Source organism: Oryx dammah, unplaced genomic scaffold (genome assembly GCF_014754425.2).
Source record: "Oryx dammah isolate SB20612 unplaced genomic scaffold, SCBI_Odam_1.1 HiC_scaffold_2, whole genome shotgun sequence".
Lineage (NCBI taxonomy): Eukaryota > Metazoa > Chordata > Mammalia > Artiodactyla > Bovidae > Oryx > Oryx dammah.
This window is the reverse complement of record NW_024070186.1, coordinates 14,075,919-14,146,385: the sequence shown is the minus strand read 5'-3', so window position 1 is coordinate 14,146,385 and position 70,467 is coordinate 14,075,919. Positions and strand designations below refer to the sequence as shown.

Genomic DNA, 70,467 nt, shown 5'->3' with positions numbered 1-70,467 from the left:
AGGGCTGTGTCCCAGGTCTGCCTCAAGAAAGGATAGTGATGGACTAATTCACCATTTTTCCAGTTTGCACAAAGGCACTGTGGCCTTGTCAAGCTGTGTGTCCTTCCGGCTGTGTCTGGCAGAGGAACTGCCTTTTTCAAATTCCCCCAAAGTTGCACTGTTGTGTTGGCAGATGGATCAACCAGTAGGCCCCAAGTGGAAATGTGACAAAAGGAAGAGGTCACCCTCTTTATCCCCTTTGCCCTGCTCAATGGAACCTACACATAATGGCTGGTGCATCAGCAGCCCTCTGGGATCATGAGGTAGAAGCCTATGTTGCAAATGCAAGAGTGGCAAGTTAGAAAGGTGTTAGGTTTCTGCTGATGATGGAACTGCTGGCCTCTGCACTGTGATTCAGTGAGAGAGAAATAAACTCCTCTAACTTGAATGGAGCCATTGTCATCTGGGGTTTCTGTCACTTGCAGGAGAACTGAATTATAGCTGATACACAGAGTCTTGAACCAGCTTCCTCATGGCTCAGACAGTAAAGAATCTGCCTACAATGTGGGAGACCTGGATTTGATCCCTGGGTTGGAAAGATCCCCTGGAGAAGGGAATGCAACCCACTCTAGTATTCTTGCCTGGAGAATCCTGGCTCCTCTGTCCATGGGATCCCAAAGAGTTGGACATAATTAACTTTTTCACTTTCACAGAGAGTCTCGATGCTCATTAGCATATTAAAGGCTCTGAGAAGTCCTGCAGAAAAGAAACTTAACTATTTCCCCAGTGCTAGCAAACAGCCACAGAGCTCTCTCATTAGCCAGCTCTTCACCCCTGAGGAGGCCCTTCATCCAGAGGAACAGTGGTTGGAGGTGACAGCCCCACACAAACGATTGCTCTTAGTAATCATGTCAAAGCATGCTTTCCAAAAAACTTAATCCATGCTGATTGGTTGGAGACCTTCTGGGTTTCTGGGGTCCCGTTTCTCAATAATGGGTGGAAGAGGGAGACAGATAGTCTCAGGAATAGATACAAGGAGGATCAGGCTCTCAACTGAGTTTTAAAAATCTGTTCTCAAATAACTAGCTTTTGGAACTGCTCCCAGAAGAGTCTGGATTCAGCCCCATCACACACTGATGGGTTAACGTAAGCCTCAAAGATGTGCAAGTCCTAGGAAATGAGTACATGTGAGCACGGAGCCCTGTCCCACGGGGCAGAGCCCAGAGGAGGGAGAGACAGGGAAGAGGGTCAAGGGAGAGGGGTGGTGCTATTACCATGCTGAGACTTACCAGACAGTGGGTGGGCCTGATCGCGTTTGACTTGATTCCATACCTGTGGTGTTGATCTTATCTCCTTCTTATAGACTGGAGATCAGGGCAACCTGCCCAAGGACCCTGCAGTCAGGATTCCAACCCAGCCTGAGCTGGGTGTTGACTCTGCTTTCTGTAGGACCCAATGCTTGTCAGGGTGGAGCTGTCCCAACACTAGGAAACTGTGTCCGGGGCTGTCGGGGTCTGACTGAGTCCCCTCCAAATCCACGCTGAAGTCCTAACCCAGCACCTCGGAAGTCCTAACCCAGCACCTCAGAATGTGACCTTATCTGGAATAAGGTTATTCTGCTGCTGCTGCTAAGTCGTGTCAGTCGTGTCTGACTCTGTGCGACCCCATAGATGGCGGCCCACCACGCTCCCCCGTCCCTGGGATTCTCCAGGCAAGAACACCGGAGTGGGTTGCCATTTCCCTCTCCAATGCATGAAAGTGAAAAGTGAAAGTGAAGTCGCTCAGTCGTGTGTGACTCTTAGCGACACCATAGACTGCAGCCCACCAGGCTCCTTCGTCCATGGGATTTTCCAGGCAAGAGTACTGGAGTGGGGTGCCATTGCCTTCTTCGAAGGCTGTTCTAGATGCAGTTAATTAAAATGAAGTCATTAGATTAGCCCTAAGACAATGACCTGGCTCCTTATAAAAGGCGGTGACATGGAAAGAGACACGTACAGAGAGAGGACACTGTGAATTGGAGGCAGAGGTCAAAGTGATGCTTCTACACCCCAAGAAACCTCAGGAATTGCCAGCAGACCTCCAGAAGCTAGGAGAGCCTGGGATAGACCCTCCCCCCAGCCTCCAGAAGGAACCTGCTGCCCACACCCCGGCCTTGGCCCCCTTCCTCCAGAGCTGCCCCCTCCTCCTGCCTAAGCACCCCTCTGAGCAGCCCACACCCAGAGTATCAGCAGCTCACACAACAGAGGGGTGAGTTTCTTTCTGTCTCATAGAAGCGCAGAGGTTAAGTCACGAGACCTAAACTGAATGCATACAGATGAAATGCCGAGAACGGTGGCCAGTTCACAACGGTGATCTGTAAGGATCAGCCTCTGTTCAGAAATGTTCGTGTCTGGACTTCCCTGGAGGCTCAGGTGGTAAAGAATCCGCCTGCCAATGCAGGAGACACGAATTTGATCCTGATCCGGGAAGATCCCACGTGCCAAGGAGCAACTCAGCCTACATGTTGCAACTCCTCAGCCTAAGCCCTAGAGCCCGGGAGCCACAACTCCTGAAGCCCACAACTTAGAGGCCTAGAGGCCGTGCTCTGCAACAGGAGAAGCCAGCACAGTGAGAGGCCTGCACACCACAACTAGGGAAGAGCCCTAAAGACCCAGCACAGCCAAAAATAAAGTGTTTTTTTTTAAAGTTCGTGGCAGCACCAAGGGTCACAACAAAGTACTGGAGACAAAAGTCCATCACTGCAGGTGTGCAAAGCCACATGATGGAAAACGATCGGGATGCGGGATGCGGATGAGCCGGTGCAGCACCTGTCAATAAGGCCGATCTCGGAAGTGCAGAGCTGAGCGGAGGAGGACGGCTGTGCCACGACACACGTGACGTGGCACATGCCGTCTAGGGACACACGCGTGTGCCATGAGAGGACACAGGCAGGCTCCAGCTCCCTCTGTGAGGCTTTCTCTCTTCAGTGGGGTGGTTATTCTTTCTACCTTTTTGTATGTCTGAAATATTTTATTAAAATCAGCAGAATATTGGCGACCTTCCTGGTGGTCCAGTGGCTAAGACTCCCCGCTCCCAATGCAGGGGGCCCGGGTTCAATCCCTGGTCAGGAAATTAGATCCCACATGCCGTGACTAAGACCTGGTGCAGCCAAAAAAAATTTTTTTTTAAACTGTTTGTTAAAAATCTCAACATTCAGAAAAAGAAGATCATGGCATCCAGTCCCATCACTTCATGGCAAATAGATAGAGAAACAATGGAAACAGTGAGAGACTGTTTTTCGGGCTCCAAAGTCACTGCAGATGGTAACTATAGCCATGAAATTAAAAGACGCTTACTCCTTGGAAGGAAAGTTATGACCAACCTAGACAGCATATTAAAAAGCACAGACATTACTTTACCAACAAAGGTCCATCTAGTTAAGGCTATGGTTTTTCCAGTGGACATGTATGGATGTGAGAGTTGGACTATAAAGAAAGCTGAGCGCCGAAGAATTGATGCTTTTGAACTGTGGTGCTGGAGAAGACTCTTGAGAGTCCCTTGGGCTGCAAGAATATCAAACCAGTCAATCCTAAACGAAATCCGTCCTGAATATTCATTGGAAGGACTGATGCTGAAGCTGAAACTCCAATACTTTGGCCACCTGATGCGAAGAACTGACTTCTTAGAAAAGACCCTGATGCTGGGAAAGATTGAAGACGGGGGTGGAGAAGGGGAGGACAGACGATGAGATGGATGACATCACTGACTCGATGGACATGAGTTTGAGCAAGCTCCGGGAGTTGGTGAAGGGCAGAGAAGCCTGGCGTGCTGCAGTCCATGGGGTTGCAAAGAGTCGGATACGACTGAGCGACTGAACTGAACTGATTTGTTAAAAAAGGGACCTTCCTGGGGGTCCGGTGGTTAAGAATCTGCCTTGCAATGAAGGGGACGCAGGTTTGATCCCTGGTGGGAGAGCTAACAGCTCTCATGTTGCTTATCAAAGCAACTAAGTCTGAGCTACTAAGTTCACAACTTAGTAGCAACTAAGCAGCTAAGTCCACAACTCCTGAGCCTGCATGCCACAACTAGAGAGTCTGAGTGTGGCAATGAATAATCCTGCATGATGGAAGGTAGATCCTACATGCCGCGACTAAGACTTAACACAGCCAAATACATAAATTTTAAAAATCAGCAGAATATTGTGTTGAGTGAAAGAAGTGAAACACAAGAGCATAATCTGATGATTCCACTGACAGGAACCTGCACTCGTCTTGGGACTGCCGAAACGAAGGATCACTGATGGAGACGTAAAGCAACAGACGTCATCCCCCCGAAGCCAGGAAGCCAGCAGTCAGGGTGTCACAGGGCTGTGCTCCCTGGAAAGACACTAGGGGTGGGGCCTCCTGCCTCTCCCGGCTTCCCAGGTCCCTGGGGGCATTCCTTGGTGTGTGGCCGCGTCCTCCTCCTGTCCATGTCTCAGACCTCCCCTTGCTTCTCCTGTAGCTGGACCCTTGTTTCTCCATATGTGAGGGTGTTTAGGCCTGTCTGGGTGATCTGGGATTGTCGTGCACCTCAAGCCTCAATCTCTTCACATCTGCAAACACTTCCACCTGGGGATTTGCAAATGCTTCCACCTGGAGATCTGCAAACACTTCCACCTGGGGACATTCTCGGGTTCCAGGATCAGAACCTTGCATCTCTGGGGCACATTACTTGTCCTACCCATTCTGTTGAAAAACACTTTAAAAATGTTTTGCCGTTCTCAGTCAAATCATCCATGAGCCACCCCCAAGGTCAGAGTTCATCTCCCGCCTGCTCTGTGTGGTCCCAGGGCCTGGTTGGGAAAACCTCCGCCTGCCGGCTTGTCTCTGGGCCTGAACAGCCTTGGGCGGAATGGTGGTGTGACCTTCTTGTGGCTCCGGGGGACCCCAGGCTGCAAGACACCTGGTCCTCTAGTCTTGGAGACGAGTAGTTGACGACTAATGGACCAGCCGTTCCCACAAGGCACACCCCGATGTACCCGGCATCCTCCCTGAGGGGCGAAGCCATGTCCACAACAGGAAGCCTTTCCCAGAAACTGCGATGCTCCAAGAGGCAGCCCCCTGGAAATGGCGGGAGGGAGGCAGCTGGGATGGTGTGGGGGGCGGCAGCTGTGAGCCCCTGCCACAAAGCTCCTGAGGGACAATGGCATCACCCACCAGGCCGTGCTCTCAGCGAGGAAGAGTGTTTCTTCACCAAAAGAAGAGCCACACAAAAGAAGGAAGCTGGACCCCGGACTCCCTCGAGGTACAACAATTAATTCAAGGTGGACCAATAAACTAAAGGTAAAAGCTACAATGATAAACTCTTAGAAGAAAATACGACCTCGGATTTGGCAGCGGGTTCTTAGATATAATACCAAAGCAAAAAAGATAAATTGGACTTCATCACAAACAAAACATTTGGAACTTCCCTGGGAGTCCAGTGGTTAAGACTCCAGGCTCCCAATGCAGGGGTCATGGGTTCAATCCCTGGTCAGGGAACTGAGATCCCTCATGCTGCAGGGGGAGGCCAAATAAACCAAAAACAAACAAACAACAAAATACTGTTGTGAACCAAAGGTCACTATCAAGAAAGGGGAAAAGATACATCACAGAATGGAAGACAGTGTTTGCAAATCACAGGTCTGAGAAGGGCCTGGTATGCACAACAGGCAAAGAACTCCAACAACCGAACAGAAGACAACCCGACTTGGAAGTGGGCGAGGGACTCGAACAGACACTCCTCCAAAGATGATACACAAAAGACCAAAAAAGCACGTGAAAAGATGCTCAACATCTGTTAGTCATTAAGGAAATGCAAATCAAAACCAGGGTGAGCTACCACATGCCAGCAATGGCAACCCACTCCAGGATTCTTGCCTGGAGAATTCCACGGACAGAGGAGCCTGTGGAGTCCTCTGTAGACTGTGGCTACAGTCCACAGGGTCACAAAGCGTTGGACATGACTGAGCGACTGACATACACATCACACCCACTACCATGGCTGTAAAAACCAAAAGCCAGGGACTTCCCTGGTGGTCCCGTGGCTGGAATTCCATGCTCCCCATACAGGGGCCATGGGTTTGATCCCTGGTTGGGGAACTAGATCCCACAGGCTGGAGATCATGGATGCCACAATGAAAAGATCCTGCATGCTGCAAGTGAGACCCGGTGCAGCCAAATAAATAAATAAATAAATGCCAGAAAATAAAAGTGTTGGCAAAGACATGGAGCAACTGGAACCTTTTTGTGCTGCTGGTGTGGATGTAAAATGGTGTGGCTGTGGAACACAATCTGGTGGTCCCGCAAAAAAAACCCTGAAACATAGAATGATCACATGCCCAGCAATTCCAGTCCTGGGCATATAACCAAAAGAATTGAAAGGAGGTGTTCAAATAACCTATCCACGAATGTTCATTGCACTACTAGTCACAATAGCCCGAGACTGGAAACAACTCAAATACCTACCAACTGTGGTCTCTCCATATAAGGAGTACCATTCAGCCACAAAAAGGAAATCTTCCCTGGTGGCTCAGATGGTACAGTCTGCCTGCAATGCAGGAGACCGAGGTTCAACGCCCAGGTCAGGAAGATCCCCTGGAGACGGAAATGGCAACCCACCCCAGTATTCTTGCCTGGAGAATCCCATGGACAGAGGAGGCTGGCAGGTTACAGCCCTTGGGGTCGCAAAGAGTCGGACACAACTGAGTGACTGACGCACAAAAAGGAATGAAGTGCTGATTCACGCTACAGTGTGAATGAACCCAAAACATAGTGTAAAACAAAATAAGCCAGACACGAGAGGTCACAGACTGTGTGATTCTCTTTATATGAAATATCCAGAACAGGTAAATCCACGGACAGAAAGCAGAGTGGGAACTGCCAGGCGAAGCGGGGAAACGGGAGTGACAGTTTGAGAGGCGGATGAAAGGTTTTGGAATTTGACAGAGGTGGTGGCTGGACAATCTCTCATAAACACTACTGAATTACACATCTAAAAATCAATTATTTTAGGTTAAGGGAGTTTCACCTCAATTAAGAACCCCCAAGCACTCCAGCCACTCCAACTGACCCGGCTCCAAGTGGACTGTTGCCCCGACCCACACTTCTGGGCCCCATTCTGCTGCGCCCCGCTCTGCACTCCTTGGCGAGGCCCTCTCACCTCCGCCTGCGGTCTCCCTACCCTGGTCATTCGGGGCTCTATCTGCCTGGCTGGTTCTCTTTTGATAATTTGCTTGCTGAAACATTTTAAAAGAAAGTTAAAGAAAAACACATCTAATGGAATAAACCATAAATAGATTCATTTAGGGAGACAAGTGTTAAAGACGAGGAAACTACAAGATCTCTGCCGGCCATGGACTAAGCTATAAGCAGTCTTGCCACTGGTCTGGAGAGAGTGACACCCAGCACCAGGAAGCTAAAAATCACCCGTTTGCTTGGTATATACAAAAGCAAAAGAGAACCACCAAGCAGGCTCACGCTGAGGAGTCAGAGCTGGGCCTCAGTCCCCGTGCCTCCGAGCTTCATAGCACTTTCTGGCTTTGTCCTCTGGCTCCGCTCACGGGCGGCCACGAAGTTTAGCAAGTCGATGGCAGTGACGACTCCAAACACCATCTGCCTCTTACTGGACTCCCCGTGGCAGCGGTCTGAGGGGGGACAAGGCCAAAGGTTCAGAGGGGCCTCTGCTCAGAGCAGAGCTGAGGCCACTGAGCCCATCCCCAGGCACGGGCAGGCAGGCCAGCCCTGAGGCTGCCCCATGTCCACGGGCACCTGTGTGTCTGACCACAAGTGCCCTTTTCTCCCAAGAGTATCCACACAGGTGAGGCTGCAGAGAGCAGGGCCTAACCCTTCTGAGCCACACCCATGGGCGGATGCCTGAGGGTCAAGCTCATTGGGAGCAACTGGTACCCAAGGTCTGAGTCTTGGCCTGAAATCCCAGTGCCACTCACACCCACCACCACCATCAGCTTGCATCTCTGGCTTACAATTCTGTGCTCAAACCCACGTCTTTCTCTCAGGCTTAGAATGAACTCGGGCCCCCTGCCCTGCAGCCCAAGGGTAGAAAGGGTGGCTGAGATGGTTAATTCAACATTTCAACCCAAATGGGCCATGGAGTGCCCCTACACTGGGTCGAACGTCATTCTGGGTGTCTTTGGATGTGAACAACTCTTGACTGGATGGACCTAGTAAAGCAGATTGCCCTGCCCAGTGTGGGTGGGCCTTGTCCAATCAGTTGAAGGCTCCAAATAGAACAGAAGAGCTGACCCTCCACGAGCAAGAGGAAAGAGTCCTGCCTTTGGATTTGGGAACATTGGACCTTGGGGTCTCAGGCCTGCCCACTGGGCCTGCAGGTCTTCCTGGGGCATGCCAGCCTGTAAGCCGATTCCTTACAGGGAATCTCTATATGCACACGTCCTGCTGGTTCTCCTTCTCGGGAGAATGCTGACAGCTGTGGAGAAGCCCACAGAGGGTGGGGCAGAGCTGAGCAGTGGGTGGGAAATGTCCAGGTGCATCCCATTCCACCAGCTCCCGCCTCCGTCTGTCCCTGACAACCTTGAGGGCAGAGGTCAACAGGGTGGGGGTGGGGAGGCATGGAGGTGCCAGCTTGGAGCACCTCAGAAAAAAGCACAGGGACCCAGAAGAGACCGGGGGCTTTAGGCAAAGGGGCAGCTTTGGAGGAGCACTGAGCCCTCAGGGGAGGACAGTCGGAGTGGCCTCCAGGCCCCCTGGGGACACCGTCCAACACCAGGTCTTTCAACTTTCTGTAAAGGGCTGTTGGGTGTCTGTTGCGACCACTCAGCTCTGCCAACACAGCACAAAAGCATCTGTGGCAGTGCTTCCAGGTAGGGCTGCGTCCACGGAAGCTAATCACAGACCCTGAAACTGGATCCCCGGTCAAGGTGTGCGGGTGTTCAAACGTGAGAATACGGTCAGCACAGGGAGGGCCCTCCCAGCCAGGCTCAGGGCCAGGGCTGGACGCCCTCCCCTGCACTCGGAGGCTGCGATACTGACCACAGCGCCACTTCCGAGCTCCAGGGGTGGGCGGGGCGTACATACCTGCCGGCCCCCCCACCTCTCCCGACAAGGCCAGGTCCCGCGCTGTGGAGCCAAGGACGGGAGAGGGGTTAGAGTTGGTGCCCAGGCTCCTGGACCAACCCTCAGCGGGAAAGCGGGTGGGGGCCTTGGAGCCCACCACCAATTCTTGGGATTTCTATAACCTTGTTGTAGCCTAGAACCTGAAGGACACCACCGGCCTCTGGAGATGCAGCGAGGAGGCCTGGGTTATAAAGCACCCTAGCTCACTGGTAGCCAGCACCCAGGCCTGGCCCACAGTGGGGTCCCTTTGGGATCTGCATCCAAGGCCGGGGGTCAGTACCTCTGGCTCCCAGATGCCCTGGAGCTCAGGGCAGGAAAGATCAGGGGTTGGGGACTTGGCAGCCGGCATCTCACAGAGCTCCTGCTCCTGCCCCCCTCCCCCAGCCCCACAGGACCCAGCTTACACTGGATCTGCTCATGAACCACCAGGGCGAAATGGTCCATCTCCAGGATGTGCGAGAGCTTGCCCAGTGGGTCCGTCAGGTGGATCTGGAAGAGAAGCCGTGGTCAGTGCTCGCCGGCCGGAGCCCAAGGAAAGGAGCAGCAGAGAGGCTGGCGTCCCCACGGGGCGGCTTCTGGAGCCTCCTGCTGACCCAAGAGACTGAATGGGACTCGACACTCGTAAAAGAACACCCCAATGAGCTGGAAGAATTGATGCTTTCGGACTGTGGTGCTGGAGGATACTCCTGAGAGTCCCCTGGACAACAAGGAGATCAAACCCATTAATCCAGATCAAACCAGTCAATCCTAGAGAAAATCAAGCCTGAATATTCACTGGAGGGACTGATGCTGAAACTGAAGCTCTAATACTTTGGCCACCTGATGCGAAGAACTGACTCATCAGAAAAGACCCTTGGGAAAGACTGAAGGCAGGAGGAGAAGGGGACGACAGGATGAGATGACTGGATGGCAAGCTCCGGGAGTTGGTGATGGACAGGGAAGCCTGGCGTGCTGCAGTCCATATGGTCACAGAGTCAGATACGACTGAGCAGCTGAACAACATAACTGCAGAACTCAACGACTGGACCCTCAGTGAACCAGGGGCTTCAGTTATGAACAACGCAGTATTCACCATCCATTGGAACGAATCCCACATCAGGACAAGACGTAGCGCTGCAGGGCACAGGGAGGGGAAGGGAGCATGAGGCCCTCTGTTCCACCTGCTCGACAGACACATGGTGAGAGCTTCCAAGAGAAAGAAGGAGGCACACTTAGGGTCCATTTTTCAACCCCCAAGGTGATCTCCAAAGCAGTGAGCCCCTGGGAAACCCCACTGGGTACGCTTTCTAGTTCGACTCCAGTAACGGAGGCAGGTTCCCTGGGAGAAGATGCGAGCTCCAGGGCGGGAGGAAATACATCAGCAGTGCCTTCAGCTGTGTGAGGAGGGTCAGGCCCACCTGCCCGTGGGTGTGCGTGCATGCTAAGGGGTACACAACACAGCCCTGCTGGGCTGCAGGAGCAACTTCCCCAGTGCTTGTCTTCGTGAGGTCAGACGCTGGCCGTAGTCAGACCATGGGGGTCAGGATTCCTCCTCCCCTCTGGGAGAACCGGGTCATCAGGGGAGCCAGAACTCCACGGGGACCGCTTCGTGCTGCTCAGCCAGCCCGCCGAGGTGGTGGCGGTGAGAAGGGGCAGCCCTGGGCAGGGAAGGTGTGCCCAGGAGACGGGACCTGCCCGGGTTTCCAGAGTGCTGCATTCTTCTTGGGACATTATCTGGACAGGGACGGGGACGCGTGGGGCCACACTGAAGGACCTCCTGAGTCTGCCTGCACCCACTTAGCACCTCAGTGGCAAGGTACTGAGACCCCCGAGGATCTGGGTGGCACTCGAGCCCAAGGGACTGGGACTCAGCTACCCGCTGGAGGAAGGGTGTGGCTGCAGGCCAGCCTGGGACACTAAGGGAGGGGACGTAGAGGCTCGGCTCTTCCCCGAGGGAGGGGAGGGCCATACACACACCGAAGAATCAACAGCAAAGGCCAGAGACACAACAGAACTGGACGCAGGCACGGAAGGGCGGACGGTGTGCACGCACACCTCGGAGGGACCTTGAAACACTCTACTGTGTCAGAGCAGCCAGACAAGGGCACACACATTGGGGCTGTGTGTGCACACAAGCCCGGGGAGGGCACATACGGTGGGGCTGTGTGCACACACGAGCCTAAGGAGCATGCACCGTCTGCGGGACAGGGTGCACACCAGCGGGCCGGGAGGGGAGGGGCGAGGAAAGCCTTCGAGTGTGGACGTGGGTGAGACCTCACCAATGCTGGCCTCTCCCCACCCGGGGCTTCTCACTTTGTGAAGCCAGGGCAAAGCCTCCAATTTATGGATCTGATGAGCTGAGCATCAAGGACCTGGCACCCTAGAGAGAGGGACTCCCCGCCCCGCCTTCCAGAACAGAGCTGATCTCAGCACTGCCTGCTTGGGTCACACGGGGCACATACCTGTTTGAACTGCTTGTAGATGACTTTGCAAACCTGGTCCGATGGCTGAACCTTCCCTGCGAGCAGGGACGACAGCATGTTCCCCAGGGTCACCATCCCTAGGATCACCCTGGGGAAGTAGACACAGAGCAGCAGTCAGCGCTGGTGCCTCCCCTACCATATGGCAGAATTCAGCACAGCCGCCCTCAAGGCCAAACCCAGACTCCTCTTGGAATCAACCACTATCTGCCCTGGTGGCTCAGATGGTAAAGAATCCGCCTGCAATGTGGGAGACCCGGGTTCGATCCTTGGGTTGGGAAGATCCCCTGGAGAAGGAAATGACAACCCACTCCAGTGTTCTTGCCTGGAGAATCCCATGGACAGAGAAGCCTGGCGGGCTGCAGTCCACGGGGATGCAAAGAGTTGGACGTGACTGAGCGGCCAACACACTAACACTGTCTGCCCGGGGTCTCTGTGTGGCACAGCAGTGACCCGACGCCCCACCCTTGGAGCTGACTGTCCGGTGCGGGCAGAGAGCAAACCAGTGGGTGAATCCTTTGGGCATCTCCATTCTGACAAGCGTCAAGGGTCACCAACTGGCCAGGGTCCTGGGATGTGGGCCTTTTGGTGCTAAAACTGGGACAGTCCTGATGGGGGACCGTCACCACTGCACGTCTGCCATGGTCTTCCAGGCAGGCACATGCTCCTGTGCACACACTGGGTGCAGGGGGGTGGGAAGGGTTAATACGACCGACCCCCACCCCGGCCAGGGCTCAGGGACCAGCTGTCCAACACTCTGAGCATCTGGATGAAGAGTGACCGAGGTCAGCTGGCCAGCTGTGGGGTCGGCTGGGCCACCCTGCCCAGCAGTGCAGGCACGAAGCAGAGGGGCACACAGGGCAGAGCGCTGGACGGAGGCTGAGACTGACCCCGACTCGTCCACCACGGGTGCCTGGTCGAAGCCCTTCTCCCGGAGGATCTCGATGGTGTGCTCACAGGTGACGGTGGGCAGCACGGTCAGCGGGGCCGAGAGGCTTAGCTCCTGAACCTGGAGGTGCCACCACCTGAGGGAAGAAGGTAGGCCAGGGAGTCTGTGAACCGAGAGGCGAGTGAGAACAGGGAGCCCGCAGAGGGCGTCTAGCCAGGTGAGGGACCACAGACGTGCTGCTGGGGACCAGGCACTCGAGTCCTGAGCCCCGCACATGTGGTCTCTGCCCAGAGGTGTCCTCACCATGGCTTCTTCACAGAGATCTCCTCCTCCTTCATGAAGCCCTTCTGCAGCATCCACTTGTCACTCAGGAACTTGGACCTACAGCATCAGAAGTCACAGGGCTGGGCAGAGGGTCTCAACACTACCCCCGCCCCCAAAGAGGGCAGAGGGCCTCAGAGAAAGCCTAGACCCCACCGTCCAGCAGAGACCCCAAGGGGCTGGCTGGAGGCTCCACGAAGAGATCTGAGGGCTGGATGCCAGAAAGACCTCCTAGGGAACGGTGGTCGGTGTAGGTATCTGGCCAACCAGATACCCCTGTGCCCAGAGCACAGAAGAAGGTTCTGTGATGGGCTGGGACCCTGGGACCCGGGACCCTTCTCTGCAATGCCTGCTCCTGGACACACATCTCCTCCAACAACAGATACAAGGAAACAAGAAGGGACTAGAAGCAACCATGTGCATGTGCAGAGCGCATGCCCCAAACCCGACTGCCACTTCCGAGGTGTCAGGAGCAAAGGCAGGGTCTTGCTCACGCCCCCTGCACACACCACCACCCAGAGGTGGGCAGGCCACCCAGGCCACCCTCCGGCCCGACCCCTGGACCCACCCCATGTAAGGACCCAGCTCGCCACCCCCCACACTCAGGGAGCAAGCCAGGGAACCTGTTATTAATATTTGTTTTTGCTCCCACCGCTGCAGCACAAGTCCCAGTAAAGCCCTGCCTGAACTTCCTGTCTGGCCTCGGATCCATTTCTACTGATCAAAGGGTCCAAGACCCCAGTCAGGACCAGTTCTCTCCCGAATCTCATGTCATCACAGCCCCTCAGGGCTTCTGGCAGGGGAAGCCTGTCCCACCAGGGGTCAGAGGACACCAGGCCAGGCTTCAGGGGCTGCCAGGGACCTGCCCCAAAAGGCAGATGAGGGCCAACAAAGTGGGGGCAGAGAGACCCCCCCCCAGCCCCCAGCCCAGACATCTGCGCCTGAGGACACGATCACTCACTCACTCCAGCCATCTCTCTCTCACGCACACATAGGCACACGTGGGTGCCCACACAGCAGGCCAGCCAAGCACATGGGGAGATGGCCTTTCTCATGCACTATGTAGTGAGGGTGGGTAGCCAGGCTCAGGGCAGCTTGGCAGTGGACACCCAGAGGTGACTCACCCCTAGCTGGAGTCCCAGTTATGGAATGTCCCCCCGGGGGGAGCTGAGCTCACTCAAGGTGTGTAACCCATCACTCTTGGGTCAGGGAGGACACCAGACGGTACATGCATCCATGGAGGAGGGCATCAGCCCCCTGTGACCTCCCGCTCACACTCCAACCTTGGCTCTTTCAGCCAGTGACCCCAGGCAGGCCCATGAGCCCAGAGGAGCCAGCGAGCTCCAGGTGCACAGACACTCAGAACCACTGGACTCGAAGGGGCCTCGGGGGCCGCTGACCCCAGCCTGGGTCCCCCTAGGTCAGGGCCAGACTGTGAGTGAGCGAAGGATCCAGTGGGTGGGGGTGGGAAGCTGCTCTCAGGGAGGCCACATCCTCGTCCTCGTCCTCCATGGCTGAACAGGAGGCCCCGAGAGCTTGAAGGAGTGAGGGGCACACAGGGCCCCTTCCCTGGGGAGTCCTGCCAGGCCCCCAAGTGCCGCCGCGATGAACGTGCACAGACTTCCAAAGGCATCTGGGAGACCCAAGCTGGGGACAAGCCAGCCGAGAACGCGTGAACTCCAGGGATGCGGAGCAGGGCCGCAGACCCCAGGCTCCCTGGCCCCTGACGTGGGATCTGGGGGAACGGCCGGGAGCAGAGACAGTGCAGGCACTGGAGGCCAGGGGAGGACGGAGCCTCACATGTAGTTCCGCACCGAGTCCGGCAGGATCACCACACAGCGCTGGCCTTCCTGCAGCTCCCGGGCAGCCTTCACGGCCACGGACATGGCACTGCCAGAGCTGCCACCTGCCGAGAGGGCGGGAGGGGTCAGACACGCGGCGGGGGCAGCTGCGTGTGCACCCAAGTGTGGGCACACCCACACCTGCTCTGGAGAGATCCTTGGTGGATGAGCTGGGTGTGGGGTGCTGGGGGACCCCACTTTTCACTGTCCGTCCACACCCTGCTCTGTCTCCCATCTGCTCAGCCCTGCACCACCAAAGCCTCCCATGGAACTCAGAGCCCCGGGGGCAGGTGGCCGGGCGGCCAGAGCGAGGGTGTCCCTCACACGCTGGATGGAAGCTGGCAGGGCAGAGCGCGGCGTCCACTCACCACACAGCAGCCCCTCCTGAGCGATCAGCATGCGGGCGAAGGCAAAGGCCTCCTCGTCGTTGCTCTTGAACCACTTGTCCACCACCTGCGGGAAGCCAAGGGCAGCGGTCAGCCCGGGCAGCGCCCAGTACTCGGCAGTCAGGTGGGGGTGGGGTGGGCGTGGGGCCCACAGCCCAATTTGCAATGTCGCAGATGACGGTGGTCCAGGTGGCCGCGACCTCCGGGGATGCAGCCCAGCCTCTGTCTGGGATCCAACACTCACTCTGCAGACCTAGATCGTTCCCCTCCCCCTGCCCAAGGGTCCAGCACAGTGTGTCCGTGGTGCCTAAACCGCCTGCCAGCCCCAAGGCATGGCCACACTGTAGCCTAGGTCCCTCTGCCTGAAGCTTCCTTTACGGTCCTTAAAAGCAACCTCCTCTGTGCTCCTCACATCTCCCTCCTTGGCCTGCTCACCTGCCCCAGCCGCCCAGCTCCCTCGCTCTGCAGGGAGGTTTGTGCACAGAGAGGACGCGCCACACCCCCACCCGTGGCCTGTGTCCGTGGCAGGAGCTCACTGATCACAGTACCGCAAGTCACCACATGAGGACCCCTGGGACGGCACCTCATCTCATCTATCGCCATCTACACAGCGCGGAACTCATTTCTCTGCTCCCACTGGGCCGGCCACCCATGCCCAGCCAGACAAGGCTGAGGCTGGCCCCGTCACTGCTGCCCCGCCTACCGTGCGGTCCAGCACCGTGGGGATGAAGTCATAGCCGATCCCTTCCACCTCGTAGGCTGTCTGCTCCGTCTGGTTCAGCTCCTCAGGCTCTGCGAGGATGGAGCCTTCGGGATCCACGCCAACAATCTGCAGAGTGGGCGTCCTTAGGTGAGACTGGACGTGCCCAGCTGGCATCAGGGTGCAGCCCCGCTCCCAGGCCTCAAAACTCAAAACCCAGAAGCCCAGGAGCTGGGAGATCACACATTAAATGTCCAGCTCAGGGCACTTGGGGTGGAGGCAGTGGGAGGCTGGGGGAAGTGGATTTCTGGGAAGCTCCTCCCATGCAGGGCACCTGGGACAGCCCTGGAGAGATGCCAATGGATGGTGGGAGCCTAGAGCGACGGGCGGTGCTGGGATGACCTCTCCTGGACATCAGAGAAACAGGCAGCGAGAGAGGATGCGCGGGCACCACCAGTGGGGTCTTTCTGAGCCCCTCTTCAGGCCCAAGTGCCCTTCCCTGATCTCAGAGCCCAGGACCTAAGCCTGAGCACTTACAGCTCTGGGACGATCCTGGGAGGCCCCCCAACTGGACTCTCCAACCCCAGTCCATCTGGGCACCCAGGTCATGCACTACTGTCCTTTATCACCTGGCAGGGACAGGTACACACACCCTACAATATGCAAGGCTATCGGGACAGAAGTGTCGGGAACTAGAACTTTCAGCTCTAAAGCAGAGGCCACTCTGGGTGCCCAAGGCCAAGCAGGCTGATGGCTAAGCCTCCGGCTGCAGTTCAGGCCACAGGTGGGAAACATACCTGCATCCAGGCCCCCATCTCCGGGCAGGGCAGGGCCGGGTGGTGCCCACGCCCCTCACAGTCCCTCACCTTGCACCCAGGGCACTTCTCCTTCAGCTTCCTGGCCACGCCTGTGATGGTCCCACCCGTGCCCGCCGACGCCACCAGCATGTCCAGCCTCCCTGGGGGTGGAGAAGTGTGTCAGGGAGGACATCCCCAGGAAGGAACGGCCGTGTCCCCCCAACTCTTCACAGGAATCAAGAACGCTCTTGTACACGACGAAGGCAGGTCATCCAAAGGGCAAAAGCAGAGCTGCTCTCATGCTTTCATCACATCCTCCACCTTGAAGAAGCATTCACCGTAACGGGGACCCAGGAAGCCCTGTGTAATCTAAATGGTAGCCAGTCACCAAAACCCCCACGAGAATTGTGAATCCGTGAACAGGGGACCTTCCTGCAGGAGGTGGGGCACAGGGGACTGTCTGGTTTCAGATGACGTGGGTAAGTGAACTGAATTACCAAAGGAACTAGAATTAACCACTCAGCTCAGCTCTGACACTGTCTGGGCTCTCTCGGCACCTGGTGGCCAGCTCAGGCACCCAGCAGGCAAGTCAGCGCAAGCACTCGTGCTGAGGCAGACGCACTGTTTTTGCCAAATGAGAGGATTCTCATGTGTAAAACCTGGGTGAGCAAATGCCTGGACCATGCTGCCTGGCTCCTGGGCACAGAATGAGGGCACTTAAACCAACACCAGGCTCCAAACAGGAAGCCAAAGGCAGCCGCTCCCAGGACTCTCTCAGGAAACAGCCCTTAGAGAACATTGCAACCCCCATGGGGCTTGGCACCAAAAGTGCAGAGAGCTTCCAAGAAGCCAAGCTGCAAGCCACCACCCCAGGTCTGTACACGAGAAAACCCGAATGCTGAATTCAGTGTCCACACTGGCGTTTGGGGTCAGTGCCATTCAGCAATGTGAAGCCCCCACTGTGAGCCCAGCACCCGCCTGGGACATGTTTGTTCCCTGCACTCAGGAGCGCCTACAGGTTTGGAGGAAAAGACTACCAGGTAAACAGATATGATAAGTTGGGTGTTACAGGCGAGGCATGGGCAGAGTCCAAGAGGGCAGAATGGAGGGCGGAAACTGCTCCTGGGAAATATTCAGGACAGCATTTCACAGAGAAGGGATATTTGAACTGGGTTTTGAAGAATGAATAGGAGTTTACCAAGGAGCAGATAAGTGTACACTCCCAGTCAAGATGGACAGCAGAGTTAGAGGTACCCACCGTCACACTGCTGTAGGATCTCCTCGGCCGTGATGTCATAGTGAGCGAGGGGGTTGCTGGCGTTGCGGTACTGCCAGGAAAGAGCAAAGGACCATGATGAGGTCTACGCACAGAACTGGCAGCAGCCACAGGGTGCCAGACAAACGACTCAGTGCAAGCCAGAGGGGATCCTGTGGCTCAACAGACACCAAGGATCAAAACCGGCTCTCCAGAAGATGAGATTTCTGAATTAACCCAGACATGGAATTAATGACAAAGAAGAGCGTCCAGTTAAAAGGTCTGCATGCATTTTATGTCTTAGAGAGCTCCCAGGGTCCTCTGCAAGGGGCATTCCAACCCAGCGTGCTGAGCTGAGCCCTTGAAGCGGGCACACGGGCAGCAGAGCCAAAGGCTTGCCAACCCCATCGGCCACACACTGGGCTGGGAGAGGGCAGCAACTGCATGCCAGCGCATCAGTCACTCTGCACCCCAGCCCTCCTCCTGCAGAGGCGACACCACCCGCAGGCCCCCAACAGAGATCCCCCAGGGAAGGCCCCACTCGGTCCAAACCTCTGGGAGCATGCTCACCCCTTGGCCCTGACCTCACCTGGTCCAGGATGTGAGAATTGGGGATCTCATTCCTTAGCCTCCAGGCCACTCCTACGTGCGACTCAGGGGAATCAAATCTGGCGTTGGTGGGTGTCCTCACAATCTCAGCCCCCAGGGCCCGCAGGACGTCCACCTGCAGAGGCACGTGGCAGCTTTCACCTCCGCACCAGGCCTGCAGCACAGGGACAGAAGCCCGGGAGCCACCCCATCCTCCGCGCACCTGCCTACCTTCTCCGTGCTCATCTTCTCCGGCATCACGATGATGCAGCGATAGCCCTTCACGGCGGCGGCCAAGGCCAGCCCGATCCCTGGGGACGGGACATGGGGTGAGAGGGGCCATGGCACCCTCCAGGCCCCACCGCCAGCCCCAAAGGCCCAGGAGAGAGGGTACTGAAAAAAGGCCCTCCGTCACCCCATTCTGCCCTCGAATGAGGGGAGAAAACGGGGTGCACGTCATGAACCCCAATTCCTCCAGCTCTTACTGGGAGCCGGGGAGGTGATAATAACAGTGGCTAAGACTCCAAGCGCCCAATGCAGGGTGCCTGGGTTTGACTCCCAGTCAGGAAACTAGATCCCACAGGCCGCAAGTAAGATCCGCATGCCACAGTTAAGACCCGGCACAGCCAAATGAGCACATAAATATTTCCAAAACCAACAGCAGCAGACATTGTGGGGCTCACTGTGGACCCAGGGGCTGCTGCGCCGGAGGGGAGAGAGACCCTGAATGCGGCCGGCGGGGGCACTGCCGCTCCCACCCCCACCGCGGGCCCGGAGGAGCAGGCAGAGCCCACCTGTGTTCCCCGACGTCGGCTCAATGATCGTGTCCCCAGGCTTTAGCGTCCCCTCACGCTCGGCGTCCTCAATCATCCGCAAGCTGATACGGTCTTTCACACTCCCGCCCGCGTTGAAGAACTCGCACTTAGCCACTGGGAGCCAGAGATGCATCACAAGAGGAAGAGGCCCTGAGCCCTAACTGATGCCTGCCGTCCCCTTCACCCGAGAGGCCCAGAATGCAGCGGCAGGCAGGCTTCAGGGTTCTGAAAATCAGCACCTTCCACTGAGCCTCCCACACCTGACCTGGACGAAGGTGCTTGCCCACTGTGGTTTCTCTCACCTGTCCATCCCACCCGCTGTGGACCATGCGGCGACTCCAGGTGAATGAGACAGAGGAGCCAAGGGGGCCCCCACTGGATGGACGGAGCAGAGCCACCCCCATGGGGCAGCACAGGCCCAAAGAGACATGCTGGGCATGTGCGGGGGGTTGGGGGGTGACTGGAGCCCCAGGCTTAAATCAGGCCCAGTGGCCCTGCCAAATGACCTCATATCCTGAAGTAACAGCCCCCCCATCACACGGCCAGACCACAACTGGCAGACCCTCCACACCCCAATCTCCTGGGCCTCCTGGCCCAGCAGGGCTCTCGGCCATCCTTCCCATCCTACAGACAGGACCACCCTTGCTGTGCCCAAGCCTCTGCTTGTCTTTCCACAGGGGCACTCCCTCCCACCTCTTAAAACTACGCCATGTCAGTAAAAGGGGCAATGTGGCTCCAAATGTGATTGGTAGGGCCCTGGCCAGCCTGGAGTGCCCACAGATCGCGCTCCGTCCTGGTCTGTGCTGGCTTCTGAAATCCCACAACCAGAGACAGGTTTTCTCCCCCGGGACTCAGAGAGGCCCTGCTGGGACAGTAAAGGGGGAGCTCTCAAGTGTCTGACTGCTGAGGAGGCCTGCACCCTGGACTCTTGCCAGCCACACACTTGAATTAGTTAGAAAATTCTAATGACCCCATGGAAAGGCTGGCATGAAGGCAGGGATTCCAGCTGATTGGCCATGGGTAAGCCACATAACCAATCTGAGCCTCAGTTTTTCCACCTGTAAAATGGACACACTAAAATCTGTTTCAAGGGCTCTTGCCGAGTTGAGGTGCAGCAGGCCAGTACTCTTGCCTAGAAAATCCCATGGACAGAGAAGCCTGGTAGGCTGCAGTCCATGGGGTCTCAAAGAGTCAGACACAACTGAGCAACCTCACTTTCACTTTCATGCATTGGAGAAGGAAATGGCAACCCACTCCAGAGTTCTTGCCTGGAGAATCCCAGGGACGGGGGAGCCTGGTGGGCTGCCGTCTATGGGGTCGCACAGAGTCGGACACGACTGAAGTGACTTAGCAGCAGCAGCAGCAGGCCCATGCCTACAGGGAACTAAGTAATGGCTTCTATTACCTGACGAGAAAGCACGGAGCCCACTATGGCACAGCCTCAGCAGCAAAGCCCTCCCCTGACCCGGTGGTGTGCTCTGCTCACTGCTCTGGAGAAAACTCTTCACTGCCCGGGGAGGGGTGGGGGCAGGAAAAGCTCTAATGATGATGCCTCTGGGGTGAATCAACCACAGGGCCTCAGTCTCTCTAGGGGGCACCAAGCCCCTAGACTCCCACACTCTCCCCTCTCCGGCTCTCTGCTCCAGCACTGGGCCTGGTCCCCTTTCCCCCCAACCAGGACCTCTGCACCTGCCACTTCCTCTGGGTCAAGGCTGACATCTACCTGGGCTCTGTGCACAGAAGACTAGAGGTGAAGAAAGCCCCTCACCCTCCCGCGTTCCTGGAGATAGCCTCCTGCAAAGAAGACCCCTCCCCACAGGACTTGGAGGAGACTCAAGGGTGAGCCCCTTGTGTACAGGGCCCAGGCAAACACAGCCCCTAAATTCCCACTGCGTCTCATGAATGACAAGTGTCTGTCTAAGCCCCAAGGGAGCCACTTCCTGCTGGGCTGATGGCTGAGACCCTCCTCACAATAGTCGCCCCCACGGTCCCGTCAGTCCATCCAAGCCATGGCATGTCTGCTCCTCCCTGGGAGAGTCCAGGACAGAAGGGTCCTGCTCTGCTCCTGGGCTCCAGCCTCCTCCTGCAGCTGCCTGGTTACATCACCTGCAGTCCCCGCTTGGGTACCACCCCTGACGTCGGCCTGGACATGCTGCTCTCTACACTCAGGTCTCTCCTCTCTGACACTGATGACTCTGGAGTGGCCTCGGTCACCCCTCAGCACCCCTCCCTGTCATGTATGCTTCTGACCTTACCCAATGTGGAGGGACACCCGCCCAGGGTCCGAGGGGCCCACCCACCCCCCGGCCCACAAGCCTCGCACAGGGCGAGGAAGCCGGCACTCACAGAGCTCACACTTGAGGCCGAAGTTCCTCCCGATCTTGTTGATCCTCACCATTGGGGTATCCCCGATTTTCTTCAGGATATCCGGCAAGATTTTTGGAGATTTTACCCTTAAACAGAGGAGGAGTCCGTGATTACTCAAAAAAACAAAACCGGCTTTGGCAGCCCAGCACATTCTTTTAAATAAATCAAAGAATTGGCTTTCACAAGCATCAGGATGGCAATTATACAAATCCACACTTGGTAAAAGGCACATACACACACACACACATGGGCAAATGCACCTCAAAACCCATGAAAACAAATGTGATTTAGTAGCAGCTGCACCAGTGTCTCCAGGGTTTGAAAATGCACTGTGGTAACAGACGGTATCAGTGGGCAGCTGGGTGAATGTCCCCACGATCTCTCTGTGCTATTTCTGCAACTTCTTGTGAGTGTTAAATTATTTCCAAGTAAAAAAGTTAATAAACACTGGCTTCAAACAACAGTGGCTCAGATTGTAAAGAATCTGTCTGCCAAGCAGGAGACCCAGGTTGGATCACTGGGTCAGGAAGATCCCCTGGAGAAGGGAATGGCAACCCACTTCAGTATCCTTGCCTGGAGAATTCTATGGACAGAGGAGCCTCGCAGGCTACAGTCCAAGGGGTCGCAGAGACTAACACTTTCACTTCTCAAAACAACAGCGTGTCCTGGTCTATCTTTTTCAGGGTTCTGTTTGTTCATTTTTCTGGCTGCACCACATGGTATGTGGGATCTTAGTTCCTCAACCAGGGCTGGAACCTGTGCCCCTGTACTGGGAGTGTGGCGTCTCACACTGGACCACCAGGGAAGTCCCAGTCTTTTTAGGGGTTTTGATATTTGTCTCCTCTCACGGCTCCTGCTTCCTGGAATACCTCCTTTCTTTCTCTTTGATGAAAAAACTGGTGGGGACCCGAGGGCAGGGACCCCTCAGAGGGTCTGGCCAGACAGGGACAGTAGCTTCAGAGCCCACCCAGGCGTCACTCAGGTGTCTGGCACAGGTGGTGGGAAGCTCGACTAGCAGGCCGAAGAACAAAGGCTGGTCACCCCTGTGCTTGGGGCCAGGGTCAGACGACTCCCAGGTGGGCCTCCAGGCTCAGAGTTGGATTCGAGTCTCACGGGTCAACGGTCTGCCTTCAAGCTGAGTGACCACCCCCCGCAGCAGTTCTTTCAGCTGAGAAGCTGGTGATAGGTGACAGGGGGTGTGGGACAGCCCAGCAGCTGGTCAGCTGTGTACACACCTTGAACCTGCGTCTCCCAAGTGGCCCCCACAACGCACCCTCCACCTTCACCCTCAAGGACAGATTCAGGTCCAACACTCTTGCCCCATCCACGCCAAGGACGTACCACCAAATATTCCTGCCTGAATATGCAAAACTGAGCTGAGTTCCAAGAAACACAAAGGCTTCCTACACTCTGGATCTCTCCTGCACCACAGCTCCCACAGCTGAAGGCTCCCCGGCCCCCATGGCAGGAACCCGTTATCCATGTGGATTCTTCGCCCGCCCCCAAGGTGGTGAGCCAGGTCCCCAGGAATGCTGCCTTCCGCCCCTAGCCCAGACAGGCAGCGACATGGCCCAGCTGGAACCCTTGCACCTTCCAAGGTGGCGAGGAGCTAAAAATGATGCCCTGGGCTGCCCCGGAAGCAGGCTCAGCCAATAGAGGTGCAGGCATCGGGGTGAGGGGAGAGAGCCTGGGCAGGGACAAAGGGCTCCTGACCCCAGCCTTGGAGGGAGACCAAGTCCTAGGGGCAACCCTGGGGTTGACTCATTAACTAAAGCCAAGGCAGGAGAACCAAACACCTGGGGAAGGCAGGAGGGGTGGCTGAGTCATCCACCCCTAGCAGAGGCTGATGGACTAGAAGGAGCAGGAGGCCTGGCCTGCCTGTAACCCCCCACTCCCACCCCCTGCCCCCAGCAGGGGCTGATGGACTAGAAGGAGCGGGAGGCCTGGCCTGCCTGTAACCCAACCCCAACCCCTGCCCCCAGCAGGGGCTGATGGGCAAGCAGAGAACTCAGGGTTCCTGACTCAGTACCGGGCCCTGGGGGCCAGAAAGTCACAGGAAAAGTTGGCCTGAGGTGACCAGGGCAGGAGCCTGGGGGGAGACTTTTAACACCTCATCTCAGTTGCTTCCCCTTTTTCCTGTGGGAGAGCCCATGGCACCCTGGAACAAACCTGAAACCCCTCACCAGGGAGGGGCCTGCCTTCCCCTTTCCCTCCACAGCTCTTCCCCCCGGCCCAGTGCTCCCGCTCTGTCCCTCTTTCTAAGTCCACCCGACCTGGGAATCATCTGGAATCCCCTTCCCCGGATACCCACATGGCTAGCATCTCCTGCCCATCCAGGTACCACCTCCGAAGTCTCCCCGAGTCTCCCAGCCACGCCACCCAGTGGCCACGTCACCGTCTCATCAGCCCTGTGCTCTCCGCGCCAGGACCCCCAGGCTGTCTCCTCCAGGGACCCAGGTCTAGAGCCCCACAGTAGGTGAGCCCAGCTCCTCATAAACAGTGAACCTGAGCTGTGTCAAGTGGTTTGCGGGGGACAGCAACCCTGCCAGGGCGCTGGAGGAGGGTCAGGCCACTGTGTGGAGCGCAGGTGTGACGCCAGGCTACAGCCTGGGTACAACAGTGTCCAGGCCCGGTGAGACGCTCACCGAGCCATCAGGAATCCGGGCCTCCCCAACCCCAGCCTCACATGGGCCCTTCATCCCCTGCCCTGGTTTGCTTTGGCAGCGAGGGCTCATGATATATGGCCAGCAGCCATCTTGGCCTCCTGAGCTCCCAGCATCGAGACATGTTTAATGTTGGGAGTTTCTGGGTTTGTAAATGTCATTTCTGTCCATTGACCCCACTTTGGAGCACACCCCCTGCACATCCCCAGTTCTGAATCTAAAATCAGTAATCATCAGCGTGGGCATAGCAGTGTATTAGGAGTAAGAATCAAACACCTAAAAGGTACATTCTTATGACACTTTTGTTCTGCTGTTGGGAGGTTACACCAGGGAAATAAAGATAATCCTAAGATGTAGTGGACTTGATCTGAGTTTCACGGTAGGTCAGGGAGTTTTGCCTTTTTGTCTTTCCCACTGATTATCTCCTGAACCTAAAACAGGGCACAGATATAGGAGGTGCCTAATAAAGACACGTGCACTAAATAAACTCTATTTTCCACCGCAGTTCTTCAAACCGAGATCACTGCAGACAGTGAATGCCTGAGAGCGCTTAAACTCATAGTTTGTTCACCCAACAGTCTCAGTCCAACCACAAAAACCCCACTATAGAAAAATATTTCATGACCTGGAGTTAAGTAGAGAAGGCAGACATGGTTCTAATTACAGGAATGCGGTCAGGTGGATCTGGATTAGAAACCTCACTCCCTCCTGGCACTCAAGAGTATGTGACTTGGACTCATCCCTTTATTTATTGAGGATCTTCTCCGGGGGCGGGGAGGAGGGCACCCACCTAGGGGCTAGCCTGTGTGCATACTCAGCCACTCAGCCATGTCTGACTCTTTGCAACCCCATGGACTGTAGCCTGCCAGGCTCCTCTGCTCATGGAATTTCCCAGGCAAGAATACTGGAGTGGGTTGCCATTTCCTTCTCCAGGGGATCTTCCTAACCCAGGAGTCGAACCTGAGTCTCCTGCATTGGCAGGCAGTTTTTTTTTTTTTACCACTGAGCCATCAGGGAAGCCCAGAGACATCCTTAGCATTGCAAGTGGATTCTTTATCACCTGAGAAGCCCCACCTAGGTGCCAGGCTACAGCACAAACAAGCCTTGGCCTCTCTGAGCCTTGGGGGACTCAGCTATGAAATACCTCCCACCTTGACTCACCATCCACCGAGAGTGATTATGAAGGATGGAGCGGGGGGTGGGGGACCATACCCAGGTCCACATGACCATCTGGCTTCCAGGAAACAGACCCTCCCCCCCAGGGTAACAGATGGAGCATCTTATGATCATTAGCAGGACTCACAAGGCAGCGTGGCAATGTGGGGAGTCGGAGACCGGCCTGCCTAGTTGCCAGGAACACCTGCTTGGGGCGTCGGGACGGATCCACAGCAGCTCCTTGGCTTCTTTGTCCTCCAGAGGCTCCTTCTCCAGGCTCCCTCTCCCCAAGTGTGTCCCTGAGAGGTGGGGGCACCCTGCAGACCTGCAGAGAGTGTCTGCAGGGGGTGTCTCAGAAGGCATGGTGGGACCTGCCAAAGGGAAGGGGAGGAGAAGCTGTCAGTTCAGCCTGTTTCCAGATTCCTGCAGAAGAGCCTGCTTTACAGCTCTCATCTGGGGACTCCTGCTCACCCGGCCTCCTCTGAGTGTGGGGCTCCTCTCACTCAAGAAGCTGAACAAGAAGAGGCATAACTTATGCAGGCACCAGCTGCTGTGCAAAACAACTGGGCGCTTTCCCAAAAGGTTAAACGTACAGCCACTGTGTGCCCCAGCTATTCCGCTCCTACACACCTACCCCAAAACATGGAGACAGGTATCTGTCCACCACATTCATAACAGCACTATTCACAATAGCAAAAACATGGAAACAAACCAAATGTCCATCAGTGGATGAACGGATGACAAAATGCATCTTATCCACACAGTGGAATTGTATTTGGTCACAAAAATGGAATGAAGTTTTAATTCTCAACATATGAACACACACACACACATACACACACACAGCAGCTATGTAGCAGTAATGAATGTTATTTATCTTATAGGTTGATTGTGGTGTCTTTTCACAATGTATATGTAAATCAAAACATCAAGTTGTATACATTAAATATACACACAACTTTTATACATCAAAGATATCTCAACAATGTTGTGTTAAAAAGACTACATTGAATGATGGAAATAATTAGAGGAAGATGAAGATAGTAATAAATATATTTTTACCCTAAAAAAAGGAAACATTCTGCTGAGTCAAGTAAATCAGACAAAGAAGCAGCATTGCATGACTCCACCTATATGAGGCACTCAGAACAGACAAAATCAGAGACAGTGAGAACAGAGGTTTCCAGGAGCTGGGGAAAGGAGTCACTGTCTAATGCGTAGAGGTACCATGACAAAGTTTGGGGCACAGATAACAGTAATGGCTGCATAACACTGTGAATGTAAGTATTGCTACCAAATTGTACAGTTATGAATGGTTAAAATAAACAACATATTACATGTATTTTATCAAATTTTTAAATTTCATGGAACCTTAAAACAGATGACAAAAAAAAAAAAAAAAGGGAAAGAAAGAAACAAGAATGGACAGCCATCACTCACCAGGCTGACGACTGAAAACATCACGGCTCCAACTCTATAAGGAGCAGTGAAGACTAAATGGAATGAGGTCTCCAGAAGGGAACCCCAGAACAGAACAGGGTACTAGGGGAAACTAAGGAACTCTGAGTAAGCACGGACTTTAATCAACAGTAATGTTCATTGGTTGCAAAAAAAACCCTAAGATGGTAATAAGAGGAGGAACTGTGCCTATGTGTGTATGGGGGGGTGGGGTGGGGGTGGGGGGTTGGGTTGTGAGAACTCTGTTCTATTCCCAACTTTTTTTATAAATCTAAAGTTCCCCTTTCCCAACCTACCTGGAGCCCTGTGGATTTGGAAGGTCCCTGAGAGGAGCTCAAGGTAGAAATGTGGCTCCAGGTGATCTCTGAGGGCAGCCCCACTCCCACCCTCCTCCTGGAAGCTAGAGGGACCCCAGCCCCCAGCCCTGTGCCTCTGCTCCCCAGGAGGCTTAGGAAAGCAGTTATGCTGTGAACAGGTGGGGTAGTCCAGGCAGAACTGGGCCCCACACTTGGAAGTACACGTGGAGGGTAACGGACCAGCTGGCTCTCTCCTCCGGGGCAGGCCCTGTGGGTACCGCTGCCATCAGCAAGAGTAGAGGCAGCCCCAGCTGGTTCCCTGTCTCCCAAGGCAGGGTCAGGTGCAGACCAGAGTCCAGCAGGTCGCCCCAGATGTCCAGACAGAAACCTAGGGAGGCGGAGACCCCCACCCTTTGCAATCACATCCATTTCAAATCCCCGAGGCCCTTTCAAATTCTCCCCCGGCTTTCCCCGGCAGAAATCAGCCTTCCAGCTCGTCTACCCGAAACGTACCTGGAGCAGTGGTTCCTTCAAACCCTGGGATCAGCAAATATTTTTCCAGGGGTTTAGGTCCCCTCATGAAACGCTGCAAGGATATCCTACCTCATTCTTGCTCCTTATCAAAAAGCCCATGGGGTAAGCGGGGACACTGCCTTAGCTCCGCGGGGCGCCCGCCGGCGGGGGGAGGTGGTTCTTCCATCACGCAGAAGCGCCCCTGTCGTAGACCTCTCTCCCCATCAGAGGCCCACAGGCCGCGGAACTGGCCACAATACCCCGCAGACGCGGGCAGCCCCGCGCCGCCTAGGTGGCGACCTACCTCGCCTCGAGCAACCTCCGGAAAAGTAAGGAACTGGGAACTCAGACTGGAGCAGACAGTCTCTACAGAACCCACAGGCACTCGGTGCGACGCTCGCTGGGCGACTGGGTCCCGAACCCGCGAACTCGGTCCCGCCCAGCCTGGCTAGGCTCCAGGTGGGCTCAGTTCCACGCAGGCAAAGCGCCCAGCGCGCCGACGCATGTGCGTCCGGGGCAGGCGGGCTCACTTAGCGCCGCCCTGCCGGCTCCTGCCGCACCTCAAACCGCAAGACCCTCCTGGGGTCACGACTCTCGACAGAACCCTCACCACCCCTACACACGCGCCCCCGTCGGTCCAGGGGTCCAGTCAGGGCCAAGGGCGCGGAAAGTAGTAAACTCCTGTTTCCCAGTGAGACTTTCCAGGCGGGAAATCGAGCCTCTCCAGTGAACCTGGAGCCTGCGGGTCACCCAGACTATCGGAGGGGCATTTGGGGATACCGTGTGTGATAAACACCCCCAAGTAACCCCTGGGAGGCTCTGTTTTGCGCTCCCGCCCCTCCTCCTCCTCCACTTCCCCTCCCTACTGTCCAGCTCAGCCACTCACCTCGCCTAGGGCTCAAAGTATGGGGTCGAATGGCACCCTCCCCCATTCCCTTGGTTTGTGCCGCGGGCGGGGCCCTGCGTGCCTTGCGCTTCCTCGCCACGCTACCCCCGCCCGCGGGCAGCCAGCGCTCGTGCGGCGCGCGCAACCACATCAATATTTTACACACACACACCCCACTTCATAGAATTGACGTTAAAGAGCAATTTGCGAAACGACCATTTTTCATCCAAAAAGCAACAAAAAATCAATGATGGCATGCACCATTAGAGCGCACCTTCCGAAAGTTCCCTCCCCAGGTCTCGGCCCCACCCTCCCCGGCTCGCGCCCCCTGCCGTCCCCTGCTCAGTCTCGGGAGCTGGAGCGGAGGCCCTACGCCACGTGGGCGCAGAAACCCCCGCTTCAGGAGAGTCTGGACTCGCGCTAGGAGTGGGTCTGGGACGCCCCAGGCGCGGCCCCGGCTCCGCCGCGAGCAGATGCCGATGATGCAACACTGGCCAGGGGTTGGGCGGGGGGGACCCCTTCCGATAACCCAGCCAGATCCCTCCGCCTAGGGTTGAGGCGAGTCTCGGTCCTACAGGTGCTCACCTGGACCGAGACCCGAAGAGAGAGGAAGGCTGGGCGCGTCCGGGAGCGGCGAGCGGGGAGCGGCGGCTGGGAAAGCTGCGACGCGGAGGCGCGACCCCAAGGCTGTTGGCTACCAGGGACCCGGCGGCCGAGTGGGAGGAAGGCGATTGGCCGAGAGAAGGGGGGCGGGGGCCGGCACCCGGCCAATCCCGAGTTGCGGATCGAGGGCCCCACACACACCTCGCTCGTACCCGCCCCCTTGCCACGCCCCCAGCGCACCGCCCCCCTCCCTCCCCAACTGCCTCACCCCCACTGCCCGACACCGAATTCTGGTTAGACGCCACGAGGGGCCGGTGGCCGTGTCTCCTCTCCCCTGGCTCCCGGGACCCCCGCCCGCCCCGCCTACCCCTTCCCTTCCCTCGCTTCTCTACCCCGAGACCCCAACTGGCGTGAAGGCTCTGTACCCAGTGTCCCGATTCTGTTTGACTTGGGTAACTCCTTGCTCTGAGGGAATGTAATAAATACTTTTTGTTGAGATACAGGCCTGCGGTCTGGAGAGAGCAAGGACTTGAGAATGAGCATCAGCACGTATCACGCGGGCCCCAGTCCCGCGACCACCCGACAAGGTTCTTTCTGGTCGCGGGACCCCAAGGGGCCGAAAGCTGGGGGCCCAGCGCGCAGACAGTAGGCGCACTGCACCTGGGCTTCGGATCCATCACCACGGGTTTGTCCTGCCCCTCATGGTCCAAGGGTCCGGCACATACAGCGCTTCGCCGGCTGAGCCCCGCTGTGTGCCGAGCTGGGTGACCGCTCCCATCAGGGAGGAAGCTGAGCGCTCGTGGATATGGCATAAGCCACAAAGCCGTTGTGAACCGGGCTGCTGGCAGGCTGTCCCCAGCCCCGGGAGCCAATGGCTGACCGCCAGGATGGCCCTGGCCGTTGGGAAGGCCACCGCCAACAATAGTATTCCAAACTGGTTGCTCTCGATTTTTAAAGAGCCTGCGTTTCTCTTGAGGTTCCTGAGCTGAATGGAGAAACACTGACCCTTGGGTTTCTCCTGCACAGTAGTGACTAAGTCAGGGGCGGGGCCGCCAGGCTTGGGCAGAGGATGGGGTTACTGCGCCCAGTACTCGACTGTTCAGTGTCCGGCCATGTGCGCGCACTGCACCAGGGCCTGCGTGGAGAAACAGGGGGTGCAGACAGGGCCTTTGCGCCTGCGCGGCTGCTGTTCTAGGCGAGCAGGCTCGACAGACATTTTGTAAGAAACTTCCACTAATGAGACTAATACGAGAGAGGCAGGAATGGGAGTCCTAGATCAGGTGGTCAGCAGGCTCTCTGGACAGGTGACCCTTGAGCAGGAAGCTTAAGAACCACAGCTTGTTCCAGGGAAGGATGTCCCTGGTTGAAGTAGGTCAGTGCAAAGGCCAGAAGCAGGGAATCCAGAGAAGGTCAGTGCAGCCAGAAAAGGAAGAGGAGCGCCCGGAGGGTGGGAGGGGTGGCTGGGTCCAGACCTGGGTTCTGACTTCAGCCTCGATCACCTGGGGCTCTTGAGAGGGTTTTCGGTGGGGAGTTTTTGATTATTGCTCAAATTATTTTCTCTTGGCATAATTTCAGATCGCCACAAAAGTGGCAAGAATAGTGTGAGAATTCCCAGATTCTCACAGATTCCCAGATGTTAAACTTTTACTAAGAGAGTGTGAGGCATCTGGAAATGGGGTCTTTGAGGGAGTGATCAACTCAAGATGAGGTTGTGCTGGACAAAGAAGGGAGTTCTAAATCCAATAAGACTGATGTCCTCATAGGAGGGAAATGTGGCCACAGAACAAAGGAGAGACAGCCACGTGAAGACAGAGGCACAGGCTGGAGTCATCTGGGCATGAAACAAGAACATGGGTAGCTAGCAGGAGCTGAAAGAGACGGGGGGACCCTCTGCCAGAGCCCTCAGAGAGAGTGAGGCCTCCAGGATTGTGAGAGACAGTAAGTTTGTGTTGTTTTAAAATGCAAGCGTTAAAATTTAAAAAAAAAATTTGGGGTATCATTTTATTTTATTTGGTCACACTGCACAGCTTATAGGATCTTAGTTCCCAACCCAGAGATTGAACCTGAGCCCTCAACAGGGTAAGTGCCGAGTCCTAAGTGGACCATAATGGAAGTCCTCAACATAATTTTAGACTCTCAGAAAAGTGGCAAAATCGTACAAAGAATTTCCAGACACCCTTCATCCAGATTTTCCAAATGTTAAATTTGTATTACATTTGCTTTACATTTCTCTCTGTATGTATATCTCTTAGATTCTTACACATTTTCAAATGGTATTCATTGCCATTATGTAGACAACATCCTGTATTTCTTTTCTTGATTTATGAACTTTAGACCATACCTATTTTAACAATAAAAATAAATGCTCTTTCCCACCGCAATGAGAAGCCTGCACATTGCAACTCGAGAAAGCCCGCACGCAGCAATGAAGACCCAGCACAGCTTAAAAAAAAAAAAAAAAGCTCTTTCTTATGCTGACAACTTTTTTTTATATTTGCCACAGTTTTATTTTTAAAATTTATTGATTTGGCTGTGCCGGATCTTAGTTGCAGCATGTGGGATCTAATTCCCTGACCAGGGTTGAACCCAGGGCCTACTGTATTGGGAGCGTGGAGTCTTAGCCACTGGACCACCAGGGAGTCCCAACAGTTTTATTGATACAATTCACATACTCTACAATTCACCTGTTTAAAGTGTACAATTCAATGACTTTTAGTATATTCACAGAAAAGTTCAGCCATCACCATAGTCAATTTAGAATGTTCTCATCACTATGGAAACCCTAACCCCTTAGCTATCACTCCCACACCAAACTTTCCATACCCTTTCCATATCCCCCAGCCCCTGCTGCTAAGTCGCTTCAGTCGTGTCCGACTCTGTGCGACCCCTTAGACGGCAGCCCACCAGGCTCCTCTGTCCCTGGGATTCTCCAGGCAAGAACACTGGAGTGGGTTGCCATTTCCTCCTCCAATGCATGAAAGTGAAAAGTGAAAGTGAAGTCGCTCAGTCATGTCCGACTCTTAGCGACCCCATGGACTGCAGCCCACCAGGCTCCTCCGTCCATGGGATTTTCCAGGCAACAGTAACCCCTAGCAAACTCTAATCTACTTTCTCTCTAGATTTGCCTATTCTGGACATTTCATATAAATGGAATCATATAGCATGTGTTCTCTTGTGACTGGCTTCCTTCACTTAGCGTTTTTTCAAGGTACATCCATGCTGTTGTATGTATCAGTACTTTTCTTTTTATTGTCTAATGAAATGCTGTTGTATGGCTATCTCATATTTCATTTATTCCTTTGTCAGTTGATGGCCATTTATATTGTTTCCACCTTTTGGTTAGTATGGTTAATGTTGCTATGAATACTTATGGACACTTTTTCATGTGGACAAATGTTTTCATTTCTATAGCTAAAAATACAGTTGCTTGGTCATATGGTAACTCTACGTTTAACCTTTGAGACTGCCTGTTTTCCACACAACCGCACCACGTTACACTCCCATCAGCAATGTAGGAGGGTTCCAATTTGTTCATGCACTCACCAACACGTGTCATCATTCCTTGTTTTGATCACAGCCCTCCTAGGGCGTGTGAAGTGGTATCTGGTTGTGGTTTTGATTTGCATTTGCCTGATGACAAGCGATGTGAAGCATATTTCATGTGCTTGTGGGTCATTTGTATATCTTCTTTGGGAAAATGTCTATTCAGATCGTTTGCCCGTTTTTAATTGGGTTGCTTGATGTTTTGTGGTTGAGTTATAATAGTTCTTTTTATATTCTGGATACTGGACCGTTTATCAGATATGTAATTTGCAAATATTTTATCCCATTCTGAGAGGCGTCTTTTCATTTCATTGATAGTGCTTTTTGATGCACGAAAGTGTTCGGTTTTGATGAACTCCAGTTTACCTACTTTTTCTTCTTTTGTGCGTTGCGTTTTTGCTGTCATATCTAAGAAACCACTGCCTAATCCAAGGTCATGAAGAGCCACTGTGTTGTCTTTGATGACGTTCATGGGTTTAATTATAATATTCAGATTTTTATCTACTTTGCGTTAATTTTAAAATTATTTATTTATTTATAAATATGCTGGTTCTTTGTTGCTGTGCAGGCTTTCCTCTAGTTGCCACAAGCAGGGGCTACTCTAGTGGCACTGGGTGGGCTTCTCACTGAGGTGGCTTCTCTTGTGGAGCACAGTCAGCCAGGCTTGGTTGCCCTGTGGCATGTGAGATCTTCCTGATCAGTGATCAAACCCATGTCTCCTGCATTGGCAGGCAGATTCTTTACCACTGAACCACCAGGGAAGTCCTACTTTGGGTTAATTTTTTATTTATGGTGTGAGGTGAAAATCCAGCTTCATTCTTTTGCATGTGTATAACCAGTTGTCCCAGCACCATTTGTTAAAGAGACCATTTTATCCCCATTGACTGGTCTTGATACTCTTGTCAAAAGTAATTGACTATAGATGTTAGGGTTTACTTATGGACCCATAATTTTGTTTTGAAGAACTGACTCATTTGAAAAGACCCTGATGCTGGGAAAGATTGAAGACAGGGGAAGAAGGGGACGACAGAGGATGAAATGGTTGGATGGCATCACCAACTTGATGGACATGAATTTGAGCAAACACTGGGAGTTAATGATGGACAGGAAAGCCTGATGTGCTGCAGTTCATGGGCTTGCAAAGAGTCAGACACAACTGAGCGACTGAACTGAACTGAACTGAATTCTATTTCATTGATCTGTACATCTATCCTGGTGAGGATATGGTGAGGAACAGGGAGGGCTGGTGTGCTTCAGTCCATGTGGTTGTAAAGAGTTATACACAACTTAGTGACTGAACAACAACAACATACATCTGTCCTTATGCCAAAACCACACCACTTTTATCACTGTAACTTTGTACTAAATTTTGAAATCCGGAAGTGCAAGTCTTCCAACTTTGTTCTTTTTTGAGATTGTCTTGGCTATTTGGGGTTCCTTTTGTGTGCTTAGTCTCTCAGTCATGTCCAACTCTTTTCGACTCCATAGACTATAGCCCGCCAGGCCCCTCTGTCCATGGGGATTCTCCAGGCAAGAATACTGGAGTGGGTTGCCATGCCCTCCTCCAGGGGATCTTCCCAACCCAGGGATCCAACCCAGATCTCCTGCATTGCCAGTGGATTCTTTACCATCTGAGCCACCAGGAAAGCCCAGGGTTCCTTGCAATTCCATAGAATTTTAGGATTAGCTTTTCCACTCCTGCAAAGAGGTTATTAGGATGATGAGAGGGACTGATTGGGACCTTTGGATTGGTTTGTGGGAGTACTGCCATCTTAACAATGTCAAACCTTCTAGATCTGTGAACAAAGGATACCTTTCCACTTATTTAGTTTTTTTGTTTGTTTGTTTAGTTTCTTTGCAATTTTTTGGTAATTTTCAGTGTACAAGTCTTACATTTCCTTGATTAAGTTTATTCCTAATTCTTTTATTCTTTTGGATTTAGAGAGTCAACATCAAGTCTTCTGAAACACGCTGCCATGGAGAAGAGGAGAGGGAGTGGCGGAGTGTGGGTTTAACTGTTGGTATTAATTGCTGCATGTGGGCTTGGGGGCAGATGTCTCCCTCTCCTCTCATGTGTGCATGTGGAGGAACTTCCCCAGCTCGTCCCCACTGCTTCCTCTGACCTAGGTAAGGAGGAGCGATGTATCTGATCGGTCAGTTTGGAAGAATAAGTGGGAATGTTTGGCCCAGCCAGGGGAAAAATTAAGTCTTCTGGTCCATGAACATGGGATGTCTATTTATTTAAGTCTACTTTACTTTTCCCCATGATGTTTTGTCAATTTCAGAGTGTAAGTTTTATACTCAGTAAGTTCTTTAAAAAAAATTTTATTTAAAAAAGTTTTATTGGATTACAGTTGATCTACAATGTTGTGTTGGTTTCAGGTGTACAGCCACATGAATCAGTTATGCATATAGATATGTCCACTCTTCTAGATTCTTTGCCCATATGGGCCTGTACTCAGTAACTTCCTACAGCACCTGTCCAGTCCTTACTTTGTAAAGCAGGCCTATTAGGGTTCCTGGTTATTCCTCTGCTCACCCTTCCCCACACCACCATGTCCTACCCTCAATGACTAATACCGTTTGTTTCTACTAATAACAACACCTTAACCCAGCTTAAGCACATGCCCGACACTGTTCTAGGAACTTGGCCTACAATAACTAATGGAATCTTCATAACTATCCTAGGAGAGGTGGCCAGTGACTTGCCCAAGGTCTGTAACTAATGGGGAGCAGAGCCAGAATTCCACCCAGGCTGTCAGACGCCTGCATCTCTGCTTTTCTTCATCGACTTCCTTGCCTGTTTTGCAATGGCAGTTGGGATATGTGAGGTTGAACCCCATGAAGCAGCTGATGTTTGACCACTTTTTAAAATTAATTTATTGGGATTTCCCTGGTGGCCCAGTGGCTAAGACTCCATGCTCCCACTACAGGGGACCCTGGGTTCCAACCATGTTCAGGAAACTGGATCCCACATGCTGTAACTGAGTTCACATGCTGCAAGTAGAGATCTGGTGTGCCCCAGTGAAGACCCAGTGAAGCCAAATAGTATATAAATAAATGTTCACCAATAATTTATCTATTTTTGGCTGCACTGGTCTTCACTGCTGCACTTGGGCTTTCTCTAAATGCAGTGAGCGGGGGTTATTCTTCATTGTGGCTTGCCAGCTTCTCATTGCGGTGGCTTCTCTTGTTTCAGAGCATGGGCTCTAGAGCACAGGCTCAGTAGTTGTGGCTCATGGGCTTAGTTGCTCCGCAGCCTTTGGAATCCTCCCTGACCCAGGGATCGAACCTGTGTCCCCTGCATTGGCAGGTAGATTCTTAACCACTGGACCACCAGGGAATCCACCATTTTTAGCCTAACAAAACACAGCAATTTTATTTGATTCGATTTCTTTCTTTCTTTTTTTTTTTTTAAAAAAAAGAAGACCTGGGATTTGAGGCAGGTGCTGGAATGTTTGTTCACCAGTACAGGTGGGGATTTTCTGAGCTTAAGGCTCTGCTATGCAAGGTTTGAACATACTCCCCAGAGGAAGCAGCTTTGAGAAGGCCAGGCTCATCTGGAGGAAGCTTCTGAGCAAAAGATTGAAGTCTACCTTGAGATGGGGGTGCCGTTTTGGGGGTGAGCTCACTCTAAGTCCAAAGGTGTGTTGAGGTAGGTAGGTCCCTCTGAGAGCCAGGCTCTCCATCTGCATGAGTCATTGGCCTCCGGGAGCCTGCCACCAGGGCCGGGTGCAGCTCTGACGTCCCTGGGCAGGGCCTGCCATGTGGACTGGCAGGGCTGTGTTTCCAGGCCCGTCCTGAGGCTCCTGGGACCGGTGACAGGAGCAGGGAGGGCACCCACCTCGTGGCCTCGGGACTGTTTGGTTGAGAAGCCTCCAGTATGTAAGAAGCCATGGGAGGAAGAGACCTGGAGCTTCAAAGTCTTTGAACTTTAAAGGAGAAGGAGAATTCAGCTTTGGACATGCCCTGTCTTAAGGCTTTGATGTGGGAGGAGGGTTACATTTCCCTGTTCCAGCAGTTTCAGACTGCTGAAACTCGTGTGGTCTCCTGCCCAGCTGCTGGGGAGCCTCCCTGGGCAGTAGCACTGAGCTGCAAGGGAGACAGATGGATGGGGAGTGAGGTTTCAGCCTGGACCTCAGGGCAGCCCTGAGTTGATTACCACACAGTTCTTACCTGTTCAGACTTTCTTGGGACAGAGTCAGCCATCCAACAGGAAGGTTGGGGAGGAGGTATTGGGAACATGGCCTGTGTGTGAGGGAGGGTAGTCTTGAGGGACATTCCCCCTCCAGCCCACTCTGGACCCCCCTGGCCTCTGTGCAGTGGGCCAGGAGAGAGCACTGAGGATCCAGGGGTGGGCAGTGACAACCCTTTAGCTCAGGAGCAGCACTCACCACCCCGCCCCTCTCCTCCCAAATCCTGTCTTTCTCAGGAAAGGAGAGTGGCGTGTCTGCTCAGAGGATGACTGTAACTTGTCTGTATCTCCTGACTACAGGACACTGGTCAGTTTAAGAGGGGCAAACCCTGGGGACTGGCTCTCCTGTCCCCCTCCCCTGGCTGGACAGGAGACCCTGGAAACGCACCTGTCAGTGTGTGTGGTCACCTCATCTACAGAGGCCCCCTCAGTGTGGCAGGGGAGGGTTGTGGCTATTTCCACATTGAAAGATGCTGGGGCCATGGGCTCTCCATGCTGAAAAACAACCAACCTTACACCCTACACACAAAGCGATCAGAAAAGATTTCTAGCCCTAAATGCCCAGGGAAGATAATAAGCTTATGGCAAAGCCAGAGTATCAGTGGGGGCTCAGGAGCAAAGATGTCTTAAACAGAACCCAGAAAGCATTGTCCTTAGAAGAAATATCGCTGAACAGGACTAGTTACGTTTGAAGATGTGTGTTCATCAAAACATGCCATTGGGAGGGAAAAGGAAGCCCTAGACTGGGATAGATGTTTGCAATGCACGTCAACAAAGGACTCAGACTGGGTAAAGGACTATTAGAAATACACAGGAAAGAGAGAAACTACTGGATTTTAAGATGGGCAGAGAATTGAGCAGGTGCTTCACAGAGATATGCAAATGGCTGGTGGTGTGAAAAGGCACCAGCCTCATCCATCCTTTGGGACATGCCAGGGACCTGTCACTGCAGTCCCAGTGGAAGAGCTGGAAGACAAAGGAACCTGAGACTGTCTTCCAACCTCCCCCCACCCCCTATGCCTGGTCCCACAGCCTCACTTGCCCTCCCCACCTGCCTGGACCACAGCAGCAGCGTCCATGTTGGTCCCCACCGTCCACTCTTTAGTCTCTTCTCCAGCCTGCAGTGAGACGTCACTTTCAAAATAGAAGTCAGAACGTTTTGTCCTCCCCACGACTCAGAGGAGCTCCAGTGCTACCTACCCAAGCTCACGAGGCCCTGTGCGATGTCGCCCTCTTTCCCGCCTGCTATGCCTTGAATGCACTCTGGAGGGCGCTGCTGTCCACCCGGCATCCCAGGACCCCCTGCCCTCCCTCTGGCGCTCCCTGACCACAGTCCTGAGAAGCCATGTGACTTGCTTTGACCCATGAAATGTGGAAGTTCATCCATTGCCTTGATTAGAGTTGAAGAACCAGCAAGGGCTTCCCCTGTCTCTGCAGTGGCGACTGGCAGGGCTCCATCCAGGCAAGGGCTGCCCCACCAGCTGTCCCGAGGGAAGACGACAGTGGTGGGAGGCACAGCGGCTGGCTCTCAGCGGACACATGGGGTGAGAGGGGAATGGGCCACGTGTTTCCAAGTATGGGCTGGAGCCAGCCTGTCCTGATCCAGGCATGTGCAGGCTCATACCTGCTTCAGGGGACTTGCCCCCACTGACCTCCCCTCCTTCTCCTCCTGTTCCTCCAGGTAGTTGTGCCAGAAACACGTGTGAACTACTCCATTCCTTTCTTACCACAATAAAAAATTTTTTAACTTATTTTAATTGGAGGCTAATTGTTTTACAATATTGTGGTGGTTTTTGCCACCCAACACAGGATAGGTGTACATGTGTTCCCCATCTTGAACCCCCCTTCCACCTCCCTTCCCATCCCATCCCTCTGGGTCATCCCAGTGCACCAGCCCTGAGCACCCTGTCTCATGCATCGAACCTGGACTGGCGATCTGTTTCACATATGATAATATACATGTTTCAGTGCTATTCATTCAATCCTCAAGCTGTAAATTCCAAGTTCACTGAGTCTAAAAACATATCGAATGCCTCAGACAAGCTGAACCAAAGCAAGGCAAGGGGATACAGAATGATTCTATTTATATAGCATTTAAGAACAGACAAAACTGTAATGTTGGGTGAAACCTATGTAGATTGTTTTTAGTTCTGTTTTTATTATTAAGATTTTATTTAGTTTTGGCTGCCCTGGGTCTTCATTGCTGCGTGGGCCTTCTCTGAGTTGTGACACACAAGGGCGACTCTATGGTTGCACTGCACAGGCTTCTCATTGCGGTGGCTTCTCTTGTTGAGGCCCTCCAGCTCTAGAGTCTGGGCTCAGTGGTCGTGGCACACAGGCTAAGCTGCTCTGCCATGTGTGGGATCTTCCAGGACCAGGGATCAAATCCACGTTCCCTGAATTGGCAGGAGGATTCTTAACCACTGGACCACCAGGAAAGTTCCTAGTTATACAGCAAAGTATATTTATCAGTTATATAGATAAATAGATATGTATATATATGTTGTTGTTCAGTTGCCCAGTCACGTCTGACTCTTTGCTACGCCACAGACTGCAGCACACCAGGCCTCCTTGGCCCTCACCATCTCCCGAAGTTTGCCCAAGTTCATGTCCATTGCATCAGTAATGCCATCCAGCAATCTTATCCTCTGACACCTTCTTCTCCTTCTGCCATCAATCCTTCTCAGCATTAGGGACTTTACCAATGAGTTCGCATCAGGTGACCAGAATACTGGAGCTTTGGCTTCAGCATCAGTCCTTCCAGTGAGTATTCACGGTTGATTTCCCTTAAGATTAACTGGTTTGATCTCCTTGCTGTCCAAGGGACTCTCAGGAGTCTTCTCCAGCACCCCAGTTCAAAGGCATCGATTCTTTGGTGCTCTGCCTTCTTAATAATCCAGCTCTCACAAGCGTACATGACTACTGGGAAGACTGTCAGTTCAGTTCAGTTCAGTTCAGTTCAGTTGCTCAGTTGTGTCTGACTCTTTGCGACCCCATGGACTGCAGAATGCCAGGTTTCCCTATCCATCACCAATTGCGGGGACTGCTCAAACTCATGTCCATCGAGTCACTGATGCCATCCAACCATTTTATCCTCTGTTGACCCTTTATCTTCCTGCCTTCAATCTTTCCCAGCATCAGGGTCTTTTCCAATGAATCAGTTCTTTCCATCAGGGGGCCAAAGGGTTGGAGTTTCAGCTTCAGCATCAGTCCTTCCGATGAATATTCAGGACTGATTTCCTTTAGGATGGACTGGTTTGATCTCCTTGCAGGCCAAGGGACTCTCAAGAGTCTTCTCCAACACCACAGTTCAAAAGCATCAATTCTTCCGTGCTTAGCTTTCTTTATAGTCCAAACTCTTACATGCATATGTGACTACTGGGAAAACATAGCTTTGACTAGATGGACATTTGTTGGTAAAGTAATGTGTCTGCTTTTTAATATGCTGTCTAGGTTGGTCATAGCTTTTCTTCCAAGGAGCAAGCATCTTTTAATTTCATGGCTACAGTCACCATCTGCAGTGGTTTTCGAGCCCAAGAAAATAAAGTCTCTCACAGTTTCCATTTTTTCCCCATCTATTTGCCATGAAGTGATGGGACCAGATGCCATGATCTTCAATGTTTGAATGTTAAGTTTTAAGCCAGCTTTTTCACTCTCTTCTTTCACTTTCATCAAGAGGCTCTTTATTTCCTCTTTGCTTTCTGCCATAAGGGTGGTGTCATCTCCCTATCTGAGGTTATTGCTATTTCTCCTGGCAATCTTGATTACAGCTTGTGCTTCATCCAGCCCGGCATTTCACATGATGTACTATGCATAGAAGTTAAATAAGCAGGGTGACAATATACAGCCTTGATGTACTCCTTTCCCCCTTTGGAACCAGTCTGTTTTTCCATTTCTGGTTCTAACTGTTGCTTCTTGACCTGCATACAGATTTCTCAGGAGGCAGGTAAGGTGGTCCGGTATTCCCATCTCTTGAAGAATTTTCCACAGTTTGTTGTGATCCACACAGTCAAGGACTTTGGCGTAGTCAATGAAACAGAAGTAGATGTTTTTCTGGAACTCTCTTGCTTTTCAATGATCCAGTGGATGTTGGCAATTTGATCTCTGGTTTCTCTGCCTTTTCTAAAACCAGCTTGAACATCTGGAAGTTCTGTTTATGAACTGTAGAAACCTTGCTTGGAGAATTTTGAGCATTACTTTGCTAGCATGTGAGATGAGAGAAATTGTGTAGTAGTTTGAACATTCTTTGGATTGCCTTTCTTGGGATTGAAATGAAAACTGACTTTTTCCAGTCCTTTGGCCACTGCTGAGTTTTCCAAATTTGTAGGCATATTGAGTGCAGCACTTTAACAGCATCATCTTTTAGGATTTGAAATAACTCAGATGAAATTCTATCACTTCCATTAGCTTTGTTTGTAGTTATGCTTCCTGAGGTCCAATTGAGTTTGGACTCCAGAATGTCTGGTTTTAGGTGAGTGATCACACCACCGTGGTTATTTGGGTCATGAAGATATTTTTTGTATAGTTCTGTGTATTCTTGCCACCCTTCCTTAATATCTTCTGCTTCTGTTAGGTCCACATCGTTTCTGTCCTTTATTGAGCCTATCTTTGCATGAAATATTCTCTTGGTATCTCTAATTTTCTTAGAGATTTCTAGTCCTTCCCATTCTATTGTTTTCTTCTATCTGTGCATTGATCACTGAGGAAGGCTTTCTTATTTCTCCTTGCTATTCTTTGGAACTCTGCATTCAGATGAGTATACCTTTCCTTTTCTCCTTTGCCTTTAGCTTCTCTTCTTTTCTCAGCTATTTGTAAAGCCTCCCCAGACAACCATTTTGCCTTTTTGCATTTCTTTTTCTTGGGGATGGTCTTGATCACTGCCTCTTGTACAGGGTCATGAACCCCCATCCATAGTTCTTCAGGCACTCTATCAGATCTAATCCCTTGAATCTATTTGTCACTTCCACTGTATAATCATAAGGGATTTGATTTAGGTCACACCTGAATCATCTAGTGGTTTTCCCTACTTTCTTCAATGTAAGTCTGAATTTGGCAATAAGGTGTTCATGATCTGAGCCACAGTCAGCTTCAGGTCTTGTTTCTGCTGACTGCATAGAGCTTCTTCATCATCGACTGCAAAGAATATAATTAATCTGATTTTGGTATTGACCATTTGGTGATGTCCATGTGTAGAATCATCTCTTGTGTTGTTGGAAGAGGATGTTTGCTATGACCAGTGTGTTCTCTTGACAAAACTCTGTTAGACTTTGCCCTGCTTCATTTTGTCCTCAAAGGCCAAATTTGCCTGTTACTCCAGATATCTCTTGACTTCCTGTTTTTGCATTCCAGTCCCCTGTGATGTAAAGGATATCTCTTTTTTTCTGACTAGAAAAATAAGCAGCACCAGTTTGGGTCAATGAGCTTTGAAATGCTGGGGGTCTTGGGGGAAGGTGTCCTTCCTCTGTCAGCGTGAAGCCTGGAGAAGCTGCAGCCCTCTTGTTATTGGCCTGAAGCGACACAAACCCCTAAGGGTTGGGACTAGAGCTGGTGGAGAAATGCAGCTGGAGCCCGGCTTTCGTCATCTTGTTGGCCGTATGGGGACTTGCAGGTGCTCCTCAAGGCTGCCTTCTCTGCAGATCCCAAATGAGCCCATCTTTGCTGGAGAAATAACCAGCAGCCTATCTGTTATGGGTCAGCTCAGCCATTACATCATCCTTTATTGTGGTTGGAAGGCCGAATCTGCTGCTACTTGCCCTGGGAGCAAGCACCTTACCATTTATTTACGTTTCTGAGCAGTTTCCTCTTATTTCTTAAAAGGTTATGTGGATTACCTGGGATGAGAAGCTGATGCCTTCTCTTCCCGACATGCTCTGCGTTGCCTGTGTCTGGCTTGGCAGGGACAGGAATCCAGCCCCCAGGGCTAGTTCATGCTGCCCTGTCCAAAGCCCTCAGAAAGTCTAAATCCCCGTGCACCTGGACAGAGCCGTCTCTTCCCAACTTGCTTGTCTGGACCTACGAGTTCTCGGAGTGCCTGGTCTTCTGATCCACCTCTTCTAGTTGTCCATACTTTTCTCCAGGGTAGAGCCTATTTCAACCCTGAAATGCCAGGTGCCAACAATGTATTTATTCCATCCTGCTCACTTTCGGCATACATGCGGGCGTGCGCGACGCACATACCCACACACACACCAAGATACCCTGATGGATGCAGCTGCCACACCCTGGCCCAAGGAGATGAAAGGCAAGGCAGGCAGGGCACCTTTGGGCGTGGTTCATGGGGCCAAGCTTACTGGAGGGCTGTGCTTTGCTGAGAATGTAACATGGAAACGTAAGGGATGTGGACATTACGTACACAAGTTTTAAGTATATCAGGCTTCGCCACAATTTCTCTACTTTTGAGTATGTTTAAAAATCTTTATGATAAAAACTTGAAATGTTCTTTCATGAAATGATGGGTGGACTTTAATGAGAGCAATCTAAAAAGTCCCACTTAGAAAATCAGAAATTGAGACTCCTATGTTGATCACAATCCTGCTTTCGTTAGGAAAATCTACATGGTCTGTGAAAAACCCCAAGTCTGGGAACTGTTGGACACAAAGCTAACCTCACCAGGGTCAGCCACACTGAGTCCCACGTGATGCTGACTGCCAAGACCCCACTGACTTTGCATCACAAAGGCTTTAGAAGCACATTTCTAATACCGATTTTCTGTGTTTTGCATAGACTTAAAAAAAAAATCATTTGCTGTTTCACCCTCTTTTGGTAAGAACTCCTGAACTAAGAAAGGAAGAAGTGGTACTGCAGGGACCCCACCAGCAACCCTTTCTCCAGTGTTGTCTCATTCAAAGGAAGTGAGTTTTCTCTAATCAACAGAGTTCAGTTCAGTTGCTCAGTCATGTGTTGACTCTCTGCAAGCTCATGGACTTCAGCACACCAGGATTCCCTGCCCATCACCAACTCCAGGAGCTTGCTCTCATTCACGTCCACTGAGTCGGTGATGCCATCCAACCATCTCATCCTCTGTCATCCCCTTCTCCTCCTGCCTTCAATCTTTCCCAGCATCAGGGTCTTTTCCAATGAGTCATTTCTTCCCATTAGATGGCCAACGTATTCAAACTTCAGCTTCAGCACCAGTCCTTCCAATGTATATTCAGGACTGATTTCCTTATCAATTTCATCTCCTTGCAGTCCAAGGGACTCTCAAGTCCTCTCCAACACCACAGTTCAAAAGTATCAATTCTTCCGTGCTCAGCTTTCTTTATGGTCCAACTCTCACATCCATACATGACTACTGGAAAAACCACGGCTTTGACTAGATGGACCTTTGTCGGCAAAGTAATGTCTCTGCTTTTTAATATGCTGTCTAGGTTGGTCATAGCTTTTCTTCCAAGGAGCGTTTTTAATTTCATGGCTACAGTAACCATCTGCAGTGATTTTGGAGCTCAAGAAAATAAAGTCTCTCACTGTTTCCATTGTTTCCCCATCTATTTGCCATAAAGTGATAGGACCGGATGCCATGATCTTAGTTTCCTGAATGTTGAGTTTTAAGCCAATTTTTTCACTCTCCTCTTTCACTTTCAAGAGGTTCTTCAGTTCCTCTTTGCTTTCTGCCATAAGGGTGGTGTCATCTGCCTGTCTGAGGTTATTGCTATTTCTCCTGGCAATCTTGAGTCCATCTTGTGCTTCATCCAGCCCAGCATTTCGCATGATGTACTCTGCATAGAAGTTAAATAAGCAGGGTGACGATATAGTCTTGTTGTACTCCTTTCCCAATCTGGAACCAGTCTGTTGTTCCATGCCCCATTCTAACTGCTGCTTCTTGACCTGCATACAGATTTCCCAGGAGGCAGGTAACATGGTCTGGTCTTCCCATCTCTTGAAGAATTTTCCACAATTTGCTGTGATCCTCAGTCAAAGGCTTTGGCGAGTCAATAAAGCAAATGTTTTTCTGGAACTCTCTTGCTTTTTCTATGATCCAGTGGATGTTGGTAATTTGATCTCTGGTTCCTCTGCCTTTTCTAAAACCAGCTTGAACATCTGGAAGTTCACAGTTCACATACTGCTGAAGCCTGGCTTGGAGAATTTTGAGCATTACTTTACTAGTGTGTGAGATGAGTGCAATTGTGCAGTAGTTTGAGCATTCTTGGGCATTGCCTTTCTTTGGGATTGGAATGAAAGCTGACCTTTCCCAGTCCTGTGGCCACTGCTGAGTTTTCCAAATTTGCTGGCATATTGAGTGCAGCACTGTCACAGCATCATCTTTCAGGATTTGAAACAGCTCAATTGGAATTCCATCACCTCCACTATCTTTGTTTGTAGTGATGCTTTCTAAGGCCCACTTGACTTCACATTCAAAGATGTCTGGCTCTAGGTGAGTGATCACACCAACGTGATTATCTTGGTTGTGAAGATCTTTTTTGTATAGTTCTTCTGTGTATTCTTGCCACCTCTTAATATCTTCTGCTTCTGTTAGGTCCATACCATTTCTGTCCTTTATTGAGCCCATCTTTGCATGAAATGTTCCCTTGGTATTTCTAATTTTCTTGAAGAGATCTCGTCTTTTCATTCTGTTTTTTCCTCTATTTCTTTGCACTGATCACTGAGGAAGGCTTTAACTCTCCTTGCTATTCTTTGGAACTCTGCATTCAGATGCTTATATCTTTCCTTTTTGCTTCTCTTTACAGCTATTTGTAAGGCCTCCCCAGACAGCCATTTTGCTTTTTTGCATTTTTCCATGGGGATGGTCTTGATCCCTGTCTCCTGTACAATGCCACGAACCTCCGTCCATTGTTCATCAGGCACTCTGTCAGATCTAGTCCCTTAAATCTATTTCTCACTTCCACTGTATAATCATAAGGGATTTGATTTAGGTCATACCTGAATGGTCTAGTGGTTTCCCCTACTTCCTTCAATTTAAGTCTGAATTTGGCAATAAGTTCATGATCTGAGCCACAGTCAGCTCCTGGTGACTGTATAGAGGTTCTCCATCTTTGGCTGCAAAGTTATATAATCAATCTGATTTCGGTGTTGACCATCTGGTGATGTCCATGTGTAGAGTCTTCTCTTGTGTTGTTGGAAGAGGGTGTTTGCTATGACCAGTGCATTTTCTTGGCAAAACTCTATTAGTCTTTGCCCTGCTTCATTCTGTATTCCAAGGCCAAATTTGCCTGTTACCCAGGTGTTTCTTCACTTCCTACTTTTGCATTCCAGTTCCCTATAATGAAAAGGACATCTTTTTTGGGTGTTAGTTCTAAAGGTCTTGTAGGTCTTTATAGAACCGTTCAGCTTCTTCAGCGTTACTGATTGGGGCACAGACTTGGATTACTGTGATATTGAATGGTTTGCCTTGGAAACAAACAGATCATTCTGTTGTTTTTGAGACTGCATCCAAGTACTGCACATATTCAGTTGTGCATGTGACTGGTGATGGAAGTAAGGTCCAATGCTGTAAAAAGCAATACTGCAAAGAGCAATACTGCATAGGAAACTGGAATGTTAGGTCCATGAATCAAGGCAAATTGGAAGTAGTCAAATAGGAAATGGCAAGAGTGAACGTAGACATGCTAGGAATCAGTGAACTAAAATGGACTGGAATGGGTGAATTTAACTCAGATGACCATTGTATCTACTACTGTGGGCGGGAATCCCTTAGAAGAAATGGAGTAGCCATCATGGTCAACAAGAGTCCAAAATGCAGTACTTGGATGCAATCTCAAAAATGATAGACTGATCTCTGTTCATTTCCAAGGCAAACCATTCAATATCACAGTAATCCAAGTCTATGCCCCAACCAGTAACGCTGAAGAAGCTGAACGGTTCTATGAAGCGGCTGAGAGGAGCTACCTAGTCAAAGTGCCACTAATTTATCCCAAATCCTCTACTGTTGTGAAAAAAAAATACAGTAATTCCAAGACAGCAAACTTGAACAAAACTATTACCCACTAGAATCACTTTTTAATAAATAAAAATTGATGTCCATGAAGCAAACTGATTGAAGTAGCATATTTCCTGGCAGACCCCGCCATGAACAGGATTTAAGGGGATCAGACAGGACACTCCTGAACTCCTGTCACCGAGTGGCATGCGGGTGTCTGGAGGACTGCTATGGGCAAGCACAGGGACACAGTGTGGTGCTCTGAGATGGCCACCTAGAGCCATGTTTTGGTTGGTCTCTGGGTTAAGACTTTCTCTTAGAAACTCTGTGCCCCTAGCCAAGGTGTGGCCACGGCAGGAACCTGGAACAAGTCCATGGCTGCAGCGAGTTACACTGCCCTGAGTCATCAATGACGAAGGTCTGGGGGGGGGATGGCAGACACGAAGGCTCTGCAGAGGCGGAGGTGACGGCAGGGCTGTGCTCCTGTTATCCTGGTGGTCTTGCTACTGTCAGGGTGAAACAGGAATGCAAGGGGCTGGGCATGCCCCTAAGTCTCAGGGACACAAGGTGGCTCTGGGAGCAACACTGGAAGTTCACAGTATGAGAGCCGACCCCTGCAGGGGCCACAGGCTGCAGCTTCTCCAAGAGCTGGCACCGTCAGCAGCTTCCACCCCAGCCTACTAACAGCTTCAGAAGAGAAACACTGGACCACTTGTTAACATGAAGGTAACAAGGAACAGGTCTGACTTTTTCTCCTAAGAATTTCCCCTTAACTGGGAAGTGTAACATTTCATTCCCTAAGTTTAAAAATCTGTCATTTATACCCAGAGTGACCGGTATAATACTGTCACATCAAGGACTCATGATGTGAAGGAAAAGATTTAAAACAAAGACTGTGCACAAGGAATCAGTCACACAAGAACACTGTATCACTACAAATTTTATTCAGAAACCCATCTTTGTTTTTTTTTATTGTTTTTTAAAAAAAATTCCCATTATGAACTGGTTTGGTCAATCAACTACAACACTTTCTAGCAGACATACGGTAAAAATGGCATGGCTCAGAATCGCCCAGACCGTTCCCGGTCTCTTGACCGCCTCCTGTCACGCTCCCGTCCTCCGCCACCGCCACCTCCGCCGCCGCGACCGCGGTCTCGAGACCGAGAGCGACGCTCCCGGGAGCGGGACCGTGATCTATGCCTGCAAGAGAGGACAAGAAACCAATGGTGGCACCCAAACCACAGCATGCAACCTAGCAAGGCAGAGACAGACACCTAAACACGGCGGCTTGGCACCCTGGTGACATGGATAGAGGGAGAAACGCTGCCGACTGAGCCACAGGTGACACTGTACCAAGTGCCTGATTTCAGACATTAGAGTGTCCGGGGGTAAAACTGCGCAACTGGGGACCAAGGAGGAATGACACCTTCTCCCCCTTCTGTGGAGCCAACCCAAGCGGCCAGGGGAGCCATGACCCAGAATGGAAGGGGCACGCACACCCTCCCACCTGAGCCAAGCCTCTTGTGTTATCCCTCAGCAACGGGCCCACCAGCCCACTGTGGGAAGGGAGAACAAGGTTCTTTCTTCCCTACACTTTTCTGCTGACACTAAAATGATCATCAATGATGGATTTCCAAACATATGTTTAACAGGAGAGGGATGAGAACCCCTCTGGGGGCCAGAACACAATCTGAGCTGGAAGAGTGACTGTTACACTGATACCCTGGCCTTTTCTCTGCTTATGAGAAAAGCACCCACCTGCAGTTGAGCACCAGGACTGGCCATGTGACTGTGCCTGACTGTCTCTGGTTCACAGGACGGCACCCCCTCCCCGGCACCCCAACCAAAGACCTGCCCAATCCAAGAAACCCCAATGGAAAAAGGAAGTTCAGAAATGGAGGGGACAGAATAAGATCCTGTGCAAACAAATCTACTTTTAAATGGTCACCCGGCTGACGGGTCCCTGTTAACAAGGTCTGATCTCTATCTGACAAGCAGGAAAACACGTGTGGAATGTCCCTCCGAGTGCCTTTTATATCTCACAGTGTGCACGTTCCCAGCAGAGCCTTCTGAAGAGGAGGCCCCAGAGGAGTCACTACGTTCCCAGCAGAGCTTTTTGAAGAGCAGGCCCTGGGGCTGAGCCTGCCCTAGAGTACTCACTACATTCCCAGCAGAGCTTTTCGAAAAGGAGGTCCCGGGGCCGAGCCTGCCCAAGAGTACTCACTACGTTCCCAGCAGAGCCTTCTGAAGAGCAGGCCCTGGGGCTGAGCCTGCCCAGGAGTACTCTTTGCGTTCCCAGAAGAGCCTTTTGAAGAGAAGGCCCCAGGGCTGAGCCTGCCTAGTACTCACTTCTTGCGCCGGCGCCCGTACAGCTCCCGTCGCAGCTCCCGGGAGATGGGCTTCAGGTGCATGAAGTTGCAGAAGCCGCCCCGCGTGCACTCCCTGCAGGAGAACAGAACGGTCACGCTGGGTACACAACCCCTCCTCCCCTGCCTGCTTCCCCCGGGCCGGCCTGCACCTACCCCATCTCGTACTGGCGGCAGCAGGCTTCTCTGAAGTCGGTCACAGGGGAGAGCTCCGCGTGGATCGGCTGGCCGTTAAACCAGCGGTTGTTCAAGTCAATCACAGCCTTTTCCGCATCTTCTTCACGGCGAAACTGAAAAGACAAAGCAGAACTGCTGACCAGCCCCACTTCAATAACAAGTATCTTTAATGACTGATTTAAGTATGTATCACGTGCTCACATAGGTGGCATAATGCGAGAGAGCAATTTAAAAACCAGACCATCCTTTATTAGCGATGACTTATTTTTACAACAGTCCAAGAGCATGCCATGCATACTGCCTTGGTTTTCAAATTCAACTGGTTAAAAGCACAAATGTCGTGATTTATGCAGGCAAGAAAAGTTTAAAAAAAAGGAAAAAGAAACGAAACATATAATTCAGTTTCTTTTCCACAGTCCCACAACCACTAACCAACAGCCTAAGACACCCATCCTCCTGGGACCCACATGCCAGCTGCGGGACTGGAGCCGCAGCCAACAAGGGCTGGCCAGGGCATCAAGGCTCCGGCCTGGTCTGAGCAGGGCTGTTCTCTGAGGGCTGTTAGCTAAGGTGAGGCAGGCACGCCTCACTCCTCGGCCCCAACTGCCGCCTCAGTCCTACCTTGACATACACGTTCCCCACGAGGTGGTCTCCGAGGTTGTCACAGACGTTCATCTCCTCCACCTCCCCGTACTTCTCCTCCATTTCTGTGAAAACCTCCTAAGGGGAGCACAGGGGTTCAAGGATCACAATAAAGATGAAAAAGGAACAGAACTCATGAGCACGTATTCTTATGAATGGAGTCAAGTCCCAATCCCCATACATGGGGTGAACGGGTCTACAGGGTTCAGTCACTAGCTCACCTCAAAGAACTCATCATAATGTTCCTGCATCTCGACATCGCTCACAGCGCCTGTGAACAACAGAGAGCTTGCTGGTTAGAGCCGCGAACTGTGACCACCAGAGCTCTGTGCTTAAACTCAAAACTGCTATGTAACACACATCAGCTTATCTAGAGAGAAAACAGAGCTGCACTCTGCTGGAGATGGAAGACAGTGCCTCACACAGCCACTTGTTAAAGTTTGAAGTGTGGTGAGATTTTAAAAGCCCCTTATGACCGCCTCAGTTCTGGCTACTGAAATATTAAAATCACGACAAGTTTTCATCAGCATCAAAGGGCCAACATTTTCAGAAAGCATGAGGAAAAGGTTGACTCTCAAAAGAAATTTTCAAATTGAAAATTCTCTTCCTTTTCAGATTTAAGATACAGGCCAAGTAATCACACTGACTTTTCCCCTTTCCTTTCTTAGGTTAAAATGAAAGGTGGCAATCAGGCAGGGGAGATGATTAAAATCTATGCTCCCTACTAGCTTCTTTTACCAATTATCAGCTACACAGAATGTTATTAATTCTTTCTGATGCTATTAAAACCCAAATGATGGAAAGTGAAGACTGAGAAGGACAATGACCAAGTTCAATCGCAGTAATCTGAGTGCCCTCTTTTGCATAAAGGGAAAGTAACAGGTTTTTGTTGAAGAAAGCATTATTTTAGGTGTCAAACTGTTTTCATCTTTATTCTTCATAATTCACATGCACTAAGTGAACTCTTGTCCATTCTGTGGACAGATTTAGAAAATTCACATCCCATCCTCATTACATTGTACCATTCAAACTCTGACACTCTCTGAATCTAAATTTGAGGAAGCAGAAAGCTGGAGTGTCAGTAAGCTGATATTCCCAACAGGCAGGCCGGCAGGAGCTTTGAGGCAGGAACAGCCTGTTGCTAATAGCCACCTTCCAAAGGAATCCTCCGGGACTCGCAGCCTCCTCTGGGCTGCCACCAAGGGCCCTAGGCTGTGGCCATGGGCCCTGCCCACAATGCCCTAGCTCTCTGAAAACTGTTTCCCTCTAAAACTGGCTTTCATCTTGATTCTGGCAGTGATTTAAGTTCCCTTTCCAGCCATTGGGGGGAGGTTGCGGGGGAGCGGTGTCCCTGCATCGTAGTTGGTTCTGAACTTCCAGGAACCCAGCTCGCTTTACAACAGAGAGCTCAGTAAACACGTGTGGTGATGCCACTCCAGACAGCTCGTCTTGATTTAAAAGTTACAATGAGTGTATCTCCTTCCCTGAGTAGAAACCAAAGTCTGAACAACAGAAAAGCCAGTCAAGAGAAGCCCACTCCAAAGGGCAGGTTTTAATGTTTAAAATTTATTTCCTTCTCCACATTAGGAAAATGAGAAGACAGAAAATATTCACACAGTCAAAGTCTTAGCAATACGGAGAATCATATTTTGGTGGCCATTAAACTATTAGCTGTATTTGTGGGATTGGTATCTCTATTCTGTTACTACATAAACAGAATATTGTACTTTAATAACTTATATAAAGTTCATGTTTTAAAATGCTTCCTAGTGGGCATATTTTATCTTCTATACTCTGGTTAAAAATTTTTGAGTCAATCAAAATGATCTGAAAGGCAGAGGTGAGTGACTGATTTAAAAAGCTACTCAACTAAAGTATTAACATGACTCAGTATATTTTAAATACAACTTGCAAGTACCCAGTTTTCTTAAAGAAACATTCTTAAACTGGGATTCATATTTAATCCAAGCATAGAAAGCTTATTTTTCTGCAGATACAAGGTTATATTAAAAAGCCAGTAGTGATCAACCTAGTAGCTGAACTGTAGAATCAGAATTGCATTTAATCTGTATTCATACAATCTGGACTCCAGAATGGTAGCATTTAGTACAGCTAAACTTTTATTTTGTAGCATGTGCAAAACAAGAGTCCTGCGAATCACAAATATACACACAGAGAACTAATACAACATCCTTCTGTCAATAAAGCATGCGCACCCCCCGAAAACAGACAGGGCAAAGAGCGACCCGCTGTCGTCACTCAGCCCCCTGCTCCTCATTCACTGCTACCCCAGGGTAGAGCTGGCACAAGATGACTGAACCATCCAGACGGGAACACTTCCTTTCACCCACTGATCTTGTTTCTTTAAAAAAACAATACACCAAGGGCTACCAAGTCCTGCTGCCACCAGATTCAAGGAAAGAAATTCTCTTTTCAGGTCAGTATTAGCATCAAAAAACATTTAGTGTCTTGGCAGGAAGAGCGCACCAGTCCGGTCCCCCTGCACGCGGGTGCCACGCACCACAGCAGACTGGGAGGCCTCCCAGTCTGGACCAGCTCAGGGAGGTGGCAGCTGCCAGGGCCGTTCCACCCACCGCAGGCCACCCTACAAACTGAGGGGCTCTGGGCCAAGGGTGTGTCTGATCCAGGCATGTGGCCACCAAAGGTACTTCATGGTGTTATTCTGTGATCTTTTTTTTTTTTTTTAAACAGCTTTAAAACAAACTGGTGAACGAGAAGCACCTACCCTTTGGTCTGGACCCTCTGATTTTAACACAAGTCCAGGATGTTAGTTTCAGCTTATCCTCAAATGACTACATTTACTCTAGAGTTCAACAGTTATTATTTCTATTGTTGCCTAAAAACTACCCATCAATACCACATCCGTGACTTGACTTTAGCATTCCCCGGTACATAAAGGAGTGATGTCCACTGAGTGCCCACTCCAGAGCTATTCCCTGGCAAGTATCCTTTACTTCCCCAATGCAGGAGACACCTACGTAAACTATCTGATGAAAACAAGAGTCCACACAGGACTGGTGTTGAAGGTCAGTGCAACTGGGAGGGTCCTACTGGGGTCATGTTCAGGACAATGCTCTCTCAGCGAAAAGCATGATCTCCAAATGGAGTTTAAGGGAAAAAAACTCTAAAAGGAAATAAAATCTGAAAAAATTATTTCAGAACTTTTTTTTTAAGTTAGACCGACTTTCACTTTAAGCAGGAAAAACGTGAGCCCACATTTAAGCTGACACACATTCTCCCGGATGACGGCCTCAGTCCCTGAAGAGCAGCAGCCCTGCGCTCTTGGGAAGGGCCCCTCTCTAGGCACTCGCTCCTCCCTAAGTGGGCACAAGTGAAACCTCCAGCAGAGGTTTCCACGGGCTCAGGGGGACACAAGCTCTGACACCTCCAGTGGAAGGCGGTCCTCGACACTACAGCGGCAGACCAGGTGCAGTCGACACTGAGCTCTGACACGCAAGCCCAGGGAACCAGGGAAGGAACTTGTATGAACTTACAGCGCAAACCGTCAGCAGACTGGGAAGAGTTTTGAGGGTTACGGTAAATGTTCAAGAGGGCAATGGTCTGAAATACAAAACGCAACAACTTTATATTATGGAAAATTAAATGTAAACACTTAACCGGTTTCCTGTGGCGATCGCTTCAGTCAAGACTCAGTGCTGAAAAAAGAGCAAGTTATTTTGTTTTGAAGCAGTGATGTTTTCTCTCAGCTGATGGCTGTCCTGGAGCGCCCTAACACTTCAGTGTAACAGAGATCCCATGATATGCTAGTATTGTATTTCTGTCACAGACTAGAAGAATTCACCATTTCAAAGTTCCGATCCAGTTAAGAAGGCAGACAAGTCGGCAGGCTACCACCAAAACCACTCTTGTAACAGGAAACTTAATGAACAACTGAGAAAGAAGCGTGCCTGTATAAACGGACTAGAGAAATACAATAATTACATATCATGAAATCTCCACTCCCTAGAGGAAAAATTGTAATGGTGAAATAAAACCCACACTTACTGGGCAACTTACCTTATTGATTCCTACATATTCCTAAGGTTTTTTATTTCACAGAAAGAACTTAATAATTGCCAGGGGTTCAGCCACTGGTAAGACCAATAACTGGCTGGTGACGTTCGGCTGTCACAGGGCCGGACCCCTCTCGCTAACAAACATCCAGGGCGGGAGAGGCCTGGCCAGCAACCTCCCCGGCCAGCCTGCTGACCTCGGCCAAGGATCAAGTTCTTACTGTGAATGCCAAGGACCTCCGGCACCGTGTCCTGTTTGCAACAGCTCTATGTCAGCAGCTCAGAAGCCAACATGGTTTGTCTCAATTAAGAGTGGGCTCTTTAACACCATTGTCTTAAAAAAACTTCTCCAACTGTGGGACTTACAGTGTGAGCCGTCAGCCGTCTGTGCACTGTTTTGGGGATTACGATAGATGTTTTGAATCAAGATGGTCTGCGGGGAAAAAAAAATAAAAAGGGGAATTCTACTGGCTGCTGTGCATATATTAGACAATTGCAAAGAGACAACTTGTTTGCAAATGGCTCAACGCCTGCTGTTTGTTTGCTTCCTGCAAATCAGACACTTGTCTTCTGAAGAGTACACCCAAACCATCATATTATGAAAACAGAGTTTGAGCGGTGACTTAGGTCAAGTGACTTAGGTCAAGTCAGCCAGCAACCAAGAAGAAACTGTTATTTTGAGTAGGCCCATGTTACTGAAGTGTTTTAATGTAATAGAACGCTAACATTTTTTATGCTTCAAGCTAACAGACACTATGATGTCAAAAAATTCATGTTATAATCATATTCCCCATATGAAATTATGTTTTTAAAACCAAATGTGTAACTCAAGCATATGCAGTCCATCAAGCGCTCTTGATCGCGTAGGAAACAGGCACACGAATGGGTTTCCTAACTCTCAGAGGCACCTAGCACATTTACACTTTCTTGGTGGGATCTCTGTTTACATAATACAATAGCTTAAAACATTTGCTCTTTTCCGATCCTTCTTTTAAGGGAAAAAAATCCTTTTAGCCCTTGTGCTTTAAACTGGATCAGGTAGACTTGAAACCTTACATTGTACCGTTCTTCTTAAAATCAAGTTGTCTGAAAAAACAAACCATGTTTAAGTTAGTAGGCTAGCACATTACATGAATCTTAATGTCCATATCACTGTAAGAAGCTTAAAAAGAAACCCACACTGACATTGTTAGAGATTTACAAGCTGAACCAATAAACCGCATAATTTAGGAAAATAAATATTCAGTCTCAACATGTATCCAAAGCAATTTTTTAACTGGTTTTATAAAACTGGCCTGTTCCACTTGTAGCTGAGTGTTCAAAGGGAGTGGTCATGAGAGAGCCCCCCCAGTCAAAGGTCTGCTCTGGGAAACCCACTTGGGAGGATGACCACCAGTCACACAGCACTGCCTTATCCTCTGGCCTGGCCTCTCCCTCACGTCACTGATAGCCTATCTCAGGCCTTGGCTGTTTCCCAAAGCCAACCACATTAGGTTTCTAACTAAAACCACCTGAGCGTGACAAGTCTGATGGACAGCTAGACAGAGCCCAACTGTCCAACAGGAAATTCCTGTTAGGTCTCACCCAGGTCATCTGGCAGTGACCGTTTAATAAAACGACACTTAAAGGGAGTAACGCAGTTCCATTAAAATCAGAGGAGGTCAGGATTACCTGAAACCAACCAAATGAATCAAAACAAGATGTTCAAGTTAACACATACAGCTGACTCCCACCAAACTTTATGGAATCACGGCCACTGGCCTAGTCGGGGAGACTCAGTTCACAAATGGAAGCACTTAAAGAAAAAATATTACAGAAAATGTAAAGCAAATCTTCCAATATTCTGAATTTCAAAAGAGACATGCTCAAAGCAATTAAATTAGAAACACTGTCTTTTTCTTTCACCACCTGGCTGGTTTTCATAAACATCATATCCACTGGTGCTGAGGCTGCACATTTAGACTTCAGAGGCCTTCTGAAGGAGCTCAAGAAAGACTGAAGTCTAGATCTTTTTAAAATTCCAAATGTTCAGGTGAACATGGGCAGAAGGTTTCTGTTTCTCTCGGAGGTACCATCTCCCTTAAATTCACTGGATCACTTGAAGGGTATAAACCCCTGCCTTTTCTTCAATTAGCCGAAAAGAAACTATCAAAAATCACAATTTTTGACTAAACTTCCAACAGAGCTAAGCCCAATCTCTCAAATAAGTGGCATCTCTCAACCGCCACCTCTCAATTAACTGAACAGACTGGCCATTAACCAGAAGGGAAGCGCCCACCTTCTACGGTTAAATTTCATTTCTCATGTTTCTGTAACATGCTACAACTAGCTGTGTCCTTGGCTGGGGTCTTAAGGGGACATGCCCAATAGTACTGGCGAGGCCCCCTGGGGCAGAGCATGGCAATCTCCTTCAAGGTGGCCCCGCCCACCTCTACATCTACCAGCCTGGAGAAGAGGCGAGGTCAGCGCTGGCCTGGCTGCCCCTCCCGACCCATGTCTATTAGAGGCAGGGAGAGTGGTAAGGCAGTGAAAACCAGTCATAGCCAACAAGTTTCTCTAATGATAAAAACAGGGACTGGTGCTCTCAGACCTTCTGCTGGGGTGGTTCACCTGCCTCATTCGGATTTAAACAAAACACATTTATGAACACAAACAGAAAAATAAAACTAGAGGAAAAAAATCCCTGCTTATTAACACATGGAAATTACTAACTGCCTGTGTAAAGTACATGAAGTCTCGATAATTTACATGAAAACAGAAAAAAAAAAAGGAAAAACAAACAAACCTGGCTAAAGGTTGGTTTATTGTGCAACCGAGAGCATCTGTCTCCATGACGACATGCTCCAATTTTGAAATAAAATGAACAGTTGACTCTGTAAGGGAAAACGAGAGCTGATTATTGTGCTGGAAAGACATCAAATAGATGGAAGTATGTCATCAACACGACAAATGCCACCACACTACTATTCTTTTACTTCACGAAGACCTAGGCACATTGTTTTTCTTGGTAACAAGTACTTTGAAGGCAATGGCAACCCACTCCAGTGCTCTTGCCTGGAGAATCCCAGGGACGGGGGAGCCTGGTGGGCTGCCGTCTATGGGGTCGCACAGAGTCGGACACAACTGGAGCGACTTAGCTGCAGCCCACCTGATCAGCTGTGTCCGCCTCTTTGTGATCCCATGGATGGCCACCACACTTCTGTCCATGGGATTCTTCAGGCAAGAATGCTGGAGGGGGCTGCCATGCCCTCCTCCAGAAGAGCTTCCTGACCCAGGGAACAAACTTCACGTCTCCTGCATGCAGGCAGATTCTTTACCACTTCTGTATCCTGGCAAGCTCTGGTTTATTTAGCTTCAATTTGCCCCTCTTCAAACATGGCACTCTATTCTAACCTGATTTCCTCCTCATTCAAATGCCCTTCACTTTCAAGTACGGTTGATCCTTGAACAACTTCTATTCATATTTTTCAGTTATTAAATACTGCAGGACTACAGGACCCATGGTTGGATGAATTGCAGGATTCAGAACAGCAGACATGAAGGGCTGACTGGAGGTTAAATAAACTGGGATTGGATTACTGACTGTGCAGAGGGCTGGCACCCCAACCTCCATGTGGTTCAAAGGTTCAATTAGATTCAATACTTCTCTGCTCCACTGTTCTCTCTTAAACTGAATGTAAGTTACTCTAAAACTATATTTAACTCAAAACCTATCTGCTCCTTTTCCTTCCATGATGAACTCCTCTCTTGACATCAGCAGTCTGGTGAGGGGTCAGGATCTTGACTCTGCTACTAGCTGCTTGGGTTTGGGCCAGTCACCCCCACCTGTCCGGGTCTCTGTAAACTGAGGAAAATGCCAACCTTGGCACTGTTCCAAGAACCAGGATCAAGTATACGATGTGCTCATCACATGCAGTCACTATCATCTAAATAAATACAAAGTCCAGGATCCCTGAGCCAAGACACCGGACCAACAGAATATTTCCAAAAAGAGGTATGAAATAAACAACCCTCCCCAGTTTCAATACACTGAGAATAAGCTATTGGGGCACTCACTCTGCTCGTAAGAACTACACAAGGTCGTCTCTCAATATGCTCCAATACTTCGACGATGCAGATAAAATCAAAACTAGCAATCCAGCCAGCCTGACAGCAACGCATGGTGGCTGAGCAGATCTGTGATGAGTTACGCAACCTTCTTAGATGTGTCCCATTAAAACTCAGACTTGCAGAGGTGGGGAAGTTACCCTGTAGAGTCAATTATTTTAGCAAGGGCCATTCACAGTTGCCAACGCAGGAGACCTGGGTTTGATATCTGGGCTGGGAAGATCGCCTGGAGAAGGGAAAGGCTACCCACTGTCGGACATGACTGAGCGACTTTCACATTCACAGTTAAGATTAAAGGGCCTCAGTGAAATTTGATGGCCCATGAACGCAACTAGCCATTTATTTATTATCAGGTAGCAATAAAAATGGAGAAGTCTAAATTTATGAGGAGAGAAAAATGATTACTACATACACTTGAGTATGTCAGGTTACATCTTCAGAAAATCACTTGAAAATAGTTTAAGACTGTCTCAGAATGGACAAAACCCCTGTCTCAACCATTAACACCCAACTATTATATATATAAGTGAAACAATCCTTGCTGCTGTACTATCAGAAATGACTCTTATTTCACAATGGCCAGTTAATCACTGAATTTAATCTATTAGTCAAAGCTTTTCTAGTAGGCTCATTGGACTACTGCAATAAAATGAAAAGATGTTAAAAGATGCAGTGTACTATTTGAGAGAAGATATCAGAAAGGCTAATCCATTCTTAGATTTAGAAAGTGCCTAAAACATCAAATGTGTAATTAGCTAAATATTTTTAATTGCTAGGTGTACATTTTACTTTCAGTTCAAAAAAGTTAGCAGGAATCATTTTTCAGCTGAAAATTTTGAGCTGTTTTCTGGAAATTAAAACTCCACAAATCTCCCTGAAACGAGAAGCCTAGATTAAATTATCAAGTTTCCTAAATTATTACAGCTGTGACTTTTATAATATAACTCTAACAGATGAAATGGGGTTATTTATGGCAGGAATGTAAGAGCTTACAGAATAACAGTGAGGACACCACCACCTTATGCAACTTTTTACAAGAATGAGGGAAAGAAAAACTCTAGGAGACTTAAGTCACGGCCCACACTGATATAAGCTCATGAGTAAAATCGACACTGCATGCTCTTCAGCAAACTTAAGAAGCCTCTTTGTCCAGCAGAGCTGGCCGATCCGTTCAAGATCCCGTTTCCCAAACTGCTGTCTCTGGGGCCACAGCATTCAGGGCAGGCCTCTCTTCCACAGCACTTAATGCATTTCAATTCATTTTAATTCAGTTATCCTTTGCACGACAAGCACCCCCTTGCTCCTTGAGAACAAGATTCAGATTCTACCCATCTCTGAGTCCCCAGACACTGGCCTTGAGCTGACACTCAGTGTTTCTGGACTGAATATAACATGACTGTCGTGTGAGTTTTGCTAGGAAAAAATATAACGCCCTCTTCCAAACAACACTTCCAATTCTAGAATATGTAAAAGACATTTTACAAGATACACTGCATCCTGGAAAACAGAAACAATTTAAAGTGTTCGATAAAGTCAAAACATTAGCTATGGCAAACTTAGGAGTTTACTGTTAAAAACATATTCACATAAACCCTGTACAGCTCTGAAGAACACCAAGATGCTAACCATTTATTCGAAGAATACATCCAGGTCAATCTTAAGGTTTTTAAAGAACTGTCCTCCCAAATTAACAACTGGCAAAGCCAAAATTATATTATTTTTACTCTCAACCTAACAACTAACTACGGAAGGTAAGCAACCTAAAAAAAATTCACCCATCTTATTCTTATATTGGAATTGCACCTGGAAGTATTTTAAAAGCAGACCGTCTTTCACGGTTAGTTAACTCGTAATCTCCAAAATACTGTTTCACAATAAATGTCCTTATGAGCTGTTCGATGATCGCATAACTCACACAAGTGGCTTGTTAAGCATCTAAAACCCTAACAGGAACCTCAGTTATCTAACGATTTAACGCGGGCGAGTCTATACTACAGCCTGCCCGACTCGACATTAAAAGATCAAACTTGGGAGAATCGTTAACGTTGACAACTTCAGCACAACTCGAGTCGGCTTCCAAGAGCCGGGAGCACGGGTCGCCTGTAGGTGGGCCGCCGAGGAGCCCCCGGCGGGAGAGGCCGCTCTGCCCAAGCGGAAGCCCGGCGCCCGCCCGGCCCATCGCCCGCCTGCCCGGGCGCACGCGGCGGAGCGCCGCTCCCGAGGCCGGAAGGGCAGCCCGCCCCTCCCCCCGCCGGGCCTCCTGCCGCCGCCCGGGCCCCGCCGCCAAGCTCCTCCGCGCGCCACCCGCCTCTCCAGCTCGGAACCTCTGCGGCCGGTTCTCACTTACTTGTCTTTCTCGGTGCCGAAGATGGAGGCCAAGTACTCCGCCATTTCCCACCCGCCGCCGCCGCCGCCGCCGACACTGATGCCGACGCCGACGACCCCGCCCGACGCCCGCCAGAGACGTCACCCGGACGCGACGACGCTCGTTCCGCCTCACCAGCGTGGCGGCACTGCCCAATCAGGAGAGGCGCTGTCTGCGCATGGGCGGGGCTTGGCGCGCGCGGGAGGCACTGCCCTGGCGGTCGCGGAGCTCGAGCGCCGCCCGCCATCGCCACCTCCCGGCTCTCGTTAGGTTTTCCGGGCTGGCGCCAGCGCTCCTCGCTCCCGGGGCTGGGGCCCGGCCACCTCCACCGGTGTTCCCCAATGCCTAGAGAAGCCAAGCACTCAAAGTGCGGCTGCAGAGGAGGCAGCGGCTGAGGGGCTTTTCCACGAAGTCCCTGGGGCCGGGCTCTGAACGCGCCAGTCTCGCGTTGGAGGTTCCGCGGGCTCTAAGCGGTGCGAGATCCCCCTCCCCGCACTTTCCCTGGGGGATCGCCACCGAACCCTTCCTCCGGGAAGACGCGTTCTTCAGCTTCCTCGTATTCGGGGAGCAGAGTCGGAGCTCCCCTGCTCACCGGTCCGGAGGTGTGCCGCCTGGGCCTGGCCCCGGGAAAGCCCAGCGGGTTTGGAGAGGCTCCGATGCTGGGAAGGCGGAGCGCACGTCTTCGGGCCGAGCTAACTGGCCCGCAAGACCGAGCGGTGCGGGGGAGTGAGGAGTGTCGGGCTCGGGACAGGTTTAGGGACGTCCAGCAATGCCTGGCACAGAAACCCTGAAGACCACGAAGAAGCCAAAGTGCAGGGGCCGCTGCGACGAGGGGGCCGAGCAGAGTCACAGATCTGCGTGGACGCCGGGTCCTTTTCCCCAGAGCTACCCACCTCTGGTGTTCCTAATTCATTCTTTTTTTTTTTTTTTTTGAGGCATCTCCTTTTTACCCACTGTTTCTTCCTCGTTCCCTTTTTTTCACCTAACGGCCCTTCCCACAGATGGCTCCATAGGACTGTGATCGCAGTCCTGACTACTTTCATGGCTCCCCAGAGCTCCGTTGTGTGGCTAACCAGTCCCCTGTTGATGGGCCCAAGGATAAGCCAGTCTCGCCTCTACTGACAGTCCTGCAGCAAGTGTCCTGCAGGTATGGTTTTGCATTTGGGGCAAACGCACACCTGGTTTATTTGTCCACCCAGGTCTGCAGTCTCAGAAGTTCGTAAACAGAGAACGCAACAAAAAGTTTTATCCTGGGAAGGAGCCTGCACAAAAATGAGTTTTATCCTGGCAGAAATGCTTTGGCAGTGTCTACTGTGTTAAAATTTGGTATGGAGCATATTTGAGAGTGAAGGTAAAAATGATAACCAGGTGCTTGTGTAGCCCTCAGAGCAGGTGCAAGGAGGACTCCTTTCCCTCAACACAGTTTGAGAACTGCTTTTTTGGTTGGTGGGTGTCATAGCAGGGGCTTGGATCCTATTTGTACTTTAGGGGAGGTGAAATAACCCCTCAACTCTCTTGAGTTCTGGTGGCTGGACTCAGTAAAACTGACTCAAGGTAGATTACCAGGAAAAGAAGAGACTTAACTCTAATTCATGCACATGGGACCTAAGAAGTGGGCAAGGACTTTGCTGGTGACTCAGAGGATAAAGAATCTGCTTCCAATGCAGGAGACTGGAGTTTGATCCCTGGGATGGGAAGATCCCCTGGAGAAAGGAATGGGAACCTACTCCAGTATTCTTGCCTGAAGAATTCCATGGACAGAGGAGCCTGGCAGGTTGCAGTCCATGGGGTCGCAAAAGTCAGACATGACTGAGCAAGTAACCACAGCAAGAAGTGGGCAAAGCAGGCAGCTTTTATTCTTTTTAGACAAGCTGTGACTTTGTGAGGAATTGACAGACTTAACTTTGGGGTGCCCAGTTAAAGAAGTAGAAAAGTTTGCTTCTATAAGCTTCATGTGCCCAAATTCCCCATCTTCGGGGATAAGAATCCTTCTGCCTCCAGGTGCAGGGTTGCACCTTTTACAGGGGAGACTTATTTCCTACTCTCAGGGAGACAGTGTGTGTCTCTTGTATTGGTTGTTTCTTAAGTAACCTTGAGTGAGTGAAAGTGTTAGTTGCTTAGTCCTGTCTGATTCTGCAACCACATGGACTGTAGCCTACCAGGCTTCTCTCTCTGTGGAATTCGGACAAGAATACTGGAGTGGGTTGTCATTCCCTTCTCCAGGGGATCTTCCCAACCCAGGGATTGAACCCGGGTCACCTGCATTGTAGGCAGATTCTTTACCAACTGAGCTATGAGGGAAGCCCCTTAGATCCAGGGAAGAGCAGTAATTAACTTCTGTTCTATATGTTGGAGGAAAAAATAATGTGATGATCATTAATCTTAAGTCCATACATCTCGTCCATTGTAAAATGGCCAGGGGACATGAAAAAGGGTGTTGACCTAATCTAAGGATCAAGAGGAAGCTACCCCGCGTCTGAGGTCAGGGGCGGCGGCCAAGAGGAGCAACCCACATCCAAGGAGTGGCGGCTGCGCGGGTGCAGGAGGGCTGAGAGGACCTATTCCACGTTCAAGGTCAGGAGGGGCGACCTCGACCAAGGTAAGGAGCAGCTGCTGTGCTTTGCTGGAGTAGCCATGAAGAGATACCCCACGTCCAAAGTAAGACCTAAGTAAGATGGTAGGTGTTGCGAGAGGGCGTCAGAGGGCAGACACACTGAAACCATAATCACAGAAAACTAGCCAATTTGATCACACGGACCACAGCCTTGTCTAACTCAATGAAACTAAGCCATGCCGGTTGGGGCCACCCAAGACAGATGGGTCATGGTGGAGAGGTCTGACTGAATGTGGTCCACTGGAGAAGGGAATGGCAAACAACTTCAGTATTCTTGCCTTGAGAACCCCATGAACAGTATGAAAAGGCAATATGATAGGAAACCAAAAGAGGAACTCCCCAGGTCAGTAGGTGCCCAATATGCTACAGGAGATCAGTGGAGAAATAGCTCCAGAAAGAATGAAGGGATGGAGCCAAAGCAAAAACAATACCCAGTTGTGGATGTGACTTGTTATAGAAGAAAGGTCCCTAATGCTGTAAAGAGCAATATTGCATAGGAATCTGGAATGTTAGGTCCATGAACCAAGGCAAATTGGAAGTGGTCAAACAGGAGATGGCAAGAGTGAACATCGACATTCTAGGAATCAGCGAACTAAAGTGGACTGGAATGGCAGAGGAACCAGAGATCAAATGGCCAACATCCACTGGATCATCGAAAAAGGAAGAGAGTTCCAGAAAAACATCTATTTCTGCTTTATTGACTCTGCCAAAGCCTTTGTGTGGATCAGAATAAACTGTGGGAAATTCTGAAAGAGATGGGAATACCAGACCACCTGACCTGCCTCTTGAGAAACCTATATGCAGGTCAGGAAGCAACAGTTAGAACTGGACATGGAACAACAGACTGGTTCCAAATAGGAAAAGGAGTACATCAAGGCTGTATATTGTCACCCTGCTTATTTAACTTCTATGCAGAGTACATCATGAGAAATGCTGGGCTGGAAGAAGCACAAGCTGGAATCAAGATTGCCAGGAGAAATATCAATAACCTCAGATATGCAGATGACACCACTTTTATGGCAGAAAGTGAAGAGGAACTGAAAAGCCTCTTGATGAGAGTGAAAGAGGAAAGTAAAAAAGTTGGCTTAAAGCTCAACATTCAGAAAACTAAGATCATGACATCTGGTCCCATCACTTCATGGGAAATAGATGGGGAAACAGTGGAAACAGTGTCAGACTTTATTTTGGGGGGCTCCAAAATCACTGCAGATGGTGACTGCAGCCATGAAAATAAAAGATACTTACTCCTTGGAAGAAAAGTTATGACCAACCTAGATAGCATATTCAAAAGCAGAGACATTACTTTGGCAACAAAGGTCCGTCTAGTCAAGGCTATGGTTTTTCCAGTGGTCACGTATGGATGCAAGAGTTGGACTGTGAAGAAAGCTGAGCACTGAAGAATTGATGCTTTTGAATTGTGTTGGAGAAGAATCTAGAGAGTCCCTGAGACTGCAAGGAGATCCAACCAGTCCATTCAGAGATCAGCCAGAGATCAGCCCTGGGTGTTCTTTGGAAGGAATGATGCTAAAGCTGAAACTCCAGTTCTTTGGCTACCTCATGCCAAGAGTTGACTCATTGGAAAAGACTGTGATGCTGGAGGGATTGGGTGCAGGAGGAAAAGGGGATGACAGAGGATGAGATGGCTGGATGGTATCACCAACTCGATGGGCGTGAGTTTGAGTGAACTCTGGGCTATGGCGATGGACAGGGAGGCCTGGCGTGCTACAATTCATGGGGTCTCAAAGAGTCAGACATGACTCAGTGACTGAACTGAACTGAACTGAACCATTATATCTATTACTGTGGGCAGAAATCCCTTAGAAGAAATGGAGTAGCCATCTTGGTCAACAAGAGTCCAAAATGCAGTACTTGGATGCAATCTCAAAAATGACAGAATGGTCTCTGTTCGTTTCCAAGGCAAACCATTCAATATCATGCTGATCCAAGCCTATGCCCCAATCAGTAACGCTGAAGAAGCTGAAGTTGAATGGTTCTATGAAGACCTACAAGACGTCCTTTTTCATTATAGGGGACTGGAATGCAAAAGTAGGAAGTCAAGAAGCATCTGGAGTAACAGGCAAATTTGGCCTTGGAATACAGAATGAAGCAGGGCAAAGGCTAATAGAGTTTTGCCAAGAAAATGCACTGGTCATAGCAAACACCCTCTTCCAACAACACAAGAGAAGGCTCTACATATGGACATCACCAGATGGTCAACACTGAAATCAAATTGATTATATTCTTTGCAGCCAAAGATGGAGAAGCTCTATATAGTCACTGGGAGCTGACTGTGGCTCAGATCATGAACTCCTTATTGCCAAATTCAGACTTAAATTGAAGGAAGTAGGGGAAACCACTAGACAATTCAGGTATGACCTAAATCAAATCCCTTATGATTATACAGTGGAAGTAAGAAATAGATTTAAGAGACTAGATCCGATAGACAGAGTATCTGATGAACTATGGACAGAGATTCGTGACATTGTACAGGAGACAGGGATCAAGACCATCCCCATGGAAAAGAAATGCAAACAAGCAAAATGGCTGTCTGAGAAGGTCTTACAAATAGCTGTGAAAAGAAGAGAAGTGAAAAGCAAAGAAGAAAAATATTCCCATTTGAATGCAGAGTTCCAGAGAATAGCAAGGAGAGATAAGAAAGCCTTCTTCAGTGATTAATGCAAAAAAATAGAGGAAAACAACAGAATGGGAAAGACTAGAGATCTCTTCAAGAAAATTAGAAATACCAAGGGAACATTTCATGCAAAGATGGGCTCAATAAAGGACAGAAATGGTATGGACCTAACAGAAGCAGAAGGTATTAAGAAGAAGTGGCAAGAATACATAGAAGAACTGTACAAAAAAGATCTTCACGACCCAGATAATCACGATGGTATGATCACTCACCTAGAGCCAGACATCCTTGAATGTGAAGTCAAGTGGGCCTTAGAAAGCATCACTACAAACAAAGCTAGTAGAGGTGATGGAATTCCAGTTGAGCTATTTCAAATCCTGAAAGATGATGCTGTGAAAATGCTGCACTCAATATGCCAGCAAATTTGGAAATCTCAGCAGTGGCCACAGGACTGGGAAAGGTCAGTTTTCATTCCAATGCCAAAGAAGGGCAATGCCAAAGAATGCTCAAACTACTGCACAATTGCACTCATTTCACACGCTAGTAAAGTAATTCTCAAAATTCTCCAAGCCAGGCTTCAGCAATACGTGAACTGTGAACTTCCAGATGTTCAAGCTGGTTTTAGAAAAGGCAGAGAAGCCAGAGATCAAATTGCCAACATCCACTGGTCATCGAAAAAGGAAGAGAGTTCCAGAAAAACATCTATTTCTGCTTTATTGACTCTGCCAAAGCCTTTGACTATGTGGATCAGAATAAACTGTGGGAAATTCTGAAAGAGATGGGAATACCAGACCACCTGACCTGCCTCTTGAGAAACCTATATGCAGGTCAGGAAGCAACAGTTAGAACTGGATACGGAACAACAGACTGGTTCCAAATAGGAAAAGGAGTACATCAAGGCTGTATATTGTCACCCTGCTTATTTAACTTCTATGCAGAGTACATCGTGAGAAACGCTGGGCTGGAAGAAGCACAAGCTGGAATCAAGAATGCTGGGAGAAACCTCAATAACCTCAGATATGCAGATGACACCACTTTTATGGCAGAAATTGAGGAGGAACTGAAAAGCCTCTTGATGAGAGTGAAAGAGGAGAGTGAAAAAGTTGGCTTAAAGCTCAACATTCAGAAAACTAAGATCATGACATCTGGTCCCATCACTTCATGGGAAATAGATGGGGAAACAGTGGAAACAGTGTCAGACTTTATTTTGGGGGGCTCCAAAATCACTGCAGATGGTGACTGCAGCCATGAAAATAAAAGATACTTACTCCTTGGAAGGAAAGTTATGACCAACCTAGATAGCATATTCAAAAGCAGAGACATTACTTTGCCAACAAAGGTCCATCTAGTCAAGGCTATGGTTTTTCCAGTAGTCATGTATGGATGTGAGAGTTGGAATGTGAAGAAAGCTGAGCACTGAAGAATTGATGCTTTTGAATTGTGGTGTTGGAAAAGACTCTAGAGAGTCCCTTGGACTGCAAGGAGATCCAACCAGTCCATCCTAAAGGAGACCAGTCCTGGGTATTCATTGGAAGGACTGATGCTGGCGCTGAAACTAATACTTTGGCTACCTCATGCCAAGAATTGACTCATTGGAAAAGACCCTGATGCTGGGAGGGATTGGGGGCAGGAGGAGAAGGGGACGACAGAGGATGAGATGGATGGGTGGTATCACCAACTTGATGCACATGAGTTTAGGTGAACCCCGGGAGTTGGTGATGGACAGGGAGGCCTGGCATGCTGTAATTCATGGGGTCGCAAAGAGTCAGACATGACTGAGCGACTGAACTGAACTGAAGGATAAAGAGAAGCCATAAAGATGTCAAGCATCTTGACCTTTAAACAGATTGGTTAAAAATGATGCATTTTAAGGACAGGAGCCAGAGCCAACCAAAAATGTACAGATTAATACTGGTAAAGATAAAAAACTGTAAACCCCACCTTCTAAGGGACCATTTACCCCCTTTCAGTGTCTATGCTGAGAACTTTGTACTTTCCTCCTCTTTAATAAATCCTGTTTGCTTGCTACTGTGAGTATTTGCAGGTTCGTAGATTCCATTCTTTGGCTCCAAGAACAAGAACTTGGATTCCCATTTCATTGTGAAGGTTCTGAACCCCATGTCAGGCTTTCCAGCCTGGGGATCTGACAGAGAGACTGGGAATCCCCTGGGAGTCTGGCCTTGAAGTCCAGTGGAATTTGATTATAGGACTTCCTCAGGACTAGGGGAAAGAGAGACTGCAGTCTTGGAGGGCAAAAACAAAATCTTGTGCACACCAAGACACAGAAAGATGAAAGGCAGGAGGAGAAGGGGAAGACAGAGGATGAAATGTTGGGGGCATCACTGACTCAGTGGCCATGAGTTCGAGCAAGCTCTGGGAGTTGGTGAAGGACAGGGAAGCCTGGAGTGATGCCGTCCATGGGATCTCAAAGAGTTGGACATGACTGAGCAACTGAACTGAACTGAAGACCCAGAGAAAAAGAGCAGTGACCCCACAGGCAACTGAACCAGAACCACCTGCTAGTGTTGGAGGGTCTCCTGTGGCGGTGTGGGTTGGCAGGGGCTCACCACAGGGACAGGGGCACTGGCAGCAGAAGGCCAGGAAGGTCCCCTTTAGCATAAACCCTTTTGGAGTTCACCATTAACTCTATCATAGACCCCAGCAAGGAGGAAGTGCAACCCTACCCATCGGCAGATAATTGGATTAAAGTTTTACTGAGCAGGGCCCTGTCCACCAGAGCAAAACCAAGTTTTACCCCAAGCCAGTCCTTGGGAAGCTTGCACAAGCCTCTTATCTTTATCCATCAGAGGGCAGACAGAAGAAACAAGAAGAAACACAGTCCCACAGTGGCTAAAACATCCCCCCACTTTTTTTTTTTTTTTTACAGAAAGTTTATCACAATGAAAAAGCAGAAAATTGTCACAGAAGAAGGGACAAGATAAAACCTCAGAAAAACAACTAAATGAAGTGGAGATAGGTAACCTTCCAGAAAAAGAATTCAGAATAATGGTAGTGAAGATGATCGAAGATCTTGGGAAAACAATGGAGAAGATGCAAGATACATTTACCAAAGACCTGCAAAAACTAAAGAACAGAGAGAACTGGAGTGGGTTGCCATTTCCTTCTCCAATGCATGAAAGTGAAAATCGAAAGTGAAGTCACTCAGTCATGTCCGACTCTTGGTGACCCCATGGACTGCAGCCTACGAGGCTCCTCCATCCTTGGGATTTTCCAGGCAAGAGTACTGGAGTGGGGTGCCATTGCCTTCTCCAGAATAATACACTAGAAGGAATCAATAGCAGAATAATAGAGACAGAAGAACAAATGAATGACCTGGAGGACAGACAGGTAGAAATCACTGCTGCAGAACAGAATATGTAAAAAAGAATGAAGAGAAATGAAGACAGGACAAGAGACCTCTGGGACAACATTAAATGCAGCAACATTCACATTGTGCGGGTCCCAGAGGAAGGAGAAAAGAGAGAAAGGACCTGAGAAAATATTTGAAGAGATAATAGCCGAAAACTTCCCTAACATGGGAAAGAAAATAAGTCCAAGTCCAGGAAGCACAGAGAGTCCTAGGCAGGATAAACCCAAGGAGGAACACACCAAGACACATAGTAATCAAACTGATAACAATTAAAGACAAAGATAAAATATTAAAATTAACAAGGGGAAAAATAACAACACATAAGGGAACTCCCATCAGGCTATCAGCTGATTTCTCAACAGAAACTCTACAAGCCAGAAGGGAATGGCATGATACATTTAAAGTGATGAAAGGCAGACACACTGAAACCATACTCACAGAAAACTAGTCAATCTAATTAAAAATAAATAAATAAATAAAGTGATGAAAGGGAGGAATATACAACTAAGAATACTCTACCCAGGAAGATTCTCCTTCAAATTTGATGGAGAAATCTGAAGCTTTGCAGAAATCAAGCAAAAATTAAGAGTGAATGCACCACCAAACCAGCTTTACAACAAATGCTAAAGAAACTTCTCTAGGTAGAAAACACAAGAGAAGGAAAAGACCTACCGAAAATAAACCCAAACCAATTAAAATGGTAATAGAATCATACATATCAATAATTACCTTAAATGCAAATGGATTAAGTGTACCAACCAAAAGACAGACTGACTGGGTGGATTTATGTACGCACTTCACTTGCCACATCACTCTGTTTGACCCCCCAATTGTATGTAATTATCTTGTTAGGTTGACCATGTTCCCATTATGGCTTGCAATTGTAATTATCTTTGGTCTGGCTATTGATTGTGAAAACTGATAAACATCTTTTACTATTGTGATTATGTGACTCTTACTCAGTTAATACCATTGTATCGTGACTGATCAACAGAAAAAATAATAGAACTCTATATCACCAAAATGATGATTTAGTAGAAAAACCTGTAATCACTTTTAAAAATCCAGATGTGTATCGGAATTATCTTGGAATTTTTTGAAAAATACAAATGCTTGGGTGTTGTTTTTTTTTTCTCCAGAGCTCCAGATATGTCTCTAATGAGCAGCCATGTTTAAAAACAACTGGACTATATGAGGATCTTTTACTTTTGTTTCACTTTTAAAATTTCATAGTCAGTGCTCCCACTTCATTTAGTTTATGTTTTCCAATTCCTCCATCTTTTTTTTTTTCTGCTGTTCTTTCTTAAGCCTTTATCAAGTGTAGTAGAAAATCTTTTGTATACATATATATAAATAATATGTGTAATGTATATGTTTTAGAAAAGTTATGAATTTTTGCCTAACTAAAAAATTTATGACATTTTGATTCAACTTGTTTGACTTAGAATAATGCTATATTTCCAATTAAAAAATAGATATGCA

At 50.0% G+C, this 70,467-nt stretch overlaps 2 protein-coding genes across 7 annotated transcripts; both read right to left on the bottom strand.

The window, feature by feature from the left end:
- Positions 1–6,783: 6,783 nt before the first annotated feature.
- On the bottom strand, positions 6,784–29,140 carry CBS (cystathionine beta-synthase). 5 transcript variants are annotated; one of them, XM_040267093.1, is made up of 17 exons: positions 29,049–29,140; positions 25,459–25,681; positions 21,472–21,578; positions 19,105–19,239; positions 18,542–18,621; positions 18,312–18,446; positions 17,726–17,795; positions 16,537–16,628; positions 15,674–15,799; positions 14,953–15,037; positions 14,544–14,649; positions 12,726–12,803; positions 12,424–12,558; positions 11,516–11,624; positions 9,479–9,563; positions 9,036–9,077; positions 6,784–7,624 (listed from the first exon to the last, which is right to left on the bottom strand). In XM_040267093.1, exons 2-17 carry the CDS (start codon positions 25,671–25,673, stop codon positions 7,467–7,469), a joined length of 1,758 nt encoding a protein of 585 aa, XP_040123027.1. In that variant the 5' UTR covers positions 25,674–25,681; positions 29,049–29,140; the 3' UTR covers positions 6,784–7,466. The 5 variants fall into 5 exon arrangements, with proteins under 5 accessions (XP_040123027.1, XP_040123036.1, XP_040123013.1 ...); XM_040267102.1 differs by lacking the exon at positions 29,049–29,140 and adding an exon at positions 27,882–27,976; XM_040267079.1 differs by lacking the exon at positions 29,049–29,140 and adding an exon at positions 27,578–27,655.
- An 18,460-nt stretch (positions 29,141–47,600) lies between these two features.
- On the bottom strand, positions 47,601–62,309 carry U2AF1 (U2 small nuclear RNA auxiliary factor 1). 2 transcript variants are annotated; one of them, XM_040267059.1, is made up of 8 exons: positions 60,352–62,309; positions 56,683–56,770; positions 53,379–53,445; positions 50,085–50,134; positions 49,843–49,941; positions 49,201–49,334; positions 49,028–49,120; positions 47,601–47,878 (listed from the first exon to the last, which is right to left on the bottom strand). In XM_040267059.1, exons 1-8 carry the CDS (start codon positions 60,393–60,395, stop codon positions 47,740–47,742), a joined length of 714 nt encoding a protein of 237 aa, XP_040122993.1. In that variant the 5' UTR covers positions 60,396–62,309; the 3' UTR covers positions 47,601–47,739. The 2 variants fall into 2 exon arrangements, with proteins under 2 accessions (XP_040122993.1, XP_040123000.1); XM_040267066.1 differs by lacking the exon at positions 53,379–53,445 and adding an exon at positions 54,264–54,330 and having other exon boundaries at positions 60,352–60,477.
- Positions 62,310–70,467: the final 8,158 nt, after the last annotated feature.

Bases quoted from the DNA above. Each gene is read 5' to 3' on its own strand.
- U2AF1 (XM_040267059.1), bottom strand. From the start codon at position 60,395: ATGGCGGAGTACTTGGCCTCCATCTTCGGCACCGAGAAAGACAA. The intron at 49,942-50,084 runs GTGAGCTAGTGA...TGCTCCCCTTAG, and splicing joins ATTATGATGAGTTCTTTGAG to GAGGTTTTCACAGAAATGGA. The intron at 47,879-49,027 runs GTGAGTACTAGG...CCTCTCTTGCAG, and splicing joins TACGGGCGCCGGCGCAAGAA to GCATAGATCACGGTCCCGCT.
- CBS (XM_040267079.1), bottom strand. From the start codon at position 27,644: ATGAGGGGACCTAAACCCCTGGAAAAATATTTGCTGATCCCAGGGTTT. The intron at 18,447-18,541 runs GTAGGCAGGTGC...GTGCCTCTGCAG, and splicing joins AGAAGATGAGCACGGAGAAG to GTGGACGTCCTGCGGGCCCT. The intron at 17,796-18,311 runs GTGAGGTCAGGG...CTTTCCTGGCAG, and splicing joins ATTCTCACATCCTGGACCAG to TACCGCAACGCCAGCAACCC.